The sequence below is a fragment of the Citrus sinensis genome, chromosome 9, assembly GCF_022201045.2.
Source record: "Citrus sinensis cultivar Valencia sweet orange chromosome 9, DVS_A1.0, whole genome shotgun sequence".
Classification (NCBI taxonomy): domain Eukaryota; kingdom Viridiplantae; phylum Streptophyta; class Magnoliopsida; order Sapindales; family Rutaceae; genus Citrus; species Citrus sinensis.
In genome coordinates, this window is record NC_068564.1 from 13,004,374 (window position 1) to 13,076,462 (window position 72,089).

General features: G+C 31.7%; 2 protein-coding genes and 1 long non-coding RNA gene across 6 annotated transcripts; 1 reads left to right on the plus strand and 2 right to left on the minus strand.

Annotated features, from left to right (window-relative positions):
- The first annotated feature begins 16,150 nt into the window (after nt 1-16,150).
- Nucleotides 16,151-17,566, plus strand: LOC112496407 (uncharacterized). 2 transcript variants are annotated; one of them, XR_003062957.2, is made up of 3 exons: nt 16,151-16,288; nt 16,421-16,540; nt 17,112-17,566. It is a non-coding gene; the product is annotated as an uncharacterized LOC112496407 (long non-coding RNA). The 2 variants fall into 2 exon arrangements; XR_008051991.1 differs by lacking the exon at nt 17,112-17,566 and having other exon boundaries at nt 16,421-16,871.
- A 4,148-nt stretch (nt 17,567-21,714) lies between these two features.
- On the minus strand, nt 21,715-45,106 carry LOC102609089 (ferredoxin-dependent glutamate synthase 1, chloroplastic/mitochondrial). Of its 3 annotated transcripts, XR_008051625.1 has the most exons (34): nt 44,686-45,104; nt 42,767-43,079; nt 40,773-41,215; nt 40,546-40,677; nt 39,135-39,233; nt 38,572-38,642; nt 37,518-37,614; nt 36,411-36,503; nt 35,420-35,565; nt 34,227-34,386; nt 33,494-33,604; nt 33,147-33,362; nt 32,406-32,563; nt 31,103-31,232; nt 30,112-30,170; nt 29,920-30,025; nt 29,198-29,294; nt 28,773-28,888; nt 28,459-28,656; nt 28,179-28,289; nt 27,641-27,880; nt 27,454-27,552; nt 26,738-26,833; nt 26,443-26,640; nt 26,258-26,332; nt 25,971-26,099; nt 25,777-25,875; nt 24,434-24,576; nt 24,236-24,329; nt 23,620-23,858; nt 23,456-23,534; nt 22,753-22,836; nt 21,996-22,359; nt 21,715-21,791 (listed from the first exon to the last, which is right to left on the minus strand). XR_008051625.1 is itself a non-coding variant. In XM_052433259.1 (33 exons), exons 1-33 carry the CDS (start codon nt 44,953-44,955, stop codon nt 22,198-22,200), a joined length of 4,863 nt encoding a protein of 1,620 aa, XP_052289219.1. In that variant the 5' UTR covers nt 44,956-45,104; the 3' UTR covers nt 21,715-22,197. The 3 variants fall into 3 exon arrangements, 2 of the variants coding, with proteins under 2 accessions (XP_052289219.1, XP_052289220.1); XM_052433259.1 differs by having other exon boundaries at nt 21,715-22,359; XM_052433260.1 differs by lacking the exons at nt 21,715-21,791; nt 21,996-22,359; nt 22,753-22,836; ... (1 more) ...; nt 23,620-23,858; nt 24,236-24,329 and having other exon boundaries at nt 24,530-24,576; nt 25,985-26,099; nt 44,686-45,106.
- An 18,105-nt stretch (nt 45,107-63,211) lies between these two features.
- On the minus strand, nt 63,212-63,586 carry LOC127899874 (ATP synthase subunit 9, mitochondrial). The gene is made up of 2 exons (XM_052434014.1): nt 63,544-63,586; nt 63,212-63,429 (listed from the first exon to the last, which is right to left on the minus strand). The coding sequence occupies exons 1-2, from the start codon at nt 63,584-63,586 to the stop codon at nt 63,212-63,214; spliced, it is 261 nt and encodes an 86-aa protein (XP_052289974.1).
- Nucleotides 63,587-72,089: the final 8,503 nt, after the last annotated feature.

Sequence of the window (72,089 nt, forward strand, 5' to 3'; positions counted from 1 at the left end):
ATGCCATCGATATTCCACTCATAGACTGAAGATGCATTATATCGGGATTGATTTAATGCACTTGGCCTATTATCTATTGCTAGATCAGGTGGAGTCTTGACAGTGGGAAGGGCTAATTCCCAATGGATTTTGTTTGCTTTAGGAGTGGATTCCTCTTGGAAGGCTTCAACATCCGAAGAGGCTATAGAAGTTTGGTCATCTTTTTCTAATACTCCAATTTTGCTAGATTGAGGAGTATCATGAGCTATCTGGGCTTTGCTAGATGAGGAAGAAGCAGCTTCTATCCTATCTAGTTGTTCCCTAATGGCTTTAGCAAAATCTGATTTTGATTCTTGAACAAGCTTTTGGCTAATTTTCGAAACCTGAAAAGGTTTGAAAATAGGTTCCTTAAGCTTTTTATCAGAATCTGGTTTTGAAGGAATGAGCTTTTGACTAGGAGAAACAGATATGGTTGACTGTTGGAATTGGTTTTCTATTCTAGTCAATTGTTTTCCTATAGTATTTAAGTTAGTATTACAGAAATTATTCTGTTGGATAATACTGCTTAAATTACTATCAGTATCATTGGGTTTAGGGATTTTATAAGGTGAAGCTCTAATGTCAATGGGAGGTTCACCGTGGTCAACGGTTATACTCCGAAGAGGTGGATGCTCGGAATCGACTGTTCTATTACTTTCGGAGAGTTTCCACTCAGTGGTCTTTTTCCTAATAGTAATAGGATTTGACTCTTTGAAGGGGTAAGAGATGTTGTTATTAGAGGAATATATCTCGAACCAATCAAAAAATAATATATGAACTTTATGAAGATTCACAAATTCATAATAAGATTGTTGGATTTCTTTTCTTTGGTTTAAAAAGTGTTTGAAAAACCAAAGTCTTTTTTCTTTGTTTAAATCAGAATAAAAATCATTATGCAGAAGAGTTTTATCTAATTCAAATTCTTTTTCAATGACACTAATGACATTTTCTGTAACAGCAGAAAACGTAGGAGATGTTGGAGGAGAAGGTTCCTTCTCTTCCTGACTTTGAATATGTTGATTACTAGTGTAGATCGGATGAGGAACACTAGTGGTATAATCAACTGATCGGATGGAGGTACTAGGAATATCTGAAGTAGAAAACCTAGGTTGACTTTGAAAATGAAGATTTATAACAGAAGGGACTTTTGTGAATTTCCTTTCTAATGAAGGAATACTTGAGCACGATGCTTTATCAAAAAATCTGGATGAGGTGGATCTTCTGAACGATAGTTTGACTCTACCATCTGAATACTGAGTTACGTTTTGTAACTCTGTATTTGGCTCAAGTTGTTTTGGAATCGCTGGTAGAGCGGCTCCTTCAAGAATCCATTCTTCTGGAAGATGGACATCTTTCCATTGAATAGGTTTTGGAATAACTGTGTTGGCTCTAGACAAATCAGTCTGTAAGAGAAGAGTCTCATCTCTTTTTGACTGGAATTTATGTTGCGTACTAAATGCAGTGATCATTGCCTTATATGAGATTTTAAAAATTAAGGCAACTGGGATAGATCCCTCAATCATATTATAATTATGAGTTTTGATTTGTAAAATCATGCTTTTCAAAATATTTTTGTCTTTAAGGGAAATTGTTATATTTGGATAACAATCAAAAGATATGGGACCTTTACAAAGACTAGATTCGATGCTGCTTAGCAAAGAATCATCAAAAGAGATGAATCGCCCATCTCTTAGGATAGCAAGGATAGAAGTATCCAAGCCTTCTTTGGTTAAGGGTTTTATTCCTACTTGAATAAGGCCGATGTGAATATAATTAAAATTCTTTTCTTTTAATTTCTTTAAAGAATGCTCAGAAAACAAGTGAATTGTTTCAAAAGGTTTTGAAAGAGTTATGTCACGTTCTTCAGTCTTTATAATATAATCATTCTTTAAAAAATCAAGCTTTTTTGTTTTGTAAATCTTTTCTTTAGAAATTTTTGGAAGTTCCCAACAATCAATTGCTTTATCAAAGTTCTCAATAAAGAATTCCTCTGAACTCACAACATGCTTTGAATCACTAGTTTTCCCGGAAGAAGAGCTAGAAAAGGATGATGTTCTACAGTGTATAGGCTCCATGGTTAAAACCGTATGGTTAATCTTTGGTTTGGTCAAAATGGCTACAGGTATGGGTTTACAGCCCTCAGCGGAAAACTTATCCTATAACGGGACTTACTACCAGTAAATATTCACCACAAAACAAAACTTCAAAATTAAACACAAGGCTTTAAAACAAGGAAACTTTAAACGATAAAACACTTTCCTCCCCTTGGCTTTGATACCAGAAGGAAATAGGATCGAAGGATATATATATATATATATATATATATAGTAGTTTTCTGGTCCGAGATCATAAAGTACGAGAAATATTCGAGAAAACTTTAAAACCACGATATTTTAAATATTAAAACTTAAAACGCTTAAACCACACAGTTTATGTGTTTCTCCGGACGTTTCCGCACTTTAAAATTCTGGATTGGAATATTTCTCTCTCTCTCTCTCTCTCTCTCTCTCTCTCTCTCTCTCTCTCTCTCTATATATATATATATATATATATATATATATATATGGATTATAATCGTGGTTATGTATTTTTTTATTTATTATTGCTTTATAATTATCTTTTTCTAAAGGAAAATTATCAGTTATATACCCTTAAATGACATCAGTATCAAACGTGCTACAACACTTTTCAAGTGTATCACTCGTATACCCTAAGTTGACAAAACACTTATGCCATTCACTAATCCGTTAACTGCTGTTTGCGAGTGTTGACATCATAAGGGTAATCTAGTTTTTTTTTTTTTTAAATGACATGTCATCCCATTTACCTAGTAAAAAACGACATGTCATATGATATATTTTGATAAAAATGACATGTCATCCCATTTATCGGATAATTATTAATAATTGCTAAAAAAAAACTACTTTACAACCGAATATACTCCCCCAAAATTTAAACTAAATTATTGAAGATCTACTCCTCCAAACTCCAACTTAAATTTTTTATGGTATAATATGTATAATTATAAATAATATGTTGTTAATAATTTTTTATGGTATGAGATGGATATTTTTTATGGATAATTGTTAATAATATGTACCATTAACAATTCATATTTTTTTAATAAAAAAATGTATTGTTAATAACAAAATAAAAAAAATTGTGTATTGAAAATTTACATTAATTTTCAATGCAAGTTTGTTTTTTTACCTCATTTTGAGTTTAAAGAGTAAAATAGTCATTTTGCTCAAATTCTGTTAAGTTCTTAACGGTAGTAAACGAAAAGGTAGACGCCAGAACTATTTTGTCAACTTAGGGTATACGAGTGATATAAGCGAAAAATATTGTAGCACGTTTGATACTGATGTCATTTAAAGGTATATGGCTGATAATTTCCCATTTGAGTATGGCATTTGTCTTAGTTACTTTTTATGCTTGATTGTCCATTGTGTTTTTTTTTTTTCAACTTTTGTTACCCTTTTGCTAGTAGCGCAACTTTCCTGATCAGCCAGGGGTAGAACATGGCCACCGCGAGTAAGAAAAAAAATCCAAAAAAACATTATAAAGTTAATATCAAAATTTCTCATCTTATGTAAAATTTACCTTTTTTATTTTTAACTGTGTTATGTGGAGCCTACTAAATCTTATAGTTTATCCATTATTCCCATGGTGACATCTTTTGTAGAGCATACCAAATTTTATCTTAGTGTTGGCCTCTTTAATTTTACGAGTTTATGTTATAGCCTAGTTAAATTGATATTCTTTCTATTTGGCCCCTCTCAAGTAGAATTGGCGACGGCATGACCGCATGAGGGACAAAAATGTGTCATAATCTTATCTTGATCGGAATCCTTAATTATTTTGGATGATATAAATTTTTTGTCATATGTTGTAGAATTTGTCACAAACAACATGTCATATAAATTGACCGACATATCAGATTTATGTAATTCATTAAACCAACTTATCATATTTTTTTAGAACCTATATTTCAAGGCATTCAGGATCGAAATTTGGGTTTCTAAACATCCCAAATCCTGACTCAAATAGTGAATTAAAATAAATTTTAAGTATCAAATCTCATCCCGAATGGGCCGAGGTTCTGAATCCCAATCAAGATTCAAAGAATTTTGCCAACCTGACTCTTAAGTCAAAATGTTGATTATACCGTTGTAGCCTTCGTACACTATATCTTCCCATCATCGAATACAACATTGTTATATAATTTAAAAAATTTCAATGGATAACAAGCATACGAAAATTCTAAACTTGATTGAATTATTTTCAATCAATACCTTGTTATCAACACAACCAAATATATAAGCTCCTAGATATGCAACTAGACTACTGCTCAACCATTAATCTCCAATAAAAAGATTTAGCACTACTCATTAAATCCTTTGGTTAATAAGATTTGTAAATCGATGGTTTTAATTTGGCTAAATACTCATTTAATCCCTATAATTTAAGTACCCATTCAGTCTCTATATTTTAAAAAACACCTCACAACATCTTACAATTAGATATATTACATTCTTATCCTTACTTTTTCTTTGCTTTTACAATAATATCCTTACAACAATATTCTTAACATTAATTAATTTATCTTTAAAAAGTATAATTATTATTAGCAAATTAACTAATAAATAGAAGTATGAAAGAGCTAATATTTTTTTTTTGTATTTTACAACAATCTTGCTAATATTATTTACAAATAAATTAATATCAGCCAACTTAAAATAATGTTTAATATCCTTGCAACGATCTTACAAATATTATTTTATAAAAATTAATTTGGTAAATTAATGTTAAAAGTTAAATAATAATATAAAAATTTAGTAAACTTGTGCATTACTTGTATGGCTAATTTGATAAATTATCAATTTTTTTTTTCATTAACATCTCAAAGAATATTGTAGCAAGAATATTATTGTAAAATGAAAGAAAAAGTAAGGATAAGAATATAACATATTTAATAATAAGGGTGTGCTAAGGTATTTCTTAAATATTGGAACTAAATGGACATTTAAATTAAAATATAAGGATTAAATGAACATTTATCCTTCTAATTTCATAATCAAATTTTCACAAAATTTATGGATGAAAATGCCCTTTAGATAGTTGCTATAGCAACTGTTAAAATCAGTGTTAATGTAATAAAAAATTAAGCTAATGAATTTACTTTATCTTTGTTTAGTCTCAGATAATATTCCGTACAAAAAAATGAGTGTATATTGAGATGGTTTTTTGTCTGCATCGATTTAATGGCTACTAAGCACAAAATCAGCTTTACACTAAATACTAACTCTATTATTCTACGAAACCCTTTTAGCTTTCTCCTGCCAAACTAGTCCTGGAAACTTTAATCAATGGCCAGATAATTAATATATAATATAAAAGGTGGACCTGTCTACGTTACAGACTCTGTTAGTAACAGACCTGTGATCTCAATCGTTGATGGTGACCCGACCAGAAACGCTTAAAACGACTATTAGTTTATTACATACATTTCCTAAAACGACTATTAGTTTATTACATACATTTAATTATCGCTTATATGTTCTATATAAACATTGAACCGTCATCCCCACTAGAGCTATAGCCCTAAAAAAGGGGAAAAAAATCGTAAAGGTGTTTTAATGCTGCCGTGCAAATTTGATGATCGGCGCGTTTGCAGATAGAAAATCAATTTGGCTATTATTGTATTGACAGTATCACTTTTATTTTTGCCACTGCTGCCGCCGCCGCTGCCACCACCGCCTTTAATGCTTCTCCTTGTTCCTGTTCTGATTATGGCTGTCCTCTTTTTCTTGGACTTATCGTCATCACAATAGCCCAATTTTGTATTTACGATATTTGATACAAAGTTAGCTTTTAATTTTTAGTATCTTCTAAATTCGTTTTAATGGCTTGAAGTACATTTTGTAGAAGTTAATGATGAATTTTCAGAAAAAGAATTAAAATTAAAAATGAGAATAGTTCTATTTATTAAACTCTTCATTTACCTTACCCAAAATTTTATAATTTTACTTTTATCCTCAAACATCCTCAAACAAAATATTATTATATTATTATATTATTGTAATTGTCATTGTTATTCTTGTTTTTGTAATTGTTAATAATAATAATACTAATAATTTTAACAACAATAATAATCATTATTATTATTATTATTATTATTATTATTATTGTTAAAATTATTATTGTTGTTATTATTAAAAATAATTATTTTGAATAATAATAATCACAACTACTATAATAAATAATAACAATAATCAAAATAAGGTCATTTTAATAATTTATAAAAATTCATTCTAATTATAAGATAAAGTAAACACATCAATAATAATATAATTTATTCTGATTCTAATTTTTATAATTAAAGTAAATAATTTATTTTAATTTTCATTCTCTACTCTGATTTTACTCCATTCCAATTATTCATGAATAAACACACCATAAGTCGATAATTAACTTTACAATGGAATTCAGTTTTTACATAAGTTGATCATGTTAGTAGGTTATGAGGTTTTCCCCCTTAATAATTTTATGCACTTTTATTTAAACATGTTTATTTTAATACGCATGCTTTTGTCCACGATTTATTTAGATGAAAATAGTAGAACAAAGCAGAAACCATTTTTCATATTAAAGATTTGTAAAACGCAATAGGTGAAAGAAAAGATGACGATGAAGGTGATAAAGTGGAAAGAGAAAATATCAGTGAATAAAAAATTAAGACAAAGTTCAGTGCACAAGCTAGTTTTAAATGAAACAATAATGCACATGAGGAAATCAATATGCATGCATCTGCATTATTGTTATTTTCTAAAAAGGTGGTGATCATATTTCACTGATATCCTAGTACCACATTAGTGCATACATTAGAAATCCACAGAAAAACGTTACGCTCTATTAATTATGAGGGTAAACATTGGTTTATGACTTAAATGTCTATTTAATTTTTATATTTTTAAAAATATTTTAAAGTATTCTTATAATTAATATATTATATTTTTATTCCTACTTTTTTATTTTTTATAATAATATTCTTTCAACAATATTTTTGACATTTATTAATTTATCTATAAAAAAGTTAATTTATAAATTAGCAGAAAAATATCAATATGAAAGAACTAGTATTTTTTATATCTTTGCAACAATCTTACTAATAATTACTCTATAAAAATTAATTTACCAATTTAATTCTAAAATCAAATTAATAAATTATTTTAAGGTTAATTTAATAATTATCATTTTTTCTTTTCAGTAATATCCCAAGAATATTTTTGCAAGAGTATTATTATAAAAGAAAAGTAAAAGAAAGGGAAGGAGTGTAATATGTTTAATAATAAAAGTGTCTTGAGAATTTTTTTTCAAATATAGGGACTAAACGGACATTTAACTCAAAATATAGAGACTAAATAAACATTCATCTTCAATTATGAAATCATTATAGTAAATATTCAGTTATACCATCACAAAGATTGCTGGCGTCTTACAAAGCAGCACAAGAGATGCCTAATTCCAAATGATATACCTTCCACAAAGAGTTCATATGCACTATAAATGGATGTCTAATAAAAATTGATTTACAGCTTGAAATTCTCTACGTTTGAACTTCGGAAACTTCAGATGATCATCAAGAAAAATTCCAATATATCTCACAAAAAAAATAAAAATAAAAAATAACTTGGACACAGATATGAATCAAAGAGTAACAATATCCTTCACATATCAGAATCTTGAGAGAGAGAGAGAGAGAGAAAGAAAAAAAAAATAGGGCCAAAAGTGAAATGATTCCATGTTGAAGAGAGCTCCATACGAGCTTTCTTCTTGAACGTAAACAGTAAAACTCAAAGTCGGGTTTATTTTTGTTTTTATACTCAATGTTTACAGTATAATAGTACCAACTTACCGTTACCATCATGTTCAATTTCTTTTCTTTTAACCTAAATTAAGGAAGAGTCAAAGTGAGATTTCGTGTATCAGCTAATTTATTCTCAAAACTATTTTTCTAGTTCAACGAAAACGGCAATGCAGCTGCCAACCGATAGGCCAGTAGTAGAAGATTAAATTAATGGGTAAATGCTCTTACTCCTCATATTTTGTGTCAACTATCCATTTAATTCTTGTATCTTAACAACATACCTCAAATCATCTCAGTTATTAAATATGCTATGCTTTACTCTTTCTTTTTCTTTCTTTTTATAATGATAACCTTATAACAATATTCTTAAAGATATTAATAAATAATAATTTATCAAATTAATTTTAAACGTAACATAAAAATTTACACAAATTTTAATATTATTATTTTACTCTTAGGATTAATTTGGTAGATTAATTTTTACGAAATAATTAACAGTAAGATTGTTATAAGGATAGTAAACATTGTCTTAAATTGACTGATAGTAATTTATTTATAAATAATTATTAGTAAAATTGTTATTCAATTACAAATCATACTAGTTCTTTCATACTTATATTTATTAGTTAATTTACAAATAAATAATTATTGGTTAATTTTCTAATTAACTTTTTATAATAAATTAATTAATGCAAAGAGTATTGTTGAAAGGGTATTATTATAAAAAGAAAGATAAATAAGCGCAAGAATATAATATATTTAACTGTAAGGATGTTTGAGTTATTTTTTAAAGTATAGAGACTAAACGAACATTTATCTTAAATTAATTGACAGTGGTTGTTCTACTAGCTAACTATTAAAAATCGCTTTTTAACAAGAATTTTTCTTTTCTTTTAAAAAAAGGGTGTTGTTGCCTGAACAGAAAATTTTTCTGGTTAATATATAGCGCCTCTATATCAACGAAAATTTGCAATAACAAATCCATATATAGTATCAAATTACTCTGTTTATGCTAACCCCTGCAGAAAACACTTAAAATATCACTACTCACTTTTTTTGTTGATTTTGTAGTATAGATTTTTCCGCTACTCACTTTTTATATTTTACTCTTTTGTAAGACTAATACGATGGTCTATCGATACAAATTGAACATTACTATTTTGTAACAATAGCAACTAACTTAAAGTTTTGCAGTTACAGGCATACAGCACAATTGTATTTTAATGGATGTATCATGATTGTTGATTTTATATTACTGTATTAGTGCTTGAAGTTAGTAAGCGTTCTTCATTGGTGACTGCCTTTACACTGTCATATAGTTCTGTAATTAAAATTTTAAGCCAATCTGCACCTTGTCAATCCATGCAAGTGTTGCTTTTTTGGAGTTGTTAATCACGTAACTACTTCTTACGTGGTCTATTATCTTAAAGCACACGAGCAATCAGTATATCTTGCAGACATGCCTATCTGTAAAAGGCTCTTCAAGTCATGGTTCCATCGAGAGGTAGAGGTTACGTTCCACTTTTTGTTTCTAATTTCAATAAGATTCCTAGTAAATCCTATTCATTTGGTTTCAAGTTTCGACAAATTCCTTTTCATTCCTCTTTCATGTGTAAGTGGTATGCATGAACAATATGTACCCAGTGAAATGCATGAACAAGAAGCTATAATTTCAATGGTTGCATGTAAACCCATAGTTTCTTTAAGACAAACATGAGAAGTGTATTCTTAGCATCGAGGACTCTATTTAAAACAGCATTGGTTGTTTCGCACCAACCGCTTTATGAAAATGACTTCCGGTTAACTTTAAAGAAAGCGATGAGGGATCAAGTGGGGTGGATGATAACTTAAAGAAATTTTAGCACACGTTTAAAATAAATTATGGATTAAAAAGTAAGTCGGTGGATATAGAGTTGGGCCGTAACTAATTACTATAAACAAAAGAGTGGGACTATTGGCACCCCCTAAATATCTCTTAACGCCTCTTTTCTTTATTAACCTTATTAAAATATTATAAAATTCTTTTAACACCTCCTTTAATGACAAAAATACCCTTAATTAAGATCTATTAGTATAAATCCCATTCTTTAATTCTTATTTATTTTTTTCCTACACCAATATTCTCGGACTTGCTAAGGAATACACTTTCGTATTTAAACTGGCACCACTTCATTGCATCTTCCTTTATGATGCGGTCCAGAACAGTTGGTTCTCTAAGTCATTTTATTTATTTTTTAAAATTAATTGTTACATTCTTATTTAGTTCATAATTTTATTGATCCCTTGGTTGTGGATTTTTGAGACAATTAATCATCCATTAAAAAGTAGTGAGAGAGAGAGAGAGAAGGAAAAGAAACTATTTTCCACGAAACTTTTGATGTGGAAAATCATTGGAACACTACATGACAAACACTTTGCTCCAATGCATGACAAATCATTCTAATTGACGATGACGCTTAGCAAACACTTGGCTACCATGCATGCAATTCTAAGGCCAAATGTTATTTGGTTTATCGACGGAGATCTGAAACTTAATTTCTCTCATGGGGTTCGAAAGTTTCTTCTCTAAAGCCATTTGGATTTGCTAATGATGAAATTTTGATCTTTTAAAGTTTGCATGGTTATTTTCTTCTAAATTTGAAATTCTTAAATGAAAATATGCTATATAAAGAATTTTTAAGACAAAAAAATTATTTAATTTTTGAGTGGGGTTTAATTCAAAATTGTCATATTATGTAATTTTAATAAAGGTTAAAATTGTAAAATAATTAAAGGGGTGTTAAGAGGTATTTGGAGGGGTGCCAATAGTCCCACTCTAAACAAAAATGATAAACTCATGATATATTTTAGATATGTAAAGTAATTTTAATAAATTCGTGATAGACTTTTTCTATCATTTTTTTTAATAAAAAACTACCAGAAGGTGGGGGTTAGGCGAGACCCATATCATAGTTAGATTACAAATAGTGATAAACTTTCAATGTTAAAAATTTATGCCTATCTTTTGAGGGAGATTTAACCATCAAGTAATCGAAATAGAAATTTTAATTTGACCTCATTTACATAAGTTTGACCCTTTTTTAAAAAAAAAAATGAAACGACGGTGTTTAATAAAAAATATTTAAAAAAACTCAAATTTTAATTGAAAGATAATCTACCCCTTTTTTGTTCTAAGTGTGGAGGCCAAATGTCACTGCCTTAGGTCATGATGGCCGATGCCAAGGCTTTGCTTGTGGCCTTATGCCAAGTCGTGAAAAGTCGTATGACACCAAACACATTTCGTTCTATACTTCTATCACTCTCACAAACCCATCATCTGAAACCTTAGCACTCACTCTCGATTTTGATCACCCAAACCCCTTAGCGATCAAAATCGACCAACCCTCGCTGAGAACTCAACCAACAATAATGGACACCAATAGGAAAATATGGCTCCCTTATAGTAATGGCAACTGAACTCACCCATATTTGATATCCAAAATATCCGAACCATATCGATCCAAAAATTTAAAGATCTTACACAAAAATATTTTAATATAGAAACCATATGAAGATGGGTGAGTATAGATAACTTTTTTTGTCTGGCGTGGGTACCCATTTACTAAGATTTAAGTTCAGGACATTTTAATCCTATAAAATAAAAACTAACAAAATAAATAAATTGTTATGCACAAAAGTGCAAAAGTTCTACCAACGTCACTGGAAAAAAAAAATTTACTTGTAAAAAATAATTACGGGTGGGTATTGATAATTTTTTGTCCAAGTTGGTGCCTCTGTGGTTGATGTTGCGCATTGTCCTCCCGTGTTGCTTCATTTGCAGTATTGTGTAGATTATTAAATATAGAATTGATATTATGTTTAATATCTCATAACTCTTCTATGCATCGCCGCCGGTCACCGCCGTCGACAGTGATGACAGATGTTACTATCTAACTTGCTGATATTTATCTTTTGAAGTATATTTCATTGTAAATCATTATTACTTTATTGAAATATAAATAATTATATATATATATATATAATTTATTGTAACCAATTATATTACTTTCAAAAATTTTATTTATATAATTAATTTGAAGATATATTTACTATTTCTAACTATAAATTTAAAAAAAAAAATACACTATGTCTGGTATATTTGAACCCATATGAATAAAATCTATATCCATATCCAGTGGGTGTGGATATATATTTGAAATGTTTGGAGTTTTATCATCTTTTCTCCCCTAAAATAAACACTATTACATTGTTAATATATTTAAATGAAAAATTAGTATAGCATTAATATATTTTAATTTGTAAACATAAGTATTATTATAACATTAATATATTTTAATTTGTATACATTCATATATTCTGAAATTAAATATAAATTTGTATCTAATCATTTAGTTAACTCGATCCTGATTCTTAATTCTTGTAATGTACCAAATACAAGATAATATTTGGAGGACGGAAACTAGAGATCGCCAATGGGCTGGGTGGCAAGAGGCAAGGCACGTGTCCGTACGGCATGGCATGACACGAGCACGTTTTGGTACGGCACGCAGCGTGCCGTGCCGCACCTAGAATTTTAGGCATGCGGCCCTTAAAGTACGACACGATTAGAGATGTGCCAAAGCACGACACGCGAAAAGGAACGTAATAAACATGCTTCATTGGTGAGCTAAGCACACGACCCGTGGCCTACCGCCTACCAATAGCACGTGGGCCAAAGTATATCAAAGTAAAATTTTTTAACGAAAAATAAATATAAAATATCATGATTTTATAAATATCTTGAAATTAAATTTTTTAATATATTTTTTTAGCATAGGCTTTTTAAAAATTAATTTAAGTTCTAGTTTAAATAAATATTCTAATTTTTTTATGTTTATAATTTATTAAATGGATAAATAAATATCATGATTTTATAAATGATAAACAAAAATTTTACGACATTAATATTTCATTTATGAAATCATAACTTAGTTAATAGTTAATGGAGATATATTTCATTTGTGAATGAAGTATTTTTCATATTTATGCACAAAAAAATAAAATTATGAACAAAATATTTTTATGATAAATTAAAAATTACATTTTCATTCAATGGAATTTATATGCAATAGTTCAAATAAAATTAGGTGTAATTGTTATTCTAGGATATTAATTTTATTTTTCATTAATCATTACTATGATCTATGAAATTATTATTATTATTATTAGGTTGGTGGACTTAAAAAAACACGCTAAGCACGTGGGCTTAAATAAAGCACGCTAGACACGTGAGTTTTTTTAGGCATGCTAGACATGTGGACTTAAAAGGAAAAAAAAAAGTTGGTGGACTTCTTTGGGTACGGCCCACGGCACGGCACGGCACGGGCACGCCATGAGTGGGCTCGTGCCGGGCTCTTATAAAAAAAAAGTGGGCACGGTACAACCCACCAATTTGGTGGGCCGCGCCGTGTCGGCCCACAAGCCGGCGTGGGCCGATGTTTGGTGGCCGGCACGGCCCACGGGCCATCATTAACGAAGACCCTGTGAATGTGTCAAAAAACGGCATGACTAGTGGCTAGGGGTGAAAGTAGGGATGGCAAAATCCGGGTCCGGGTCCGGGTTTGGTCTTTCCGGTTCCAGACCCGGATACTAAAATATTATACCGGACCCGGATTTAAACTCGGTTTTTATGACACCGGGTCCGGAACGGGTTAAACCCGGATTATTACGAGTTTCCGGATTGCGGGTTTTTAACCCGGATCACATACAAATAAAAAAAATCAAATACTTTACAAATTTGCAAAACCAGATTCAACATAAATCAAATACAAAGTAATAAACCATTTTAATTTTACAGATTTTTAATTTCAAAACAATAAACCATTTACAAATACAGATCCATGACATACACTCACAAAATACAAATCCATGTCTACAACTCAAAATCGTGATTCACAGATTTGATTCACAAACTTCAACAATCGGTGTCTGGCGAAGTAATGAACATCAGTGGCTGATGATATAATGATGGTGAACACGTCACAGCCGCCAGCGCAATTCGCAAAAGACGGATGAACGGCAGCCAAAACAGAGATCGCAATGGAGAAACAACGGCCAAATGAAGGCTGGTGATGATGATGAATGCGAACACAACGAAGCGAAGCGATGAGGAGTGACGACGATGATTTGATGAAGAGAAGAATTGAAGAGAAAAAGGATGATTTGAGGAAGAGAAGAAGTGAATGGGAACGAAAATGATGATTTGATGAAGAGAAAAGAAAAAGGTGAAGAGAGGCGGCTGTGAAAGTAGAAAATAAAGAGAAGAGAAAAGAAAGAGGACGAAAAGGATGATTAGGGCATCAGCATTTTTTTCCCCTTTTTATATTAAAAAATTATTTAAATATTATGCTAAAATAAGAATATCCGGGTCTGGGTTCCGGATATGCGGGTTATCTCAAACCCGGAACCGGACCCGGATCCATCCGGGTTCTTAAAATCTATTCCGGACCCAAATTTTTTTATACTCCGGTACGGATTTAACCCGACCTGAATTATCCGGGTTCGTCTGGGTCCGAATTATTTTGCCATCCCTAGGTAAAAGGTTCTCAAAAAGTAAAAGGATATATAAATATAAATAACAAATGACCAGTGGCAAATCTACAACTAAGTTAGATGGGGCTGTAGCCCGGTCTGATCCAGAAAACATCATTTAAACCCCTTATGATTTGATCAATTTTATATAAAGATAGAGTTTTTATATTATTTTCATATATGTCCCTAATTCAGTCACCCTTATATTTTTATCAATTTCATAAAACAATAGAATTTTTATTTTATTTTGAAATACACCCCTAATCCAATTATATTAATTTTTCCATTTGAAATTAATGACTTTTTTATAAAGTGATTAAATTATATATTTATTAAATGGATTGAAAACATTAAGCGTCTAAAATTTCATTACCGCTTTAATTTAATTTTAAAATTTCTAATTGAAAAAAGTATGTAAATGTAATATAACAGCATCATTAGTATTAAAAGTACTAAAAAAACATAGGGTAAAAATTATTAACAATTTCATAAAATTTTTATGTGAATATTGAGATTTTATTTATTAGTTACATTGAGTAAGAGGATAAGTTAGAAAATGAAATTTGACTATTTTGAGAAGATTTTGAAGGAAGAATCATCAGTATCTGATTTTTCAAAGAAAGTCAGAGTGTTTGGTAAAGAAATAACGACATACAAATACCTTTTTGTTAGGTTAAGTTTAGCTTATTATTGAAATTTTTGACTAATAATATTTTTATAATTTAAAAGGATGAATAGATTTTAATTGTTTAATTTATTTAAGCCCAATAATTAAATATTTTTCAAACATAAAAGTTCTACTTGCAATTTTTAATTGATTATAATTACATGTATTGATTTATTCTATCTTTAAATTCTTAATTGATTTATTAATTCTTATATAATTAATATTATTATAGGTTCTAATGTCAAATTCCATAATTGAAAAATAGTATTTTTATATTTTAATTGTCTTTTATTTTCTGCTCTTTTTGTACATTTATTTTTGTTTAGAGTACATGTTTATAGGTTTTTCGTGTCACCCTTATTTGATATACTTCTTTTTACTTATTAATATTTGTACTCTCTTAAAAATATAAAAATTTTAGTTTAGCCCGGAGAAATATAAAGCGTTGGGTCCGCCCTTGCAAATGACAATACTAAATACATATAAGAAATAATATTTAACGTGGTTTAATTTTTAATTTTTAAAGAATTTTACAACATCAGTACAGAGAATATTGTAGATCATAAAATATCTCTCCTATTTTTCTCATGTTTTGCCTTTCTTTTCTTTTTTTTTTTCCTTTTTCTCTCTTTCCTTTTGAAGGAAGATTCTCAACCCTTGTGTCTTTAATATGAACAAATTGTATTCCTGTTAATGTCTTATCACGTATGGGATGCAGTATGTAAATTAATTTAAAGTTATTGGATCTCTTCAATCAATAACTGATGTAAGTTTTTGTCAATATAAATATACATGCATGTATGCACATGTATGGCATGGATACAAGTCATTTATTGAGAAGCACACAAACGTTTGTCATTGGCTGAACTAATTAGATAACTAAACATAAACTAAACGTGGTAATAATAGGGAAAGTGTTTGTGTGGTGATGCTGACGGCTCTTGACTCTGTAACGTATGCAGCGGTATGCTCCTCTTTTATCAACTTGTCATTATCGTACCATAAATACTGCCCTTAACCCAAGAGTCTGTTTCCCAACAACAAAGTTCAAATTAATTAATTAAACTTCTCCATAGCTTCTTGTGAATCTCCGGTCACCGTCAGATCCAAACTAGCTCCTTCGGCCCACAATCCTCCTCTTTAATTTGCATGAACTACTTCTGGTACTTGATCTTACTTTTTTCCTTCTTAATTTCTCATTTATTCAGAAAATCAATTTAAGTTTGAGAATTATAAAATTGAATTGAGTTTCAAAATGCATGTTTTTTAATTTGTTTGCATTATTATGTTTCCAGCAGCAGCAGCAGTAGATATTATTGTAGAAGGACAATCATGATTATGGCTGTGGTGACTGTTTTTGTTTTGGTACTTCCTCTGGTGTTGCCGCCATTGCCGCCACCGCCGCTGATACTGCTGTGTGTTCCCATTTTGATGATCATTTTGCTCATTTTCTTGGCGTTAATGCCCTCTAAAATGCCTGATATGGACCTTATCAATTCTGCATAATGCTTAATCAGTTAGCTAGTTTAGCTCTAGTGTTAGCCGTTTTTCCTTGTAAGCAATTAATTTTATCAGGAAACGGTTGTTAACTGCTTTGCAATATCATATGCAACCCCTGTTTTTTCCTATTGTAATTTTGTCAATGGTTATAATCTATAGATTTATTATAATTTGGAATATACTAAGTCTTTTGCAATTGTACTTTTTTCAATGGTTATAATGCATAGATTTATTATAATTTGGAATCTATCAAGTCTTCAGAAACATACATTTATTCTATTTAGAATATACAGTTCGAAAGTCAACTCTCAACTATTAATCTTGAGAAGAGATTTACTTCAATTCTATAAATTTTTGGTAAAAGAAAAAAACTCGAATAAATGCTTGTTGAGAACATGCCTAATATTATATTTATTTTTTTTTTCTAATTACTCAACAAAAATATATAATGCAAAATATAATGTTCTTTTTCATCGAACTCCGCAGGTACAGGCTAGCTGAGTTACCTCCAGAGGATATTACTTTTGTAATACGCGATTATGTATGTGACAAGATTATTATGTTGGGTTAGACTATACTACATATAATATGTAATATACAATAAATTTATGAGTTGTGATCTATAATTATTCGATTATCTCACACACTAGTTAACTCAAGGGTCATTGAATGTTACACATGTGTACCATAAAGTGACCCTTATTGTGTAATCTTTTAGAAGGAGATGAAGCAGAAAAGTCGTATATAATAAATTTGTACGATTTTGACAAATATATAAAAGCTTCCTCTCTCGTTTTACATGCAAATCATGGAACTAAATTATAAACTAATAATAATTTCGTGTTGTACATGGAATTTTAGAATTAACAAAGAGAAGACAGAAAAGAGGGGAACTACAGTCTTTCATTTTTCTTTTAATAAGAAAATGATGCTTGTTTGAAGTCAAAAGTTAACAAAAAAGTTATGTGTTGACGGAGAGAGCGAGGGAAGACGCATAGGAGAAGAAGAGGTGGTGAGTTCTTTGATATCGGACATGCATGAGCACACGTGGTGATAAAGCCAGCCAGCAACTTGCTACAGTTTCCATGTTAACAAATAAAGGACAAACAAAGTAATAAGTGTTGCTGTTATCATGGGGCTCTTCAGCCTGCGGATACATCTGTATCTGGATTAACTAAGAGTGTTATTTAATTTCCCTTTTCGGTTGCTTTCCATTCACAGGATACGAAGATATGTACCCAAATAAACAATTAAACGTTAGACGTAATAAGTCGTATCTTAAATTTTTATCTAAAAAATGATGTGGTAGATAATGTTACACGATTTTCTTTTAATTTTCTTGAGTTGGGACTATATATTAGGAAGTTTGGGACTTCGGAGTGTTACTATTAGTATTACCAACCCCACTTATTCTATCTTTTTAAAATTAGTTTTTGGTTATATTTCATTATTTTATGGGAGAAAATTATGGTGCAACGGTAGTACCGTGCTACCGTTGCACCCAGTCGTTGGATCCCAATGGACCCTTCTATGGATCCTCGTTGGATCCCAATGGACCCTTCTATGGATCCAACGACTGGATGCAATGGTAGTACCTATTTTATGTTTTATTAAATTTTTATTTTATAACTGCCCGCAACTCTTTATTTATGTGGAACTATTCAACAAGTAGAATTTGCAAATTTAAAGTAAATGTATTGCACTATAAATGACAAACAACTATTTTATACACAATTTCAAATGAAAATTAGGGGTATAATTCGAAAAGCATAATTATTTTCCCCAGATTTTCAAGAAACCCAACTTCAACAAAGAATTTATGTGTACTGATTTAAGTGTTACAACTTAGATTTATTGATTCATAATATATTGTGGTGAACAGGAAGTTGAATTTAGGCGGAACCAAAGATTCAGTGAAATAGCTAGTAAAAGAAAAAAATGATCAATGACTTATAAAATTTAAACCATTAAAATGGAGCAATTAAAATGAGATCATAAATGGAGCCTGCAGTGGTTGGCAATCCTACGCTAATTTTCTAGTCAATTTTTTGTTGATTAAAGGTGAGGTGTAGGGCATAAAATGCTAAAACATCGAAGAGAAAAAAAATGGTGAAAATTCTAGTGAAAAAAGATTTTCACGAGAAAATTGAGATTACCTAAAGTTAGAGTTGGCAAAAATTGATACGACCTGATTACACGATATGAATAAATGGGTATGCATCATTAAATTTGACATGATTATTAAATATATCGGGTTTAGTCTAACATGATATTTTTTCTGTATGGGGTTAAGACTAAAGTTCTTAACCCATTTACCCGATTGATGACACAATTATATTTTCTATCCTAAATTAATTTGCAAATAATTGTCATCAACATTAAAATATTAGACATGATTCTCTCTTTTTATTTTTTTTTGCAAGAATAAGCATATACACAGTGTTCCATTTATAAAATTTTAGATTGATTTAGAACTTTAATAGCGGTAAATATGTAACATTTTGATATATATATATAGTCCTTCTCTAACGCAGATGTTCTCAATTTTTTTTTTTTATGCAGATATGCTATTAAGCTATTAAGTTTAATAGAGTTAGTGTAGACATACTATTAAACCGTATGGTTTTATAGTATATTGAAACATAAATCTATTAAATCACAGCTTAACAATATGTCTGCATTAAAAAAATAAGGATGCTCACACTTGAGAATAATTATATATATAGTTTATGTATATATATATAAACAGTATGTAAATAATTGATGTAAATTTTGTTCAATATATAGATATTAAGCGGATTATTGGATAATCTGTTTATTTTTTGTGTTGGGTTAGAGTCTCAATATTTTGGCACGATTATTAAATAGATCATGTTTGGTTTGATCTAAGTCTAATTTGATACTGTTAAGCGAGTGAGGATCCAATTAATCAAAAGGCTTTCTTAATTTTCTTTTCCTTTCATGTGTCGCCCCATTACTACTCCAAGTAGTGAAATCTGAATTTTTCCTAAACACACTAGCATTAGTCTTAGTAAAAATATTTGGACTTGGTGTCTACAAGTATGGTTGAATGTGTTTAAGCATTTATTTAATTGATTACTAAAATTTGAATCTTAAAAGAAATTGACAGTTACAAATTGATTTAGACTTTTACTCACCATCAACCGTTTACCGTTTAAATATCTTCACACTTAAGTCAGAAACAAATTAGAGTTGAAGCCGGTCACGGCTAACCACCATACTCTTATGTTTTAATCTAGGTTATTGGATATTAAAAGATGAGGTTTAGGGCTAAAAACCTAAAAACTTGTTCACAAAGAAACAAATGGTGAAGAATGAAGGTTTGTCTTATTGCAACGGTCGGAGGTGGAATAGCTGGTTTCAATCGATTAAAGATAGACATGATAAAATCACCACACCGTACGGCTAACAACCACACTATCACCTTTTAATCTAGGTTATTGGAGAGTAAAAGGTGAAGTTTAGGGCCAAAAGCCTAAAAACTTGTTCACAAAGAGAAAAATGGTGAAGAATGAAGATTTGATTTTCCTTTATAAAGATGGTAAGGCGATTGTGTCGTGTCCGTCTATAATCGACTGACATAAACTATTCCACTTCCTATAATTGCAATAAGACAAAAGAAATGAATATTTGCTGATCCTTGAAAATAATAGCAGTTGGAATCCCATGTAATCTCTATATTCTATGTTTTTCTTCCCCCATTTTTTTTTTAAATGGGCTACTTTTACCATCCTGTTCTGAACAATGCTTTTAATAGGGTGAGCAAAATAGTCCGAGTCGGCCTAGGCCAGCGGATTTCGGCCCGACCCTCACTCATGATGACCTGGATAAGAGGTTAAGAAAAAAAGTTTGGGCTAGTCTCAGGTCCACTATTTTTTTAAAAAATAAATTTATAAATTAGAATAATATAACTATAATTAAAAAATAACATAAAAATAAAAAAACTTAAATTCTTAATTTATAAATCAATGATTATAAAAAAAAGTAAAATTATAATATTAAGTTCTCTCTTATTCGTTAATTAATTAAGAGAGTGCTTGAGTTAAAAAATCTAGTATTAAAAGATATAAAATTTCTAAGCCTTTATTACTTTATTTATTATTTTATTTTAAAATATTTATTTTTTTTATTTATGATTATAACAATTTGTTGATTATTAATTTATTTTAAAATTATAATAATTTAAAATTTTAAAAATAGATAAAAGTTCAAACCCGACCCAAGCCTACAATGGGCTTGCCCCAAGGCCAGCCCTCATGCTTTTCTTAAAGTGGGCTTTCAAGCCCACGCCCGAGCCCGCTTTTTGCATCCCTAATTTTCATTATTTTATCTGCCATATGTCACTAGATCTAAATATGCCCCCATGATGCTTTCTTAATCAACGTTGCATTACTGCATTTTTTACGTTGCATTACTGCATTTTTTTCTTTTTAACACTGATATTTATATTATAATTAAAAGTCTACTAATATTTAAATTAAGTTTATTTTGACACATTTTAAAATTCTACTCACTAATATTTAAGGGATATTTGCTCTACGTATATTGATGGAAGATATCTACTTCTTCCTAATTATATAATTAGGAGAAAAATATATTAAAGTATCAATCCATTGGTATTGATGATAAGATTAATTGCAAATCATAACGCAATTTCTGTATTTAAAAGAAAAAATCAATAATGCACTTAAAGCGATCATGTAAAAATAAATATAACTTTCTTTTTGACAGAAAAAAATAGATAATCTAATATGCTTAAATCAAATAATAATTTATGCCTAGCTCGAGGATCTATTACTGATATCTAGCCAAAATTCTCTTTTCAAGCCAATGTTTATTTCTTTTAAGTATACCAATAATATCTAGCTCGAGGATCTATTACTGATATCTAGCCAAAATTCTCTTTACAAGCCAATGTTTATTTCTTTTAAGTATACCAATAATATCCGTAGATTGTAACTTAAACAAGAAAAAAAAAAAAAAAAGAACAAAGGATTCATGAATGTTAAACTAATTGAGCCTTATAGAAAGATAATTACAACTGTCCTTGGCGGATATAAAGATCGAATTACTCATTGAAAAAGATCGAATTACTCATTGAAACAAGAAATATGGTTCAAGCGTTGGCCAAACCAAGATTGAAAGCTGCGAATACAAAGAAATGGGGATAAGAAAATCAATTGGATAAATACATAGCAAGGACCAGCACTTAAAAAGGCTACCAAGGTTTACAATTATTACAAAACCATATATGTAGCCCGACAAGATCGGAAAAACCTAAACTTACATTTACAGTCTACCACAATTCACTATACAACTGCTGTAATATTGAGGTAAGAATTCTCTTACCAACAGATCAATCCAAATATGATGTTTCTTTGCCAATAAATATTCAAAGCTGCTTTCATGCTGAAATTCGAGTCTCCCTCTCATCGATGCAGAATTCCAATTTCAAAATCAATCTCTCTGTTTGAATTGTACAAGGTGTGATTGGAACTTTCTGGCTTTGCATGCAGGCCTCGAGGCCATCATATAATGTCAAATTGTTGTCCTAAGCTGACTGCAATGTCACCTCCCCAGTAGCTGTTCTTACATACTCTGCACAAGCCTCTGGGGTGTCTTCTTCGCTAGGTGGAACCAGCTGCCAGAAGAGCGGTAGATACGTATCCCATTCCTTGAGAATAGCAGTGCCTTTGCTGCTGCCAGTTTTTTCCTTCACCAAAAAGGTATCAGAAAAGAATCAATAATACGATAGTCTGTTTTGAATTGGTTATCTTAATAGTAGTTTTCCATCAGGGAAAAAACAAAAGGTGCATATCAGGGGAAAACATTGCCAAAGGACAGCGTGGATGCCACAAAAGATTTAGATATAAACTAGCACAAACATGAGACCAAGGCCTAGCTAAACCGGTAAGTGGGCAGCCATACTAAGACTTAGGTTTGAGTCTCATGTAGTGTGCGTGTCTTTAATTAAATAAACAAACTGACACAAACATAAAATCTTCAAAAATACTTGAAGTTGGCAGAATTTCATAACTTCACTACACCATTATTTGACTATAATGTCAATGGCTAAATGCTCAGGCAGTTCATGTGGAACACTTACAACATGGGCTTCAATAAGGCTCTTCAACTGCATCTGGCCAACAGGAGCAATCACCCTCTGGACCTTCACTATCTCCTTATTGACCTGCTCAATACTTTACAGGTTATGATTTTGAAGTGAATTTACAGAAATGAAAAATAAATAACAAAAGAAAGCGACCGCATAGTTAAAAGAAAATGGCAGTACAATGTCAACAATTAATACTTGCTACAACGATGAAAATGGCTCAAAGAACTTGACAAAAAGGAAAATAACAAAAGATGAAAACTCCAAACATGCCCCTTCACAAAGTCAAGCTGTCAAAAACGCATTCACGCAGAAAGATAAATAAATGCAATAAATAGAAAAGGAGCAACACTTTTTCAAGACAAAAAGTTTTAATGACTTCATGCTATCATAGGTTCAGGCATGGAGAGCTTAGGTTTGTTGTGTAGAAAGAAAATTCAAAACTAACATAGGAGATTCAGATTCTAAGTATAGATGTGTTACAAAATCCAAGGAAAGATTGGAGCTAAATAAGGTTGCAGACTCGCAGCATAAATATAAAATGAGCACAAGTTTTGTACAAGTTTAGAACAATGTGCTAGCAATTTCAATTGCAAGAAGTTTTAAAAAGAACAAATATTTCTTTGTAGATATGAAAAAACTTCCAGCATAAAAGAGAGCAGACAGTGAAGGAGAGATCAAGACCATCAGCACAAACCTTGGGGATGAGAGTATCATCCTCATCAAGAATGTATGCCAAACCTCCAGTCATTCCAGCAGCAACATTTCTACCCACTCTGCAAAAGTAAAACATATGTGTTGCTGCAATTGATTTCCTTAAATTAGATTGATGATTGATGAAGGTTAAGAAATAGCACTCACTTTCCAAGTACAACGACACAACCACCAGTCATGTATTCACAACAGTGATCTCCAGTGCCTTCAACAACTGCTTGAACAAGTGAGTTTCTCACGGCAAACCTCTCTCCGGCTTTTCCTCTAACAAAGATTTGACCACCAGTTGCTCCATACAAGCATGTATTCCCCACTATTGTTGCTTCCTCAGGGCAAAATCCAGTGGTCTCAATAGGAGTCACTACAACCTCACCTCCAGCCATTCCCTTGCAACGTTTACATTGCTCATGTCAGATTTTTCTAAAAATAAAATATGAAAAATCAATCTATTTTCAAGCACAAAAATTAACATCAAACTTTTGTCCAAAGATCCGGATGCTAATCATCTTAATATGAAATAATTAAATAAATATCGAACTTGTCAATCTTGTAAAAACCCCAAAATGTCGGAGTTCATTGTCAAATGCAATTCTTAAAATCAGCCAACTGATGTCAAATCTCTCATCTTAAATGAAAACTATGTAAAATTCCGAAAACGTAAGCTCTTGACCTAACCAATTTGAAGATTAGGTGAACCAATTTACACTTTCGTAACACGAAAATCATAATAGTATATGAAGATTAAAATTTGTTTAGAGAATACCTTTCCCACATAATCATTGGCCTCTCCAATCAGGTGAATGTTCATCCCAGGTGTCAAAAAGCACGCAAATGACTGGCCAGCACTCCCAATAAATCTGTAGAAAAAAAAGTTATTCATTTACCTTGAAATGAGTAAAAACTTATCAAGTTACGCATCTTTCACTTTGTTGATATAAACCATCGTCAAGCCACATCTTACGTTATGTTTAGCTGCCCAGCAAAACCAGTGTCTCCATATTTCTTCGCGATCACACCTGCTATACGCCCACAAACAGCTCGGTCCACATTGTATATCTTACAGGTTTTGTGAACCACTTTCTCATACTCAATTGCATCAGATATCTGGATGATCATACAATAAGATCAAGAGTTTCCATCAGTGCAGTGCATAGCGGAGATCTTAAACATTAAGTAGCATCATTTGATGTATTCTATCTTTCAACATGTTTCATAATAACCATTGGATCAACAAATTGCAAAGTAGAAGTTCATGTTTGAAAGATATGATATTGAGATATAGTTTATTTCCTTCTCATTTCATATTGGAAATTTTATGAATTCATAGGTAAAAGATTAGTCCCTTTAGTTTCAAACACTAGGTAAACTCGGTTTCAGCATCTGTAATACCTGTATTATGCAAGCTACAAAGGGGGATACATGAAGAATGCTTTGGTTAAAATATAAGATAATTACATGTTCTTTTTCTAGTTTATTTAACTGGGTTGGGTCATACCCCAGCCCCCACAAACACAGTGGCAACTTTTCTAAATGACAGCACTTGTTGGAACAATAGAAACCCATGAATAAAATATGAATGCAGTTAGAAGGGATACAGCACAGTTAAATATTTCAAAGGATAGGCCAGTTGGTTGGCCTCTTGCTGCGGACGCAACAGATCAAGGGTTCATTTCAAAAATCTGAGTAGATACTTTCAATATGATAAAAAAATAAATAAATATTGAACTTGTCAATCAGTCTTATAAAAACCCCAAAATGTAGGATTTCATTAGAGTGATCCACCCCCACTATAAGGATAATATCAACCACCTGATATACATTTCTCCTATTCCATACAACTGTAGTTGCAATTAATGTTCATAAATCAATTTAACAAAATAACAAAATGGATTGATTGCCAAGAAAAGGAATATCTAGCAATCATGACTGTACGATCATCAAAACAAATAAAAAAGCACTGTTGTACTCAACAATTTAGTGCCCATCCTACTATTGTGCAATTGGCATCATCTTCTATCTCACTTCAATTGGCCTGCCATTGGCACTACTTTCTATTTCACTTTCTATAAAAATTACAATTGGCCTTGGCAAATGCACAGAACCACTATTTACCTATCTTTAGGCCTCTTATACTTTTCTATCATTATTAAACATATTTGACAAATTTGCATTAAAAACAAACAATACAAGTTTATTTATTTATTTTTCTCTAGTCCATCATTTAGAATGGTGAAGACCGCCCACCCAAGATCACCACTAGATCAACAACTAAATCGATGCTCACAATCATCAGCCATGAGTTACCTCAGGATCTGCAAGCAAAACCTCATCCAGTACAGGCCCATTCGTATGAACATCCTGATTCCTTATTTCCGTACTGCTCCATTTTGGCAATCCAACATTCTGAAAATAAATGTAGAAATATATTACAATTAAATTTCATAGGCATTTCCACAATAGGAAACACGGTGGGAAAATTAGTAATGAATTATACGCACTGAGAGAATATAACTGAGATCAAGATGCTGAGTTTTCACTAGAGAGATGTCCCGCGGCCTGAACAAATCTGTTCTTCCAATTACATCATCCAACTTCTCATAACCCAGTTGTGCCAACATGCCTCTAACCTAAACAACATTGTACAGAAAAGCATTGAAGAATACAGCGAAGGTGAATGCCATTTTATGTGGAATCATTAAGGTAATAGAACAGGAGATATGTACAGACAAAGTAAAGAAGAAAAACTGAAAACCATAAAAATAAAAAGAGTAGGCAGACGTATTACCTCCTCAGCTACATAAAGGAAAAAATTAACAAGATCACCAGGCACACCAGGAAATCGTGCACGCAGTTCTTCTCTCTGAAGACAAAGTGGGGGAAAAAAAATAAATAATGAAGATCACTACAGTTCCCAAAAAAAAAAAAGATCAAAAAGAAAACATAATAGAACAATAGGGTTTTCTTTCTCACTTGACTGGCAACCCCAACTGGGCAATTGTTTGTATGGCAAATGCGGGCCATAACACATCCAGTAGCAATCATTGCCACAGAACCAAATCCATATTCATCAGCACCCATTACTGCAGCCATTAAGACATCAACTCCACTTTTGAAGCCGCCATCAACTCTGAGAATTACTCTTTCTCTCAGTCCATTTGCAATGAGAGTCTGCAAAAGATTGCCATCAATCAATGTGCTCCTAAAGCATCTTATAAAAGAAGCAGAAGAATAATTGTCATAATTCAATACAGCATCAAATAATTACCTGATGCGTTTCTGTAAGTCCAAGTTCCCAAGGACCACCAGCATGCTTTATTGAACTAATAGGGCTGGCTCCAGTTCCACCATCATGCCCAGATATCTGCAAAAAGGGGGAAAATATAGATACATTAGGAAATAATATATGAATGGCTCCTCAGAGAAAAATGAGATACAAAGGATTATCAAACTGTGAATGCTGTTATGCCATGAGAGCAGCAAGTTATTGCCACAGTCGCACTTATTGCTCTGATGGCATAGCAAGAAGACAACAACATATGCGGATGCCGCAGCAACAATTCTGTATATGGCTTTAACAATTGCATATTGAGTGTCACTTTACCATGTTTCCTGTGGACACTGTCAATGATAAAAATGTAGTTTTACAATAATAAAATGCTATCTGGAAAATTACATTGATATATATACTCTATTGGTTCCTATTGTGCAGATATAATGCACCTTAGTTCTATACAGACCATGAACATTTTAAAGATTGGTTAAAGAAAATTTAGGTTTCAGTTACCAGATTTTGGTGATAACAACGATAAAGAACTGGTAACGATATTTCAGAATTTTATGAAATGCTTGGTTAACAAGTAAGCGATTATCAACTACTGAAATTCATGACAACTCAAATCACATTGACAAAGGTTCTCAAAATAAATTGTGCATAAAGATACAATGCTTGATACAGGTGAACAAAAGATCATGGGTGGATACCTGTATAATATCAGCATTACCCTTTGCAACCCCAGAAGCAACTGTTCCTATTCCAGCTTCTCCCACAAGCTTTACAGACACCTTAGCTTTAGGGTTAACCTTTTTGTTTAGCAGATGTCAGAGATCACTCTTAAGTGTCTGGGATATACATGTTACTAAAGAGATTCAAGATGCAGCAGAGGACTACCTGATGAAGGTCATAGATCAACTGGGCAAGATCCTCAATCGAATAAATGTCGTGATGCGGAGGTGGAGATATAAGTGGAACACCAGGTTTAGAATTTCTCAACCTTGCAATGTATGCACTAACTTTTTTCCCAGGCAACTGGCCTCCTTCCCCTGGCTTTGCACCTTGTGCAATTTTGATTTCCAGCTGATCAGCATTGGCCAAGAATGTTGGAGTTACACCAAACCGGCCTGAAGCAACCTGAAGAAGATGAAATGGGAGTCTTTGATTAAGAAATTGACTATAATAAGTGCACGAGCAAAAATAAAAGTTCTATCATCTTTCTCTTTTGAAAGAGGAAAACTGATAAACTTCTCCCCGATAACGACCATCACTGTTAGCATGCACTTCCATGAGATTAAGAACACTATTGCATCTCATAAGTTTTAAAATAGATAAACACAGGTACTTGGAGCTATAGTAAGTGTCATAGGAAAGACTGAAAAATTACGAAATAGAAGAGTTTTATATAATCTTTCGAGAGTAGGAGTGTCAGGACCTGTTTAATAGCACTAGTAGCAGTATCTCCATTTTGAAGACCTTTAAGGTGTGGTAGAGTTGGAGAGTACCCATCAACAACATCAGTAAGTGGGCTCCAGCGAATAGGATCCTGGATTAAAACAATTTAAAAGTTAAAATAAAAAATAAAAAGTAACTATTAGCATCAAAACGTTTTTGCTGATGTTTCATGGTCGCCAAAATATAAGCAAACTTTGACGAAGGTGAAAGTTTTTATGATAATTGTGCGTCATTTTACCCATAAAAAGTGAACAAAGTACCTCTCCACCTTCTCCTGAATTAGATTTCCCTCCTAGTCTATTCATGGCAATGGCAATGGCTTCATGGGTTTCTCTTGAAATTGCACCAAGTGACATTCCACCGGTACAAAACCTTTGAACAATAGTAGCAGCAGGTTCAACCCTTCCGACAGGAATAGGAGCACGATCACTTTTGAACTCAAGAAGATCACGAAGAACCTACAAATAAAGTTGAAAGATAAATAATATGTAGATTTCAAATAATTTAAAAAAGCTGGTTATCAGAGTGACCCAAACCAAAAAGAACAATATAAAACATAAAAATCAACACTCACATTCACAGGCCGGTTAGCCAAATGCTGCTGATAAATTGAAAAGGCATTTTCACTCTTTTGACGAACTGCTTTATGAAGCAATTTCGACATTTCTGGGTTGTTTCCATGATACTCTCCTTCAGAGCAATATTGAAAAATATGAAAGAGTATTAGAAAATACGTTCAAACAGTCTCACAACATTACAGATAAACAAGAATAATTAAATTCTGTTAACTACAAGCGATATTTAAATTTTCAACTGGACAGGCACGATTTCATTACACTAAATCTAATTCGCATCAGATAAAACTAAAGCAAGAAACTAATTTGCTCATGGCTAATAAAATTTACCTAGAATTTTAACTTTTTTCTAGGTTTTGGTTCAAACGACAGCTAATTTCATAAGAGCATGTAGAATTTAATCATGATTTACGAGAAGTTATACCTCCAGGTCTAAATTGTATAAATCCATAATTTTCTAATCTTTTTGCTGTATCTCCGGAGAAAGCCTTCACCCAGAAAGACAATGACTCCCTTGCCAGCTGCAATAAAGTAAGATTTCAGTAACAAAATTGAATGGACAAAGAAGTCAATAATAAAATGGATGTTAGAATGAAAGTAGGAAGAAATTTTTTTTAAGGTTTGCTGTATTATCAATCGAATAATCAAAATTTCCCTGCAAAGCAACCGGAACAACAGCTTCCAAAATCTGCAGTTAACTACCAGCAAGACAATCCAGAAAAAACAGGGAAATCACTATTACATAAATGTAGAAGAATAAATCAACCAGGAAGACAATCCAGAAAAAACAGAGAAATCACAATTACAGGAACTTAGAAGAACAAATCAATTAGCTGATTAAAATAAGGACACATAAGAAATCAATTTTATCACATATGAAAGAATTTTTAAGTCTTCCTTTGCAAATAATTTTCCACTCAATCTGGGTTAAAACTTAAACCCCAGGTATTCTCAGAATGGAGAAATCTAAGATACATGTTAAACATAAACTTTTCACGTGATCTCAAGTTAATTATAGATCAAAGCTCGTAGATATAATTGCATAAGGAATGTTCGTATCATGCAGAACCAATTTTTTTTTTTAATCTTTAAAAAAAAAAAGGAGGAAGAAGAAGAAGATTAGCTTTAGTTTTGATGCATTCTAACCTCATCAAAAGTTAATCCGCCAATATTTGATACACTCCCAGAAAATGCAAGATCAACAACCTCCTTCCCTAATCCATATATCTCAAATATCTGTGCACCACAGTAACTGAATAACAAACATTAGTCAGTAAACTGTCAATGTATGTAAAATATAGAGTAATAAAGAAAAAAAAAATTGCTCAGATCTTCTACCTTGAAAGCAATGAAATGCCCATTTTAGAAAGAATTTTGAGAAGCCCAGATTTAACTGCCTGGAACAGTCATAAATTGTTTTAGATTAAATTAACATATAGAATAAACCAAAAAGAAAAAAACTAATTCAATGAGAACAATCATAGGTGGCTGGTGACGTGGGATTCAGGTCAAAATGCATTAAAACAGTCTTTCAAAAGAAAATGAATTCTCAACTGCTTAAATGTGTAGAGATTCCATGTCCGTGTTTGATATGAAATGGAAAAGATCTTTACAAAGAAAATGAACAAGAGGCCGACCACCCTTACAAATCTGAACCTCTCTCCCCTTTTAAATAGAGCTCCCTCTCTCAGTTGACCTCATTACAGACACCACAATAGTTTGAGACCCTTTCATGCATCGAAACAACTTTCAGTTGCTGCATTTCATTTACATTTTATATTATAGTGGCTGGCTCCAAAACATAAATACTTGAATTATTAAAAATTAGAAAACCTTGTAGCTAATCGTCTTGAGGAGTGCCCATGGTGTTTTTTTATGGCTTTGAAAACAACAAGAGTAATGTTGACCAAATACACTTACAGGATCAGAATGTAAAGAGACTTGTAATTGGAAAATAAAGAAACTACAATTTTTTTTTTTAATTTTTGATAAACCAGACTCCCGCACTGACTCGGACCATGGTAAGGCCCTATCATGCCCTAAACTAGGGGTCAGGCAGGCGCCCCAACCCCATAACCCATGAGAAACTACAATTGTTACTTGTCAGAACAACCATACTGAAAAAACAAATAAGAATAATGACGTGTAGCAAAAAGAGTAAAAATATTAGCACAAAACTATAAGAGACGTAAAAAAGGATTTGTCTTGCAGTGAAATTATTTTCTCCTGTAGTGCCAGTGTGCTATTTTTTGTGCACCTATCACTACTGAACAATAAATAAATAAGATAAGGCTTCACAAATTACTCAACCTATCAGAGGTATACTGACCTTACAAAAGTTCATTTGAGCCTGTTCGATTGTCACAGAAGGCATTTTCCCATTTCGCATCAAGTTCACAGTTTTACTGCTCAGACGCCACTGTCGACAAGTCTCTAGTGCCAAGTATGGACATACAGCACTGAAAAGACGATTTTAGAGACAGAAACTAGTGCATACTCAGTTAAAAACTCCCAAAAGAAAAAGTGATTTCAAACTTATTAAAACTAACGTTATAATCAATTCAAGTAACAAGACACAAAAAAAAAGAAGTACGATAAACATCAGCAACATAAGTTTCAATGGATATAAAACCCTTCAAGGTCATTCCATGCAGTAGATATGAAAAAGTTATAAATTGAATATAACTCTAGAGATTCCCGATTGCATAAACTCCATGCTTGACATGTGTGGAATATTTTTTTCTCTTAAACACAGAGTGAACCATCGAAAAAGTAGTATTTCGCTATTAGCTCAATTGCTTTAAATTGCCGTTTGAAGCTCTTCAACAAAATTGGAATCTCTTGCATAGTTCAAATTCTCCTATCTCTATATTTGTAGGGATGGCAGAAAAAGCCTGTCCAGCCTGAGCCTGGCCCGACCCAGCCATATTTTCTAAACTTGCAGGGCTGGGCTCATGCTTCGCCAAGAAGCCCAAGCCCAATCCGAAAGCCCAATAAATGCCTATAAAATTAAAAATATATATTTTATATTAATTAAAATACACTTTTTAATATTTATTTAACCCGCCCATAACATATATTTAAAGTTTTGAAACCTTTTAGCTAACTTTTAAAGCTTAATCTAATAAATACAAAACTTTATGTATTATAAATTTGTAAAATATAATGAAAAAAAATTCAAAAGGTGTATATTAATTTATTTTAATTAAAACAAAATGTAACACATAAATTCGGGTTTTAATCTTGGCTCGAAGAAAACCCAGCCCGACAAAGGACATGCCCAAGCCCGAGATTTTGCCAACCCTATATATTTGGGGATTGTTAGGATTTTGGGGGAGTTGATAAAACTTTGGCTTTATGGAAATACTGTGTGATGGCATTCTTTTGGGTTAGCGAGCAAGAAAGAAATAGAACAATCATTGAAGCCGTAGAAGGAGGAGAATGTGGATTTTATTGGGAAATGAGTTCAGCTTTTGGGGAATCTTTATAGGATTCAATATTGTTTAAGGGCCAGGATGCATCTTTTAGCTGTCTTAAATAATTGAGATGCTGTTATAAAGGGACAAAAAGTGAGAACCAAAAGTTCACCTCAGAATGTTTAATAAGGTTTCAAACAAAGAAAAAGAATTAACCTTGCTCCATATCCTATCAAACAGGCAAACTGATGTGTGCTGAAGCACTGAGCAGTGTCTGCTACAATGGAAGCTGACATTCGCAAACCATTCTGAATAAGATGCTGGTGTACAGCTCCTACAGCAAGAAGTATAGGGATTGCAGGACGAGTTGGTTCCTGGCCAAAAAACAGAATAAATAAGACATGCGTGGAAAAAGGAAAACGTAAAAATAAACATAATAAAGCTAAAAAGGGATAGCAGACCATATTAAATAACGGACAATAATAGAAGCATCAAACTCAGCAGGTCAACCTAAGCATGCTCCTCAAAGAGAGAATACAACAATGTGCTAAACTGTACAACAAAACACAAGTAGGTATGTGATGCACTCGTGTAAGCATGTGTCTGTGTACAAGAAAAAGGAGTGAACCAGTGTTTAGGTGGAAAATTGGAAATTAAAAAAAAAAGGGGTCAAACCATAACTCTAGCTTTTAAAACCATACAAAACTTTTCTCTAGCACAATCAATGATGCAATGATGCAATTATGGAGAAACAAGCAAAGTTGGCAGCATCCTTACTACATTCCGATGACATAAAAATCAATAGAAACTATACGCTAAAATCATGTCTTATAGAGTGATCAGCGACAATATAATGAAACAGTAGCTGATTCTCACAGAACCAGTGAGTCCTAAATAGGTGAGGACTGGAAAGTAAAAGTTCCATGTGAATACACAAATAAAATTAAAGAAACTTACAAGCTCATCAGCACGGTCAGACAGAACAAGCAGTTGGGAACCATTTCGAACAGCATCATCAGCGGCTTCACATAGTTTATAAAGTGTCTTCTCCAAGGAACCTTCAATTCCTTTACGTATATCAAAAAATGTAGGTAAGACTTGAGGTTTCAAGAGTGGATCCTTGAGCAACGACTCCAATTCTCCTTCATTCAGTACAGGACTAGAGAGAATAACCTAATTTAAATATCAAAAGAAACAAGACACTCCCAGATGAATAAACTTTTAAACAACACACAGTTTGTGAAATTCAGCAAAGCATAATAAACACCAGTAGACTGCAAGGCAGAAAGAACATGCCGACAAACCTGGGAAGCATTTTCAGGTCCCGCCTCCAAGATGTTGCCTCTTCTCCCAATGTTTACTTCGAGAGACATAACTAATCCTTCTCTTAGAGGGTCAATAGCCGGATTAGTAACCTGCACATACACGGTACAGAGCAATTAGCAAAAGCAGGAAAAGAGAGGGGGGGGAAACATATTATTTTACATACACAGAGTTAATCATAAGGCATGGCAAAAATTAAGAAATAAAATCAAAATGTGTAACAAATAAGTGCAAAACTTAAATTTACAAAACTATAACACTAGTAAATTGTTAATCATAAAATTCACAATTCGTTACAGATAATACTTATATCTGACATTCAGTATGTATTATTAATGAGAATGTGTAACAACAAATACATACTTCTAATTCTAGTCAGAAATACATACTTCTAAGATCAAATTTATAACATTAACCATTCAATAGGAAATTTGAAAACATTCTCATTAGTTTAAACATGAGCTGCAAAAACTCATCTATATCTCCATATTGAATTCAGTGAAAAGCAGCTGCTATATTGGTAATACCAGCAGAAAATCAAAAATGCGATGACAAAACTAAGCACCAGCTAAAATCATACAAAAAAAAAGTCAGATAAAAGGGGAAAAAAATCTAATTTTGAATCGCAAAAAGCTGAACACCAAATAATAATCAGTTAAAGGAAAAGGTTCCAGTAGGTAGAATTCATCCAGAATCATATTGTTTTGAGCAAACCTGAGCAAACCGTTGCTTAAAATAATCGTAAAGCATATGTGGCTTCTGTGACAAAACTGCCAAAGGAATATCATCTCCCATGCAAAATGTAGGCTCTTTCCCTTGTGCAGCCATAGTCTCAATAACCATTTGCACATCCTCACTAGAATATCCAAATGCCCTGGTCCATCAAAGTGCAAAATGATAAGAACCATTCAAGAGGTGAATTATTCCATAAAATAAGAGTACAGATTTTACATCATCCCTGATGAAGAATGCATCAATAGGGATATATAAACCCAATTCCATTTGCCACAAATTACACAAAAACAACAGGACACTTTCCATGCTAGTTTATCCAGAGTTCAAAAGAAATGTGTTACACTGCTAAGCTTGCCAACAAATACCAACTAAAAGTAGTTTTCTTTCTTTCTTTCTTTCTTTTTTTTTGTGTAAAGCGCATGTGTGTGTATCTGCATAAATATTCAAAGAATGACCCAAAGATTTACCAAACAGTCCTATCATCATTAATTCATCAAATTTTTAGAATTGAATACCAGAAAAAGAAAAGGTCCAGCAAGAATCTAAAAACATACAAACAAATACATGGACCCAAACACAAGCCTAATTTTGCTTTGTGCTACCATATAATTAACTTAAATAAAGGGTTCCAAAACAAGGCCTCTTGATCATCCCTATAACATGTTGAGACATAATTAATTCTAAAAGTTGAAGCTGATAAGAAAAAAGACCATCAGTATATTTTAAACTCTGACAAAACTTCAACCAAGTTTATCCTTATCTCAGCTTAATTTACTCCTAGACAACTTGGATTTTAATTTGTCATAATCTTTATATGAGGGCACTTCAAGAAGCATGTATGCACATTACATTCATGGTCTTTCATCTCCCATCTAAGTAATAAACCCATCATACGTCATATATATGACGGCAGACCTACACGGTTAGCGTACATGAGAAAAACCTTAGAAATCAATAAGCAAAAAGAAAAAGAAAAAATAAAACTAACTTGCAATTGCAGAACACAGACAGAACTTAAAAAGGGAAATTATATGCATTGTCAAAGGAACTCCAGCTGGAAAGCTTCGAACACAATTCACAAGAGTGAGATGAATCCTAAGGCAATCATCTCTTATTAGAACAATGCTATGATCTGTACCACACTTAAGTCAGCCGAAAAAGTCTTAACTTACTGTTGATGTCTTAAGATTGCTTCATTGTCCATAGCTGTAGCCGAGAAGAAGTTTACAGGCTTCAAGGTTCGCAGGTTTTCACTGACCCACTTTCCATAGGGATTTGAAGCAGCTACTCGCTTTTTAACCTCTGTATTCTCAAAAACCTATGAAATGAATGTTTCAGAAACAAAATTAAATTTTAACACTGTGTAACCCTGAAACTTCTTGCATTCTTTCAGAATCAAATGCCATCATTTGGTGAAAGCAAATTAAGAGGAGAAACCAAAAAATTAAAGTTAAAAATTAAAATCCTTCATAAACAAATATTTAGGACGTAAGGAGGGAATGAAAAGTGCATTCATAACAGAGTACAGCTTCATTTTCTTTTATAAAATATGATAACCCTAGGATCACCCAAGGGAAGAAATTAAATAACTATACCAATTAATCAAAGCTTCTTACTATTGGAACACACGAACAACACTTGACAGCTCTGAAGTTTGTTTTGAGCCAATAGATAGTCCCCATAAAATGCATGTCAACTACCCTACAGAGCATTCAAACTGGAAAATCATGGTCAATTTTACTCTAAATTTTCCAAACCCAGCTAGTTAACATTGTATGTTAAAGACTTAGAGCTGACTTTCATGTGATGTAACTTCTGGTTTGCAAAGGACACCATTAGTTATCCGACTATTCACAGACATGAAATATATCTTAAAAAGTAAAAGAATCAAGGGTGTATGCTACCAATGACAATACACATAAAAAGGCAGAAGGCAACAAAATAATTAACAATTCTCGAGTCTTTTACAAACTCCAAAAGAAAACTTCATTAACCAATATGTGGACTTCAAGGGAAAATAAAAGTTAAATTAAACACTTCAGAAGTTCTTCAAGCTGGATGATATTGGTAAATGATATTTAATAGTTTTTGAAAACACAACTACTTCCTTTACAAAAAAGTGTACATGCACCAAGTAAAACAAAATGAAACTGCTGCACAAACCTGACCACTCCGCAAATCAACCGCTATCATCATTCCAGGACCCAGACGGCCTTTCATGGTGACTTTTGCATCATCAATCGGTAAAACACCAACCTAGATTGGAGAAACAGAATAATTGGTACCTCATTTACTATGATTCCAAAATCACCAGAGTTTCAAAACATTTAACACAGAACAATAGGTCAAACACGTTAATTATATATGGCATAACAATTAATGAAGCAACTGATGATTGGTGGAATGGTTTTCAAGTAGCTTTTTTTTGGCTGGCCACCCAAGTTCAAGCCCTAGGGAAGGTAAAGGCTAAGATATCAATTTGGGCTTTGCTCCCCACGCCCAAATAAAACACCTTTTCTTTAAAAAAATAAAATAAAACTAAATGATGCAACTGCTTTCAAACCAAATATGACTTAAATAGTATAGACCAAGTGTAAATAATTTGCTAATATGGCCTCTTTTCACATGTAGCTATTTCCTTTCAAGAACGAAGTCATTAGGATATCAAGCTTTTAGTAATTGAACATTATACTTGTTGGAAAGTGGTATGTTAGGAAGTGTAGGAAATAATAATTGTTATCTAGCTACAATTAGTAAACAGCTGTTAATTAACTATTATTAGTGGTTGAGTGTCAGTAGATAGTGGTTAGATTAATTAATATTTGGATGTTAGTAGTTAAGTTAATCTACACACACACACACATATATTCACTTAATCACTGTAAATGAGATAAGCAGAGAAATAAAACATCTTTTCTCTTCACTTCCATTTATATTTTTGCTCCAAGACTAACCATTTAACCTTTTGACTTTCCCAAAGCCATAAATTATATATGTAGTACTTTGAAATGTGTACGTAATTTGAACCTTTCTCTTTTTTACCATAATGTCATTAGCTGATTTTGATGTCTTTCCTTTTAATGAAAGTATTATTTAGCTTTCCTGTGGGATGTGCAGCTGTTAGCCCGTATATGTTAAACAGTAGAACACAAGTTTCCAGAGCCAATAAGTCAAGAGCACAGCTTGGCAGAGTTGTGAACTAACCACTCAACCCCTAAGTCAATTCACAAATAATTGGTTATTGCAAATAAAAGAAGATAGAGAATGCACCTCAGAAGCAACATAGACCACATTGTCAATTGTCCGCCAATACCTAGCAGGGCGAAGACCATTCCTATCAAGACAAGCTCCAACAGTTTTTCCATCACTGTGCAAATGAATTAAAACCAACTATTAGAAAGGAGGAAATTAATCTGGAAGGGATGGGAATTAAGGGGGAGAAAGGGCACAGGGACGCAAAAGTAGACTAAAATGCATGAAAGAGATAGAAGTCTTCACAAGAATGATTGGGATTCCAGGTTATTGGTAAAAAGGTTTTGGTCGTTGAAAGTCATTAAGGAAGCCCAAAGCACTAGCAAATTTTCATTGATCAAAATTAATTCAAAGTCGAAGATAGTATCATATAACGGAGAATAGTCCATAAAAAACTTTTATTTTTAGTTTCATATTGCTTTTGCACACATAAACTAGATAACACTGGTATATGTTATTTATAAACTTTCCATCCAGCAGCATATCTACAACAGTTCATTTCACATAGCAGATTATAACTTTGTGAAATCGACTATAGCTTTACTAACATCAAATAGAAAATTAGTGTCTGAAATTCTTGTATGGCCATTACTGTGCATTTGTCAACTTTAGTCATAATCGTTGCATACAGAATGACTACACTGTTCTTTTTGCACTGGTTAGCCTTGATTGAACTCCTTTCAAAGCAGGTTCCAAATTGTGCCTATTTTCATATTGTCCACAGTTATTCCTTTAACCAAACAATGACAATGACACAAATCCACATATTTATCAGTGCTTTAATTATTTATAAATTTCCAATTTTTAGGCCTTGTTTGGTTTTGTGGTTAAGTAGTAGTAGCTTAAACTCCTGCAGTTGTGGTTTGGAAGCTAGGTTGATTTTATCCCACAGATATATGATGGAAAACCTATGATGTCTTTACTATTATTGTCAAATTATTAGTTAAAGCCATATGTATTTAACACTATCAATGTTTATTTCATAGATACGGCTTTTTTTTAGGCCACAGCACCCCAGTAGCAAACAAGGCTTTAATTAGGAGAGGCTAATAAATGCCAAAAGTTACGATACCTGAATAAGAGTAATGCAGGCCCATCCCAAGCTTCCATCTGACCTTTGTAGTAGTCGTAAAAATCAATCACCTAAGGAGAAGTGAAAAAATGCATTATTGGCCTGTCTAGCATAAAATAAAATTACATTATTTTTAAAATCAGAAGGTGAGAAAGTTAGATTAGAACAATTGAGTGCATGCCACTGATTCAAGATAAAAATTGTTATAAGCACAATATGAAGGGGGAAAGAGGAATGATAAGAAAAAGTCAATTGAAGCACGTAGCAACTGCACAAACATGATGGTGTACAATAGGACAAATTTTAAGACCCAAGTGGAGCTGTACAGTCAGAAGAATTCATTTATATAACACCAGATAGTCAGGATCAAGACTTCATTCAATTGGTTGTTTCTAGCAATAAGCAATGAATATATTTTGTAATGCACCAACCAGTTGTAACCCAAAAAATTAGTCAATTTTAATTTAAAAATGGAGAAATCATCAATGCACTAAAATAGAAGATATTTTCAAAAATCAGAATCTTAGAAGCATATAAAACTTCAAATCATCAAAAGAAAATACCTCAGGATATTTTATCGACAAAGTCGGATGATTTTTGTATGCCTCTGGGACAAGAATCATTAAAGCTTCATCAGGAGTACGACCGCTTCTTAGTAACAACTGAACAAAAAAATGAATGAAACTAGTTAAATTTTATTAGAAATTGGATAATCATGAGGGCACAATAGAACCAACCAAAGCACAGGTGTTCAGTCAAGGTCAAGGACTTGCCACAAGCACTGAAAGGTGAAAGGAAAGAACATATTTAGCATGGATCATATTCAAAACCATGCTCTTCGCAGAACCAGTCCAGGGAGTGATAGTTTGGCAAGATATTAAATGGATCTTTTAAAACAAGAAATAACCGGTGTATTTGCAACAAGCTTTTGTTCCTGAATTGCTAGGGGTTCCTTCTTTCTCACCTTCTGACGGATGAGGTCGTTATTTAGCATTGCTCTTTAAAGAATATGATACATCTGGAACCATTCATGTGCACAAGAGAGACAATGCTGTTGGTGGGGTTGCTTGACTTGGAAAGTTTAGGTAGATCTGTGAGAGAGTGGTGCTGCATCTTGAGGGTAACTTTTGAAGGAATTTAGGTTTGAGGAGTTATATTATGCATGCAGGTGTTATTCTGTGAATCAGTACAAGGCCTTAAAAGGGACAAGAAAGTTTTTCAAATCAGGACAAATAAGTAAACTAATCCTATCCTAATCACAGAAGTGATCTTCAGGAAATAATAGAAAACCAGCTAACACAAACTGCTATACATGTCTAATTTGCAGCCCTCACTGATTCTCAAATCTTCCACCATATTTAGTTTGCTTAAATTTGATACATGGAGTCCTTAAAAGGATATATATCAAGCTTCTCTGGTCAAATTCATGAAGGGAAAACATAAACTGCAGATGGAAATTTTAAATGAGATCCTGGAATACTAGAAAAACTCCATTTGAGTGATGTTTTTAATGGTGACAGTCAACTAACGTGTGGACCCAAAAAAAAAATGAATGGAAACAAAGACTAGCAGACAGTTCCATTAAAGCTGCCTGGAAGGCTGAATCATCTCATTAAGAATATGGCATGCTGAATCATCTCATTAGGAATATGGCATATTCCAAGAGTCCCCTAAAGAAATCAAATGAGTGAGAACAACTATTTCCATATAAATTTTGAGAGATCAGATAAATGATAGTTTTCTCCTGTGTTCGTATAAGAAAATTTTTATTAGCATTAAGAAAGAAACTGTAAAAATATCAGGGACTCTGCCCTAAAAGGGGGGGGGGGGGGGGGAACACAGATTCTGGACACATTTTGAACTTTTTTTTTCCCATATCTTCGTTGCAGTCATATATTTCAAATGACTCATCGTTAACAAAAACTACTAAAAACAAACTCTTTGCAAATGTATGAAACTTAAAACAATGCGTACTTCTGCTGTACTATCAAGATTTGCAGAGTCTGAGGCCTTTGGGTTGCCGAAAGGACGAATTTCATTTTCACGACCACGCCAAACAGGAGACTTCAATGAGGCTTCGCGAGATTGCATCCAGTTCAAGTTTCCCTACATTTATATTTCAGCAATTGATATAAATAGACCTGCTACTATACGAAATATACAGCATATTCTTTCAGCAAAGATACTTCAAGAAATCATACCTGTATGGTATTGATCTCTCCATTATGACCAAGCAACCTCATGGGTTGGGCAAGAGGCCATTTGGGGCTAGTATTTGTGCTATACCTCCGGTGATAAATAGCAAAAGAGGTTTTATAGAGCTCATTCTGCAAGTCACCATAAAACAACCCAAGAACTTCAGAACGAAGCATGCCCTTGTAAACAACTGTTTGGTTTGACAAAGAGCAGAAATAAAGCTCATTCCCGCAACTTTCCAACGCTGCTGCTCTTTCTATCAATTTCCGGCAGATGTACAGTTCGCGTTCAATGTCATCAACGCTCTCTTCTTTAACAACTTTAACAAACACCTGCTGTATATTGGGCATTGTTTCTTTTGCGTAATAACCAACTACAGATGTATTCACAGGAACAGGCCTCCATCCAAGCACCTCAAGGCCCTCTTGTCTAAAAGTATTTACAATAACTACAGAAGCAAAAAAAGTGTGTGGTCAAACAACCAATTAGGAATTTAAACAACCGAATACTCCATATAGAGAGATTCACAGAGAATGTACTGCCCATTAATAAAATTAATGTATGAGGCTAGATACAGATCAATGCTTTGAAGATTCGCGCTACATCAACTCTAAGTTGTATCATTATTTCTAATAACAGCAGAAACGGAAGCTCTCAGTAACAGTTAATCATATGTGCATTGGCGCATGGTAAAAAGGAAAAACTACTAGTCTCTGAAAAAGTCCTAAAGACAAGAAGCAAAGAGCAACCTCAATCCAAACAAAAATAAACTAAGGAATCTACAATTACTAAGAAGATGGCAGCATAAATGGTTCAAGGTTCCACGACACTGCACGTGAAAAGAACAAAACTGAGGTACAAACAAGTTCAATTCCAAGAGGTATACCATTTACATCTCCCAAGTTAATAAGTTCAATTCCAAGAGGTATACCATTTACATCTCCCAATTTATTAACTTCTCATAGCAAAACCATTCACATTGTTAATTTCTTCTTGTCTAAGCTGGACATTACAGCATTTTTCTGAAGAATTAACACTAAACTGGCTTCAATAGTTAAATCACACAGCTGCATAATTCCATGTTTCAGCAGCTCACTAAAAAAATGTACTCTGCATTGACTAATTTCAGACAGAGTTTGAGCACATCTCTGAATCTGCTATGATCCAGCTAATAATCTTCCATGAAATTAATACAACTACAGAAGACTATAATTTTCCCTTTTTTATAAAAAATAAGCAGGTTACTTCAAGTAGCCAATATAGGAGCATGCATATGATTATTATCAACAGCAGTATCGAGAAGTCCAGAAATTCCAGTATCTATTAAGAGACGAAAAAGACTAACTTCAGCTCAGAAGAACATCAAAACTTCACAAAAGAGAGTAACACAAACCCGCTTTTATAAGTTGTAAAACTCTCAATTTTTAACAAACTTTCCATCAGTTAAGCACTCAAATGGATCACAAACTGCGATCTTCAGGTCCTCCATCTTTTTGTTTCAAATTCTATTGAACTTTCAACACAAATGTGGAACAGGAGAGCATGTTCATCGGGATTCTGACACTAATTAGACCTCTGAAATAACAAGAATTTTCTTGACTCAAGCAGTGCCACTTTGTTAGCATGGGCTTCAAGAAGGTGCAGTGTCTGATCTTCTGATTTCTACTCTTCCCAAATAATGATAATCAACTCCATCCAAAGTTCAATACAGATACTAGCACAGCACATAGAGTAAACCTCTATCCTCCTCAATTGAAACCAAATATCATTTAGGATATTTAAGCTAATATAGAATGCATAAACCTTATGCAGAACATTTAGAAAATGCAAAAGGAAGCATCAAATAACCATTGATGCACGATGTGCTCATATCAGTAATAACAAATAGAAAATGATGCAGAACTGTGAAAACAAAATTTTTGTTGCCTCAAATAACAATTCGTGCACACTCGATCAATGCAATCGCAAGGAAAGAAAATTAGATAAAATGAACAATCACCTTCTTTGGCTTTCTTCATAAGATCATCATCTTTGGGAAAGAAAACCATTCCCACACCAGTGTGCAACTTATCAAAGGAAGCAATCCCTTCATTTTCAGCCCAATTGTTAAAAAGATCCCATGGAATTGAAGTCATCAATCCTGAACCATCACCAGAATCATTATCTGCTCCACAGCCCCCACGATGTTCCATGCAGCCAAGAGCTGTAAGAGCATCCTTAACAATTTCATAAGATGCTTTGTTTTCCAAATGGGCAATAAAACCAACTCCGCATGCTCCTCTTTCTGAAATTACGTCCTCCAAGTTGGCAACCTGCCGATCATGATATTTGTACGATAAGCACATGAAATAGTTGATTTCAAAGCTTAACAAATGAATAAAACATCAAATAATATCAAAACAGAGACTAGGGGCTATTGGCAGAGAACCACACTAGGGGTAAAAAGGGAAAATATCCAATAAAAGCAACAAAGACAACATATAATTAGAATGAGTGCATAAGAACACATTATTTAAAGTAAAAGCAAAAGACAATGTTACAAAAAAAGGACAATGGTTATACCTCTATCCAAGATACTTTGTCCAGAAATAAACATAATCCAGTAATAATGGCTTATTGTCAGTATGAAAATTCAAAGTTTGCATATCTTACTCAAGGATCAAACAATAAAATGAATTACGCGAAGGACATCAGAGATGCTAATAGATTTTTCTCTTTTGCATCTAATAAGTAATAAAGATTCAGAGCATGCTGAAAAGCAAGAGCACAGTACCAGCACAATAAGTACATGCACAAACAGAAAAGCTAAATAAAACATAAAAAATTACCAAAGTCAAAAAAATACAAAGATTTAATTATATAAGATCCAGAAAGATCAATAAAATTAAGGAGCAAATAGCAATCCAACAGAACAGTTTCCTTAAGAAACCAGAACCTTATTTTACAGCATTAAATACAATTTATCCATTTTCTTTTAAATGACACCAGATAGCCCATCCAATTACCACTTCCAACTGCACTGCCACTTCTTGTTCCACCTAAACCTTATTCCCATCATGCCAACATCTCCGATACTAAAATTGGTTAAAATGCACTTAAATTTCATTAATGTAAACATCAAATATCACAAACCCCTAGTTAATGGGCAATGCAGCATGAGACAATTAAACCAGTAACATCATAAAAGAAACAAAATACTACGTCTTCAACCATTTCCTCTGCACATAACATAATATCAAAACTTTGGTGAATTGCTTTCCTTCGTTCACAGCATCCCCTCAAAAGACTTTCATAACTATTTTCTAGTTCCTAACATTATGCCCAACCTTGTTTGATAATATTAAACCAGAATGAAATTCAATATATATAAAAAGGAATATAAAAAAAGCACATCATTATATTCAATTTCTGTTACGACCGGTAGCTTAAATTTCTTGATTTTGATTTTTTTTTCAACTAAAGTACTTTAGTTAGTTATTCAAAACTACTTGCTCTGCTTATGTTGGCTATCTAAAAAATAAAATAAAAAATTAATCTTAATATCTAAACATAGTCTAGTAGCATTCTGTAACAGAGATTCTCACTTCTAAAATCAAATAAAATCATTCTTCCGTCAGAATGATAACCAAACAGCGTTTTAGTTCGTTTCAAGAAATACAAACATCTCATAATGCACAACGCATGCTCAGAACAACAGTTGCAGTTTAAGTAGGCAGAATTTCATATATAAAACAAATGAAAATGCATTATTTATTAATAATCATAGAAGCCGAACAATAAAGGAATGAAAAGAAAGGAACATTAGAGAAACCGAGGAGATACGTCCTTCTGTTTTTTATTTTTCAACTGTGTTTAATTTTAAGAAATAAAAACGACGCAGTATGATCGACTGTTTCCAAATTAAGCATTCACACGAACCTTTGGTTTGGAATCAGATTGAGGAGCAGAAGTGGTGCGCTCAAGATCATGTACAGCTTTAACAGACGACGATGTTTTCTTATTCAACAAACGAGAAAATACTGTTTGATTACAAGAAACGCCGATTCTCCGTCTGATTCTGTTGGATTGACAATAGAGACCGACAAAATCAACAAAGAGCAAGTTTTTGTTTGATGAAAGAACCGAACTCGGCTTTGTAGCAGCGCTGAGATGAGCAATGACGGGTGAGATTGATGATTGCAAGGCCATGTTTGGTTGAAGAGAAAGTGTGAGTGAAAATAATGGCAGAGAAAGAAATATAAGGAGGAAACTAAATGTGGATTTGAGAGAAGATAAAATGACCGGAAATACAACCACAACCACCCGAGCCTCTTCTCTGGCCTCTACTTCTTCCTCTTTGCTCTTTTCTTTATATATATATATATATATATATATATATATATATATATATATATATTTTAATGATTGATTGATGTATCATTTACGAATATATATTTAAAATTGACACTGACTGTCTAAGCGTTTATTTCTTTACCTCCCACGGGAGTCTAGACACCTTTTACGGGGAGCGCGTATCTTACCTTCAATGTATCTTACAATTTTTGTCTTATTCTTCTTTGTAAATTTCATACAAGTCCTTTAATTGGTATAAATTTTTATAATTGAGAGAGTATTTGTCTTCTTCCATCTCTTCTGCATCTATTTTTTATTCTTTCTAAGGTTCCTTTTATTTCTTTAAATAACAGTAGATGATTATCAAATTCATATAAATCAATAAATTCAGAATAAATTTCTAGTCCTAAATTTATTATTCCTATTCTTTCTTGCTCAAGCAAATCTATTTTTTGATCTATGAGGTTTATGTATATAGTTACTATATTTTCCCAACCTAAAATCATACGATCTATGTTACTTGCTAATTCCTATATGACATTAACTGCTTGGTTCATAATGCTTCTGTTTTATACCAATAAACTAAGAATGTTATAAATTTATCTATAAATTTCATTTTCTTTTCTATTAAAATTTCGCCACCTGTTGTATCTATATTTCTTTCTCTCAATTCCTCAGTTAATTCAATTTCTATGTTTCTTATATTATTTTTCTCTGTTTTAATTGCTTTTATTAAATTTTTTATTTCTTCCTTATTATATACTTTTAACGTATATAAACTATTAGCTATTGCTTGAATAGGGTCCATTTCTTGGTTCTGATTATGGCTCTGATACCATTTTATTCGTGTGTGAACTAAAATTAAAACTAAATAAAATGTAAAATATAAACTAAAATAACAAAAATAAAATAAAAATTGAAAAATAGAAATTAAATAGAAATAAAATTAACAATAATAGGCTGAACTAAGAATTAATTTTTAATATAAGGATGATTACAACAAATAGAAAATGTGAAGAAATGTATATCATTAATGTTCAGATTTATTGACTCCAAATTTATTATTCACTTGAAGTACGTGACTTGTTATCCAACAGTACAGACTAGACTGGTGCCTATTCAGGATCACCTCTGGAATTTACGTCGTTGGTTTCCCGTCTATATACTCAAATGAAAGGGTATTCTTTATCTATATGTAACCTAAAAAGACTTATATTTCAAGTTCTTCATTATCAGAATTATAACTACAAGAAGGTTCTTCTTTATAATCTATTTCTTCCAGATATGCTTTTGCTACATGAATTCCTTCTTCTACAGTTAACATTATTATGTTATGCTTTAAGTTATTTATTTCGATATAACTTATTTTTTGTTTACTAAACAGGTAAGAACTTTGTTTATATGATCCTAGATTAAAGTCTATAATCATCATGTGATCATTATATGTTATTTTTGTAGTTTGATCTATCATATATTCTTTGGATTCGCCTAAGTAAAATCTATGATTCATAGTTCAGAAGATAATTGATATTTAAAAATTTGTTTCATTACAAAAATTTGCCCTTCCTCCATAAATCTTTTCACCAACAATCACCAATAAACTTCCACCATGAGATAAGGTTTAAGAATTATTACCTAAATTATTCTTGTTTCCTTGCCTTCTGATCCTTTTCCAGTGACCTGCAGCCTGGTCGTCCTAATTCCCTCAACGGCCGCCTTGCCTCAACGGGAGCAACGGACTTGAGTGGCCTTACTGTATGGATCTAGATCTTCGTGCTTGGAAATGTTGGATAAATTTAGGTTTCTCTTTTCCTATCTCAGATGTTTGTTTGTTGTTTATTTGTTGATGGATCGATTTAGGATTTGGAGCAAAAAATGAAGATTTAGTTTTTCATTTTCAGAGAATTTTGACGCTCTTGAATTATGACCGAATGAGAAGCTCCAAGAGTTCTTCTCTTGTTTGTTTATTTATTTCTCAATTCTCCTTGATACAATTACATTATTGCCCTTACATTATTGGGCTTCTTACATTATTGCGCTATGTTTTATTACATTACTGCCCTTATATAATTGGGCTTCTTACATCATTGCTTATGTTTTATTCCACCATGTATAGTCCTTATTTTGTCACTTATTTCCTTTATGCTGTTTCCTTTAGATTTGTCGGGCATCTCTTTTATGCTGTCTGCTTTATCTTGTCGGGCATCTTCTTTATGTTGTCCGCCACTTCCATGAGTTGGTAAGCCTGCTTCATGGTTTTACTACTACTAGGGAAACGCATAGTGCTTATTTCGTTGATGAAGTCTAGTAACAGATTTGAAGGTGTATGGCCATCCTCGGAAGTTATAAGGATGTAATTTTGGAATTTGATAATGGTTCTGAAATTCCTTTTATACAAATCTTTAGCTATGCTCCATATAGCCTTTATTCCTCTGGCTCTTCGTGTTCTGATCCAAGATTCATTTATGTGTGGAACATTTGTATATTCTGTTCCAACTTCGACTTTGAAATTTTTTGTGAGGTGACCTACAGAGATCATGTAAAAGGCTTGGTATTCTATATTCTGATAGTATTCTGGGCTTATGGTGTAGAATTTTAGGTATATCGGTCTTTTTTGGGCGAACCTTGATACCTCTTTAACTAATAAGTCATCAAGGCTGGCTATTTCTTGAAGGTTTATATCTGGATATACCAAGTCTAAATATCCATATTTTGCTATTTTCCCAACAAGGAGTGGATCTGCTCCTTTGGTAGCAATCATTCTAGGGTACATATTTTTCCCTGGTGCTTTGAAAATTGTATTATTATGGGAACAAGTGGAATATACCAATGTGGAGAATTGTTTATACTCTTCTTCTTTTGGATTTAGGGGTTTCTCCTCCTCTTCTGTGTAAGGATTGTTTATTTGGATAAACTTTTTTGGAGGATCGGATTTTGGTGACTCAATTTCTATAGATATGGTTTTACTTGGAACTGGGTCAGAGATTGATTTATCTTCTCTGAAGGGTCCACTACTACTTCCTATATTTATTGGGTTAATGTTTATTGGGCTTGTGTTTATATAGAGTACCTTTGTTAGGTCATCTATGTATGACTCTAACAAATTTACTCATTTTTCATGGGCCTCAGAAGCCTCCTTTAAATAGTTTATTGCATCAATTATGTCAGATGCTTCAGTTTTGAGCCTTTGTATTTCGGCTTCTATTTTGCCAATGATTCTATTTACCTCAGGATTCATTCTTCAAATTCTATGTTCCTGCTTAAAAATCTGCAAGGAAATTATTAGTTCCTTTAATATGTATTATCTTAAAATTATAATAAGATAGATAAGTTTGCCATCTCTGCAATCTTCTGTACTAGGGTTCATTTGGTAAAATTCTATTGATAAGAGAACTTACTTGAGAATTATCTATTTCTACAATAAACTGTTTTTGAAGTAAAAATAATGAAAACTTTTTAATTCCCTTGTATATTGCAAGGAGTTCTTTTTCATGTGTAGGATAATTTATTTGTGCTTGGCTAAAAGTTCCACTGGTATATCGAAAAATTTCATTTATATCACTTTTAAGGATTGCTCCCCAATATAAATCAGATGCATCCGTTTGCATTACTAGTTTATCATTTTCTTCTGGTAATCTTAATGCAGGAAGGTTCTTACATTCCTCCTTTAAGCTCTTTACAGTTTCTGTATGTTCCTCACTCCATCCTCTAGTATTGTTTTTCCTTAATAACTTTTGAAGTAAATTTCTCTTTTTTGCTAAATCTTTTATAAATCCTTCTGCATAGTTTAAACATCCTAAAATTTTTTGTATTTGTTGTTTATTTTCTAATTTATTTGGGAACTCAGTTATTTTTCTTCCTATATGACTTTGGAGTCTGATTCCATGTCTATCAAGAATCATTCCTGGAAATTCTATCTTTTTATGTTCTATAACCGCTTTTCTTTTGGATAACACTATGCCTTCTTTAATACATATATTAACAAATTCTTTCAAATGGTGTCTATGATCTTCTAATGTCTCTGAGGCTATTAATATATCATCAACATAAACTATAATATATGTGTAATTCCTAAATATTTTATCCATCCGACTTTGAAAGATTTGTGGGGTATTTTTTAGTCCAAAGGGCATAACTAGCCATTCGTAATGACCTTGTGGTGTGCTAAAAGCTGTATAAGGAATACTATTTTCTTCCATTTTTATTTGCCAGAATCCTGACTTACAATCAAATTTTGAGTAATATGTTCTATTTTTTACAAGATTTATTAATACTTCTTTATTTGGTAAAAAATATCCATCAAATTTTGTATATTTGTTTAATTCTTTATAATTTATCACCATTCTTGCTTTTCCTCTTACTTGTTCTGATCTTTTTCTAACCATAAAAGCCGGACTATTATGTGGGCTATTACTATTTCTAATGAGCTTTAAATCTAATAATTCTTTTATTTGGATTTTTCTGCTCTGTCTTCTTCAGTATACAATATGGGTTTTAATCTTATTATCCTATTTTCAGTTAATTCTATTTTTGCTTTAGGATGGTCTGGTTTCCATAACACTAATGGGTTTTCCTTATAAACTTGTTCTAATTGTGATTTTATTGTTTCTAATTGTATATTATAACTTTGTCATTTCTGTATTAAATAATGTTTTTCATAAATGTTCTGACCACCACGCTGGGCTGGCTGAATTCTGTAAGGTTTAAACTTGCGAGGAATGAGGAGAATATGATTACAAGGGGTTTTTAAGGTGATCATATGGGTAGTCTGTTGGTAATATTGAAACTGTTGTATAAAGTCATTACCTAAAAGTATATCACAATCCATATTATCATATTGAAAGACTTGATTGATACGGACAACTTTACTGCCTAACAATATTTCAAAATTTAGTAAGGATAAGTTTACTTGTTGTTTATCACCTGTGGTTCCAATAATTTTTAATTTTCCGTTTGGTTCCCATTTTGTTGATAAAAAGGATTTCATTATAGTTATTTCACTACATGTGTCAAGTAAGGCACATGTATCTATGTCCTTTTCTGTTATATTGATTTGTATATAGACAGACAGAGGATATTTTATATAAGCTTGTTTTAACATGTTTCACATACTATTTTTTGCCCATGTATGAGGAAAGTTATTTTATTTGGTTCAATTTTATAATATTCTAAATCATTTAAAAAACTATTGCCTAGTACTATATGTTTTTCTGGATCTGTTGTCATGAATGAGTCTATATAACAAGCTACTATTATTCTAAGCCCTTCTATTATTATAGGGACTTTAACTTCTTGCTTGCATACATGTTTATTTCCATTAAAATCAGTATATTCATACGAGATTTCTTTTTCTTTTACTAAAAGTCCTTTATTTTTAGTGTGATTCATATAATTATGGCTTGTACCAGTATCTAAGAGTATGGGTATTTTTGCAGTATAATCTATTCCATTAAAGTATTGCCCAAATATTTTTACTACATTATTTGTTGGTACGGATTTAATTATTTGTCTATCAGTGCTTAATCTTCTAGAAGAACTTCCTCTTATTAAGGTTCTACCAGCAAAGCTTATACGGATAATGGAGTTTTCATTACTATTATCTAAAAATTGTTTTTTATCATCTATATTTAATTCATAGTTAATAGGGATTTTATAATCTTGGGTTATTGGTTCTATAAGTGTTGCTATATCTTCACAATCTTTATTTATTTCAATGTAAGGTTTATTACCATATATTTCCCCATAATTTGAATTACAAAAACTGTATAAAGCTGAATAATGTATTGTCATTATTCTATTTCCTTCTTTCATTAGATTCTTTTTTAATAATTTGAAATGTAGACTTAATGTTTCATCTATATTTCTATCCTTTATATGTACACAATATCTGAGATTACAAGTAAATAATAGTTTAGTGTAACACATATTTCCTTCTATTGTTCCTAAATGTCCTATGCTAGGGTCTGTAAATCTTTGATCGTGTAATGATAAGACTATGAGGCTATCTATCCCTTCTTTGAAAAGAGATTTTATTAAGATTTGGATTTCTGCTAGGTATATATATTGTATTTTTTCTTTAGTAGAATCACTTTTTATTTTTCTTAATGCTAAATCTATTGATCTTTTATTTATTAAGCTAAATCTAATATTCCCTTCTGCTTGTGTAATTGTTACAGCTTTTTCTTGTTCATAGTATTCGTGTAATATTATTCTTTTCCTTTTAAACATATCTCTAAATCTATGGATTATTCCGTATTCCAGTTTTTCTATATTTAATCTTAAAAGTTTGTTGTATTTTTCTTTATTAAATGTTGCTACAAGACTATATCCATTTTTATTTTCTTCTTTTTCTATTTCTTCAATTTCTTCAATTTCTTCTACTTTTTCATTTTCTAATAACTCTTCTTTATTCTGACTCATTTTCTGAATCTTCTGCCATATAAACTTCCTTTCCTTCATAATCTGATAAATTATTTATTTCTTCTAAGTCATTTTCTATGTTTTCAAAATCTTCTTTAAGAAGTCTAACTTTCTTTTTTGTACAATCTGTACTTATATGTCTTATTTCTCCACAATTCCAACATTTACACTTGGACTTATCTAATATTTTTCTTTGGTTTTTATGTTTTCTTTTATAATATTTTCTTCCTGGTTTTTTGTATTTTTTTTTAAATTATTATATTTTTTATATCTTTTTTCTTTGTGATAAGACTTTCTACGTCGTTTATGAGGTACATAACATCCCCATTGGGTAGGCATTTCCGTTTTTTCACAACATATTTTTGTTATATTTTTGCTCTTTTTTATTAAACTTCTTTGGATGCATATTTTACTTAATCTTGTATTTAGGAATCTTATCCGAGCTCCTAATGTATCTGGGAGCCTATTATTACTACTATTAGTGTATTTTTCATATTCATTAATGAAATATCCATTCCAAGGGTATGGTAGTTTAGAGTAGTATAAATTCTTATAAATGTTTTGGTCTTCATGACTCATGAATTGGGTATAATAATACTTACTAAATTCACATGTATATTCTTTTACAAAACACATATTACAAATTGTCAAATTTATTAATTTCATTCTAGAGTTTAATTTATCACTTTTTGCTTCATCTTCTGAATTTTGTAACCAATCTTCTCCTAAAAATTCACTAGCAATATATTCGATTATTCTTTCAATGCCTAATCCTTTATCTCTTCCTAGGGCTATTTTGGTCGAATCTTTTATTAATTTTTGTGTATCTTCACTTAATCCTTTCCACCAATTAAATATATTTCCTGTAAAACTTGCTATTAAAATGTCGGCAAATATATTTATCTTTTCCTCTTCTGTTTCTACATTCCAATCATCTCTAGATCCGTTAAATATAAAAAATAACTTCATTTGCATTCCCCATTCTACTAGAGCTTTTCGGGGATCTACTTTGCAGTCTAAGTCTAAGAATGTACCTGCATTGCTTATTGGCATTAAATGGTCATTATTAGGTTGATAATCTTTCTTCCAAGGGGTATTTTTAATGGGTGGATAGTACTAAAAAAAATGGTCGATTTTTCTTTTTATTTGTTTCATACCTATGGCTTGGTTCTTCTATATCAGGTTTTAATTCCGGACCTCCAGCAACATTCATTTTTATGCAATATTCTTTTTCAAATTCTTCTAAGTCACTAAGATTAATATCACTAAATTTTTTTGTTAGTTCTTCTAATGTGTCTTCCATTATTCTGAATCACTAGGTGTAACCTCTTTTATTTATAACTTTTCTTTGCCTTTTTCTTTACTTCTTATTTTTGCTTTTAGTTTTTCTGATTCCTCTAATATTTTTGGGTATTGGGTTTTTATAAACCAATCGTCATAACTTCCTACTTGTGGTTTCATCACAGGCTTTTTAAAGCTTGTTCCAATTATCACTGACTTTAATATTTCAAGTTTTTCTATCTTTTTATTTTTCTTTTGGGTTATCTGTATTGTAGATAGTTCTATTTTTATTTTTCCTATTTCTTGTCTAATTTCTTTCATTTCTTCTTTAAGATTTAAAAGGATCTGTTTTAATTCTATTAATATAGTTTCCATTAAGTCTAAGGGTTCCAGTTGATATTTTACTTTTGGGATGTTACTTACATCAAATGTAAGAAGCGTCACCCCTTTTACGTTGGGTTTTATTTTTGGGGGTAGTGGGGAGTGTGAATTTCTCATATTTTAATATTTATTTCAACAATTTAAGGAGAGTTTGAAAATCTCTCTCCGTGGTTTCACTCATTTTTTTAGTGGGAAGTGGCACCACTCTTTTTTTATTTTTTTAATTAAATTTAATATTTAATAAAATAAATAATATTACATTTATTTAAATAATATTATTATATTTAACTAAATAATAATTTACATTAATTCCAAGTTAAAATTACTTAAAATTAATATTATTATATTAATAGAGAATTAATAAATATTATTAGATGCTATCTTCATTTGAAAATATAATATTATTATATTTATTTTAAAAATAATAGTACTATATTTATTTAATATTAATAATTAATAATAATAAATAGTTTATTCTAAGAAAATATTAATTTTGTACTAAATAATATTATATTATTATTTTATATAATAATAAATTTAATATAATTATATTATATTTCAGTATATTAAATTTAAATAATATTATATTTATTTAATATAATTATATTTAATAAATTAAATATAATTATATTAAATAAAATAAAATAATATTCCATTTTATATTTACCCTTCTTTTTTACCCTCCTTTTATTAAATTTACTATGATTATATTTAATAAATATTTAAATAATATTATATTTATTTAAATAATATTATTACATTTAACTAAATAATAATTTGGTTTGTTTCTAAGTTTAAATTACTTAAAAATAATATTATTATATTAATAGAGAATTAATAATATTACCTTATACTATCTTTATTTGAAAATATAATATTATTATATTTATTTAAAAATAATAGTATTATATTTATTTAATATTAATAATTAATAATAATAAATTTTATTCTAATAAAATATTAATTTCGTACTATGTTAATAGTAAAAATATTTCATTTATATTGCTCTTATCAATAATTTTTAATTTATATAATTAAAATTAATAAAATATTGTGATGTTCATAATTAAGAATATTAATATTATTATAAATTTAAAAATATAATAAAATAAATTTTTATTCATTAAATATATTTTTTATTAAAATAAATTTTTAATACTATTGTTATAATTTAGCATTCTAATTATAAACATATTAAAAAAAAATCCTGCATTTGATGATTGTGGAATTAATTTCTTTATTGACCGATGGGGAAAATAATTAGATTTAATCTTATTATTTTTTACAATTTTTAAGGGGAAATTGTAATTTTCGTTTTGGGGGGGTAAAATTATTATTTTTTAAAGTTTCCGTTAGTTTTCTTAACGGATTCCAAACGGAAGTGGAAAAGTGAAACAAAATATAATTTTAGGTGGATTCCAGTAAAAAAAAAAGGAATTGTATATTTTTAAAAAAATTAGAAAAAACGGGTGGACAGTGGATATTTTCCCTTTATTAAATAATAGTTTTTGTCAGTCCTAACTTAAACCAAATGTGGTAAATTAATAACTTAATAAATTTATTAGGTAATAGCTTTTCAAAAAAATCTTTTTTTTATCAGACCTCAATAACACATAAATTAATAATTGACTAATTTAAAATTGAATACATATGATATATCTATGATTTTTTTATTATACTGACAGGATGCTTTACACATTTGACCAATTATTATTGCTTTCTTTACACCTTTCAGATAAGAAGTTATGGTTGTATTTTATGTGACATGTTAAGAGAAATTAGAGAGAGAATCAACTTAATATGTTTCTTCCAAAAAGTCTTTTCTACTGAATTACATGTAATCACGATCAAGCCATATAATTCAATCAAAGAATTATCAAGTGACCAACTCACTCAATTAAGATCAAATTAGAATTTTATCATACAGTTTGATAGAATAATTATATTCTCTAATCAAACTATCTCTATACTTCATAAAAATTCTTGTTATGAATGTAATATTATTTTTATAAATTAACAAATTAATATTCATTAAATTAATAAAATTTTCATAATCTTAAAACAACTAATTTTTTGAGATTCTACTATAATTATAAACAAAAAATTGTTAAAAAAAATTGGTTGATGCTCCGAGTTTCCAACATATTGTCGATCATGCACTTCATTGCCTTTAATTTATGGGAAAATATCTACCGTCCACCCATTTTTTACACATTTTTCAAAAATACACAATTCCTTCATTTGTTTGGCTGGAATCCACCTAAAGTTACATTTTGTTTCACTTTTCCACTTCCGTTTGAAATCCGTTAAGAAAACTAACGGAAACTTAAAAAAATGACCATTTTACCCCCAAAACGAAAATTACAATTTTACCTTAAAAATTACCAAAAATAATCAGATTAAATCTAATTATTTTTTCCATTGGTCAATAAAGAAATTAATTCCACAACCATCAAATGCAAGTTTTTTTTTAAATATGTCTGTAATTATAATGCTAAATTATAACAGTAGTATTAAAAATAGCCAAATCTCACAAACCATCAATTGAATTTAAGATAAATAGAGTTTTATTATTCATTGAGTTATAATCTCTAGTAGTTAAGATTTTTTTGTACTTCATTAACGTACCAATAATGATATTCATCATTAAATCTTATTATTTTTGGCATTTTTTAGAGTAAAATTATAATTTTTGTTTTGGGGGGTAAAATTGTTATTTTTTAAGTTTCCGTTAGTTTTCTTAACGGATTCTAAACGGAATTGAAAAAGTGAAATAAAATATAACTTTAGGTAGATTCCAGCCAAAAAATAAAAAAATAGTGTATTTTTTAAAAAAAATATAAAAAATAAGTGGACAGTGAATATTTTTCCTTAATTTATTCCTCTATAAAACTACCGTCAACAGGGCACATACACGAATACGAATGTCCTCTAAAGTGGGTCCACGTTGATTCTGTATCACATGCGTCACAGCACATCAACATAAACTACACTGTAGTCTTTGAAGTCCGTCCAATCAACCGTAGGTTTCAAAATGAGCGCCATGTTTTCGGAGGACTCACAAACAAAGATTCTGTCTCGTTCGATCGCATTGTAGATACAGTAATTGACATTTGTAAAACGGAAAGTCAGAAACGGACAATTGCTATTTTGCCGGTAAATTTGGAATTCCACCGGTCTTCTCCGGTTTTGGATGTAAAGCCAAAATATGCTTGGCACTTGGCAGTCGGTAAGTGGGCCACGTGCTGATGAATAAGCCATTCCATCTTTCACTTGAAGTGGGAGGGACTTTTGTGTTTGTGGTTTCACTTCGCTGACATTTGAAAATGACTTAATTGGCGGTGCATGGAAACACAGAGACTCTCTTGGTCTTGGCTTCCTTCGACACACGAAACGCCAACTGCTTGGAAACCTAATATTTTTATTTTTATTCTTTTAGGATATTATTACAATCATAGTGTAAAATTTATTAAAATTCTAAATACATACACATATACATACATACATACATATATATATATATGTGTGTGTGTAGAAAATTATTATTACACTGTGTGTAGAAAATTATTATTACACCAGTTATATTTTATCTTATATTCATTCAATCACCATAAAATTTTAATATGTTCTATGCACCACATTTATTTTTAAATTTATATCAATTAATCACTTTTACACTAATACTATTTGTATCAATTAGCCACTTTTATACTAATACCGTTAAATAATTTAAATAAAATGATAATTTTACCCCTTAATAAATTAAAATAATATTTTATCTTATAAGAGCTTTGGAAAACAAAAAAAAATAATGATAAAAATACCCCTAATTTTAATAAAAAATAAATCACAAATAGAGGTACTCAACTAATTTTTAATAAATTTAGATTTTGTAAAATTTTAATAAAAATAACTGAATTTATTTATTAAAAAATAAATCCCAAAATTTTAATAATTTAGGGGATTTTTATTATATAAAAAATTTTTGCAATTATTTTTATAATTATATTTTTTTATTAAAAAATAAAAAATTTAATTTGGGGATTTATTTTTTATAAAATTTAGGGGTATTTTTATAATTATAATTTTTTATTTTTGAAAGTTTTTATAAATAAAAATGATCTTTTAATTTATTTAGGGGTAAAATTATCATTTTGTTTAAATTATTTAACAGTATTAGTGCAAAAGTGACTAATTAATACAAATTTAAAAGGAAATGTGGTGCATAGAACATGTTAGAATTTGGTGATGATTAGATGAACATAAGACAAAATATATGTGGTGCAATGATAATTTCCCTATATATATATATATATATATATATATATATATAATATAAAATTTTAATGTAAATTATGAAATTCATTAGAACTTTAGATACATACGCATCGTAGTAAAATTTGAAATCTCTGAAATCTATAATCCAAAACTATAATGAGATTAGCTCAAAATTTTACTTTTACAAAATCAATAAGACGATAAAAATGTTTAAAAAATAAAATTTAAAAAGTTTCAAGAAAATTTTATTTTGTATTAAAATTTTGTGGTCTTGTAACATACAGTGGCTAGTAAGATATATAAGAAGCTTTTAAAGTTTTAATTCTAAATTTTATTTTAAAAAATACATAAGTCTTGGATTAATAAATTCACATTGTAATTTCTAAAAATAGACCTAAAAATTAAGTTGGATGAATCGAATTAAATTAACTCAAAACATTTTAATAAATTTTGGACTTTTTTTTTAAAAAACTATTGTATTAGACTTGCTCCATATTATTTGTCATAGTAAGTAACTAATTACCTCGTTATCAACCACTCCATATGCCACTATAGGTTTTGTTATGCTTTGGTTTTCTATATTCAAAATAAATAAACAAATCGTTTGTGAGAGTGGTTGATCAATTTACTAGAAAATTCAGGAGAATCTATAGGTATACACATTTCACATTACCAATTTGGTAGGCCTATTATATACTTAAAAATTCTGCCATGAATTATTCTCATTAACTTGTTTACTTTATTTGTCTATCAATTAAAATTATACTCTTTTAAAGACAATAATGAATTATTCTTAATGTATTGTCCTATGATAAATAATTATATTATTTATCATAGGCATTTTTTTTTAAGTTTTCTTGACAATCACTATATATTGGCCAGAGGCGCATCAACTCTTTATAAGGCCTTAGATAAATTATTTTAATTAGACCTTCTTAAAAATTTAAGGTAAAATATATGTGTGAAATTTATTATAAAAATTAATCACTTAAGGTCAATTTTTCTATTTTTCTAATATAAAAAACTATTTATTATTATTTTTAAAATTTTACTAACACATCTTTCTCAAATGATAACATAATATAGCTCTATCTTAAAGAAATTTTTGTCAATTTAATTTTGAAAAACATATTTTTACAAAAGTATTATTATCAATATTATAGACAACTTGCTATGAACAAAACTCACAATTATTTTAGAAAGATAAAAACAATGCCCAATGAACATAATAATATTTTTCAAAATGAAATAACACAACTAAATAAAAAACTAATTAAGACGAGAATTTAAAGATAAAACCTGAAAATTTGAGTTGAAATCATAAATTAACTTTGAAGGTTTAGGCTTTAAGCATCAACCAATGACTAGGAAAAGAAGAAAAAATAAACAATTGATTTTTTTAAATTATTACCAATATCATAAACAACAACTTAAAAACAACACCGGATTAGCACAACAATATTTTCATAACTAAATAAGATAACTAAATAGCAAAACTAGTTAAGATTAAATTAGAAAGATAAAACCTGAAAATTTGATATGAAATCGCAAATTAAGTTTGATGATTTGAGGCTTTAGGCAGTTATCAATGGCTACGGAAAGTATAAAAGATAAACCATTGATTCTTTTTTCATAGTATTGCATGGTTTTTCATTGTTTTAAGAAGAAAATGTTGTTAACGGAAAAGTTCACCGATGTAGGATTTTATTTTTTAAATAGAGGTTTAAAAGGAATAAACAATGTCTTAATTTAACATACATAAAGATTTTATAGGGATTAAAACTATTAATTCTAGAGAGAATTTGTAGGGATTTTGATAATTTATAAGGAATAAACAATGTCTTAATAGAGGTTTTAATTGAAATTTATTAATTTAACATACATAAAGATTTTATAGGGATTAAAACTAGGGTCCGGCTACTATACCCATGAGGTTTGGTACCCCCATTCTTTTGTCTTTTTCAAATCCACCGTTGGATTTAACTTGAGAGTTGTATAACGGTTAGATGTAATTATTGGGTCATTAACATTAAAAGCCCTTGTTGTTCATGTAAAATAAGAAAAATAAAAAGTTTTATAATTATGACATATAAGTCCACAATATTTTAATTTTTTTTACTCTATTGAACTAGGTTTTCAATTAAATGACTTATTCTTACATTTATTAATATCTATTTAAATTAATAAATTTACTTATTAATTAATATATTAGCTAATTTATTACATGGTTAAACTATGTAAATTATTTACTAACCATAATTGATGATAAATATAAATATGATTTTTTTAATTTAACACGGTAACCAATTTCCTTTCACCCATGTGAGCAGGGTTCAAACCCCATATCTTTTTTTTTTTTTATCAAACAAGAGATTTTATATGTAAAGTAGATGGAATACACAAAATACGAAAATAAATTTAATTTCATATTCTATGTAGGTAATGTTTTGTTATTTTTTTATAATATAATATTTAATTAACATACTAAATTATTTAATTATGTAGTAAAAATATTTTAATTTACTAATAATAATAAAGTGTTAGTTTATGAATTTGTAAAATCATTTTTGTTTGTTTGAGTAATGAGTTTTGTATTTTTTAGTTGAATTTTTGTCCTAAAATAAAAGGAGTAAATTTAATTGTACACTTAAATAAATATAATTGAGTTTTTGTCCTGAAAATCGTGGCTTCCAGAAGCATTAATGCAACTGAAAATTTGTAGGTGCAGACTAATATGTGAAAATTTAAAAGTTTTTTGTTTTTTTTTATAATAAATTACAAGACTCTATTATAATTGACCTTAAGAAAAAGACAAAAAGGGGTACCAAACCCCCATTGCAAAGTAGTTTTGCCCTTAAAACTATGAGTAATGATACAGCCACAAACTTTTGTACAAACTGATGTGGTATGATAAGATTGGTTGAATTAAATATCACTTAGCCCACATGATTTATTTTTATTAATTTATATTTTCATTCAACCAATGAATTAATACCACGTCAGTTTGTACAAAATAAGTTTGTACAAGAGTTTGTGGCTGTATCATTACTCTAAAACTATTAATTCTATAGAGAATTTGTAGGGATTTTGATAATTTATTTAAGAAAGATAATTGTAAAGTAGTAAAAAATTAATAAATACATAATCATGATTGAGTTATTAATACATTAAGAATTTATATCTTTTTAAATATAAAATAGTAGATTCAACATAAATATAGGAACTTTCTACGACGAGGCCAAGGCAAACCGGGAAGAGCCACATACCTCCACTCCACTCGCAAGTCATATCCTCTTAGAATTGATCCAATTGAACTTTTGATATCTTTTTTTTTTAATATTATAAGAGACAAAACGACAATTACGTCTTTTAAGATTCTGAATCGTCATGTGTTAAGTACATTTAAGTTTCGAGTGAGAGCAAGTAGCCACAAACTTTGGCACAATTAAATGCATGAATGATGAATCATTATAAAATTCGTTTGGTGAATATAAATATATAGAGACAAATTTGTTATTTTCTTCCATTAAAATAAAATAATACAAAGAAATGTGGTTGACATCTCAAAATAAAGAATAAGAAACGTGTGTTACTCATACTACGAGTCATCATTTTATTTTTATTCATTAGGCCTAACGAAAAGACACCGACTTTTGCAACATTCTAAAAGCCAAGTCCTAACTCCCAAGTTCAACTCCAACTTAATGCATTGGTGGGCTCCCAAAAAGTGTCTTCGCCATGCCGCCTCATCTTCACCGAATCAACTTGATCCACATATTGAACCCGCACTTCATCTTCTTCTATTCCTCGGTCTCCTTTTACTCAGATGGCCATGGCATCCACTCTTGAACAACTACTCTTCAAATATATAATAAAATATTTGATATTTTAACTGGATTTTGATGGATCCAATTAAAACAAATAAATTTGTTTCAAGAGGGACAACAAATAACAACTGAAGTGGTTTTCTCTTATTGCTTAGTTAAGAAATTTTCATTCTTATTTACTCTTTTCTCTTGGCTAAAAAAAAAAAAAATCATTCCTTCTTGTGATGGCGTGTACCATTCAAGTATTGGCTCCAACCACCAAAATTTGAGTTTTGATAATACCCTTGATGTTGAGTATTTTATCAAAATTGCCCTCTTTAGAGTGAATTTCTTAACTTTTTGTGAACTATCCTAACATCCAGACAAACAAATCAACTTCTCTAAGTTGATTTTCGTTGTCACTTGTCATTGGGTTATTAACTCATACCAGCATCCAGATTTCACCCTAAACAAGATCCCTTTAGCTTCTTTCTGTTGAAAAGTTTGAAACACAAGGAAACTCTAAGGAGAAATTGATGGGCGCTGATATATGCAGAGCTTTCTTCACCTTCTAGACATGGAGCAAAATGGAGAGAGCTCGTTGATAGTTTACATTAGGGATAGTATTGACATTCTGCTAAACATTGAGGTACAGTTTAAAAATTCCCCAATTACACAACTCAACGACATGGCTAGGGATGTCAATTGTACCCGTAAATTCGTAAATTCACTCAAATTCACCCGTCAAAATCCGTCCGTTGTAGGTAATTTTATTCATTGCGGGCGAGTTTAGTATTATAAATTAAAACTCGCACATGGATGCAGGTGGGTTTCATATTAACCTTATATCCGGTGGATACCCGCATGGATATCCACCAAATTCGTAATATTTTTTTCAAATATTTTTAATTTAATTTTAATCTAAAAATAATAAAAAAAATAATGTCATTAATTAAATTACCAAATAGCCAAAGGTTCAAAGTTGTGTATGTGTGTATGTGTGTATGTGGCCTATATCCTATTCTAAAGTCATAATCTAAAGAAAACTAAAGGCATTTTCCTTCGAATTAGTATTTGAAAATATTAATCTTAATTATTATTATAGGCATTGTGTTGGATGGGTGCTTATGGTGGTGAATGAAATGAATATCTTCTCTTGAAACTTGTTTTAAATGATAATATGAAATGTAATTATTATTTTTAGATACTAATTTGTGTTTTTTAAATAGATTTGTGTAATTTATACTTAAATTTGAGAAATTGTGTTAAATTGATGTAGAAATTTTAATTTTTCATTTACATTATTTAAATATAAAATTGAGTATGTTATATGGAATTTGAGGTTATTATTATAAATTTATATATTAAACATTTATGATTTTAAATACGGAAACCCGTAAAAAATTCACCGGATACCATTGCGGATTTGATAATTGTTAAAACCCGTTGCGGGTAGATTTTTGTAAAAAAATTAAAACTCACTGCAGGTTACAGGTGGGTTTAATAATTTAAATTTTATGCGGATTTAAATTTAATAATGACAAACTCGTTGCAGGCGGTGCCTATTACTATCCGTAGACATGGTCCTAAACAGGCCTTTCGTTTAAATTTGGAAAGTAGATTTGTGGGTTTTAAATGTTCTGACAGCTAACCCACGTGGCACACCCCTATTGCTGCCCTCACTGCTTATACAGTCGCCTCTAGCTGTACTCCCTTTGACTGTTGACAAGTAGTGAGCTCTTGGCCCTTAGATTTGATCTGTGGCCCAGATCTTTTTCCTGCCTTTTCGTATTCCTCTGCTCGCCTTTTTAGTTGCCACCACTTTTTATTTGTTGGTTAAAAATTTTTCGAGTAAGGGATAATCTCCCCCTTACACGTGGCTGGATGCCTTTTACTATACGGTTTTCCTTATAAAACTAATCTCATTCTCTCTTTTTACTTTATTTTCAGATTTTCTCAGTTGCAATAGCTTCGGTTAGAGCAAAGCCCAAAATGGCATAACCAAATGATTGTTTAGCCAATGATGGATTTCGTGCCACGGAATGGATCAAAGAACTGAACACGTTTCCAATACCGACAGCAGCTCCCGCTGAAGCAATTGTAGCAGCTCCGGCACCCATTAATTTTGCACCTTCTAACATCGACTTGGCGGGTCTCTTATACCCTGCGAGGAATGATTTTCAACTTCATTAAAAAACTTTTCCCTTTTTTTTTTGAAAAAATAGAGAAAAATGTTGATGAACCCCACCTAGAAAAAAAAAGGAGAGTTGGGCAAGACTCATCCATTCTTCGTGGGGATATAACTCCAGTAGTCGGGCCATAAGGCCGAACTAAACGAAGACAAATTTTGTCCTTCGCTTTAAAAAGAAGGTTTTTCAATTCCGTTGGAAATCGTGAGACTTCCAAGTTATGACTTTTTATTTTAAAAAAAGGTCAGAGCAGATAAAGCCACGATTACGAAAAGATTGACCCAAAGAAAATCTGAGGAAGCTTGTTTGTTAGATTTTAAAAGTCAAAGAGGGAGTCCATAGAGGAAATAAAAGAGAAAAGTGAGAAAGTGCTCTTTTTCACTTATGGCCATGTATAGAAAGAAAACAGCGAAAGCCCCCGACATGGAGAACAGAATATTTTTTAGGACGATTCCCAAGGGATCCAAAAGGGAAGGATATAATAGCTGCATATCATAGCGAAAGGAAGTGAGACGGTAAGCCAACTCCTTTCTTTCAAAATATAAAAAAAAGAGATTTGCATTAATAAGGTAAATCCTCCTTATAATGGGAAACACCTTCCAATTAATAAAAGAAAAAGAGACCCAATCTCGTGGTAAGAAGATAAGGGTGAACCATTGCCCTCAAAGTTAAGCATAATTATGAGGACAATGGTTTGAGTCTCCACGGACTCAACCTTCCTCAATTAAATATAATTGTGTGGAGACTACTTACAACGTCTTTCTCCCTTGCAAAATGCGAATAGAGTAGAGACATTCCTCCTCCGTGAGGAGTATTTGACTGGGCATGTGCTTCATAGACTAAAAATGTAATAATGTAAGTCCCATGTATATATATCTGATTGTAAATATCAGTGTAAGCGAGTGGAATAGAGACATCCCTCCTCCGTAAGGAGTATTTGACTGGGCATGTGCTTCATAGACTAAAAATGTAATAATGTAAGTCCCATGTATATATATCTGATTGTAAATATCAGTGTAATGACCTACTGTCATAGCAGTTATATATATCTCTGTGTAATACAGTAACCTGATGCTTAATCAGTTCAAAAAAAAAAAAGAAGATAAGGGTAACAAAGAAAAAAAGAAAGATTGGAAGCGGAGTCTCAATAAATAGAAAGCCGTAAAGACTACTCAAATAAAAAGATGTGAAAGAGACTTCTTTTTGAAAAGAAGTCATGGACAAGCAGACATAAAAAATAGCTGAGCTTCCGCCCAGGACTTGGATGATCAAATAAATGTCTCTGTGGAGAAAAGGGAGCAAATAATGGAGAACCCCATAAAAAAAAAGAATGAAAAAATAGGGGCGTCCAGGCGAAATTCGTAAAAATAAGTCAATATAAACTTGGAAGTTTTTATTTTTAGAAAAGAAAAACCGAGTAGGATCAAAGAAACTAGCAGACTGATCACGAAAGAGATAAAAATAGGTGCAAATTCTAACATCACCACAGCCCATATTTTTTGACTGCTCTACTCCCCCCAAAAAAACGAGAGACTGACTCCTCCTACTCCTCCTTCTCTTATCCTCTATATAGCTCGTCGTTGGTCCTTTTTTTTTACATAACATTCTCAGCCGCTCAAGAGTCAAGAGACTGACTATCTCTCTCTTTACGCAATTTCAAAAATGAAGTAGCAGAGTGACTACTGATTTTGGACGCGCTGAGTTATTTAAGCAAAGCCTTTTTTGATCTTGTTATTCTAAATTATTTTATTGTCTTTGCTCAACTTCGTCGACCTTTCCCTCACTTTATAGATAGGGGTGGTACTCTTAACTTGATGGTAAATCAATGTCTATAGTAATAGAAGCTCCCCTCCTCCAGAATGCAGGCCACCAATTGGGAAAGGGATACTAAAAAGACTATCCTGGGTTGAGGGAAGAGAGCGGCTACAGTTGCTCGCCGTTCAACCATGTCTTCTGTTCTGCCTTTCAGCAGCTGATGTCGTAGGTTCCGAGAGGTCAACATACTAACGTGATCATTACAACCAAAAGGGATTTCGAACATCACATCACTTACGTAATTTCCGGTTGGGGGGTTCATTGATAGGAATACAGAATATCTCAACTCTCGACCTGGTTAAGATGATGCCTATGCTACTTTAGGCTATGGGTCCATATTCATAGGTTCCGGATATTTATCTGCCTGCTCGTAAACTACAAACTACTCAGAGACGTCTCGTTACGCTAACGACTGAACTCTTTGGGTTCGGGTTCGGGTCTAGATCACCCCTATTTCCATCACGAACAGCGTAAACTGGGTATGGGTAGTATAACTCTACTCATGTTGTTACAGAGCATGGTTAAAATATGAGGCTGCGAGCATAAGATGATTTCCCTACTGACGTGTTATAGTTAGTTAGTTGACTCAGCTTACTGTTAATGTGTTTGTTAGGCGTGTGTATTTGTTGTAACAGACTTAAGTGAGTGTAATAATCTTTGTATAAATACAGAGATCAGATCATTATTATGATTGAGTTAACAGTTTCTAATAAACTCCAAATTCTTTTTAAGTGTTTCTTGTTCTTTTTTTCGTTAACTTTCTTGTTAACCAAACACATTATATTACAAATTCTTTCATGGTATCAGAGCTAGACATGACGAGCTCTAATCAAATTTCAAATCCTATAGCTTTGTAACTCCTGTCAAACTAGATCATAATAATTTCATTGTTTGGCGAACTCAGATCTTAGCATCAATCAAAGGAAATAGATTGGAGAGCTTCATCAATGGTGATCGAGCTTGTCCAGAGCAATTTCTCTCATCAGCTAGCACTATTACTAATGTTTCAACTGGAGTAAAGGATCGAGAGATCAATCTAGAATATACAGCTTGGATTAAGACTGATCAATTGATTATGAGTTGGATGATGTCGTCTATCCAACAAAACTTACTTGCAATAATGATTCATTGCTCCACTGTTAAAGAGCTTCTAGACGCACTCACAAGTATGTTTATCTCTTAGTCTCAGGCTAGAATTATGCCTCTTAAAATGCATAATCAAACACTTAAAAAAGGATCTATGTCTATGATTGATTGTTTTGCTAAAATGAAAAGGTTATCTGATAGCTTAGCCTTGGCTGGAAAACCTGTTGAATTGAATGACTTTATTCAACATGTGTTAACTGGACTGGACTCTTTTGATTATGAATCTCTGGTTACTAGTGTCTTAGCTAGAGGTGACAAGATAGGTCTTGGTGAATTTTATTCCTTGCTGTTAAGTCATGAAAATAGAGTTGAGCAGAGGAAATGCAAAATTGCCAGTGATGTTACACATAATCTGACAGCTAATATAGTTAAAAAGCAATATAATTCTGGGAAAAATGCTGGTGGTAACAAAAAATACAACAATGGAACTTATGGAGGTGCTTACAACTCTGGTTTTAGTGGTAATAGTATGAGACAGTCTGGTGATCTTAATTCAACAATCATCTGTCAAATCTGTTTTATACCTGGTCATGGAGCCAATAAGTGCAGAAACAGGTACAACTCTGCTTTTGTGCCTTCAAGGAATCAAGCAAAGGGGAGCATTTAATGGCAACTTTAGGCCTGGTCAAAGACTTTGGAAGAGGTTTCGGAAATGCTGGTGGTACAGTTTTTAATGGAACTAATGGCATAGGCTTTTATCCTCATTCTGGCAGTATGTTTGGTCAGCCTAATTTTGAAATTATAATATGGCAAGAGGTTCTGGTTATCAAGGTTATATGATGTACTCAGATCCTGCTGCATTTTATGTTGCCCATCCTGGAAGGTCCTTTGGTGTCAGTCTTTCTGCACCTGCTTTTTATTCTAGCGGAGATTATAACAATAGATGTTCTTCTTCAGCTCCATTAGTGCCTGCTCAAAAAATTGTTGAAGATCCTACCTGGTATATTGATAGTGGTGCTACTAATCACGTCACTAATGATTCAGGTAAACTTCTTGCACCAAAAGCTTACACTGGAAATGAAAAATTACTTGTTGGGAATGGTTCCTCTTTGCATATTAATCTCATTAGATCAGTATTGCTAAACACAACCACACATGAGCCTTTATTACTAAATCATGTTCTTTATGTTCCTCAAATAACCAAAAATTTACTTAGTGTCTCAAAACTCTTAGCTGATAACAATGTTACCATTGAATTTCTTGAAAGTTCTTGTTTTGTTAAGGCCAGGAGCTCAGGTATCATTTTGCTTAGAGGAATTGCAAAAGGAGGATTGTATCAAGTCCAAAGTGCATCTCCATTCTCTCAAGATAGAACAACTTTGTTATGTCAATCTTCTTCCAATAAATTTGAGTTTATGTTTGCTTATTTTCCTTTCGTGTCTTGTAATCATTATGGTTCACTAAACAGTTCTGATTCAATCAATAATATGTCATGTAAGTCAGCCTTCATAGCTAATGCAAGTATAGTAGATGTTAATCTACTTCACAAAAGGCTAGGGCATCCTGCTTTTCATACTCTTAAAACTATATTGAAGGATTGTACTGCTGGTACATTTAATAAAACCAAAACCTTGAAATTCTGTACTGCCTGTCAATTTGGCAAAAGCCATTTGCTACATTTTGATTCTGTTACCACAAAAATAACTGAACCTCTTTAGCTTTTATATGCTGATCTCTGGGGTCCCTCACATGTTACTTCAACTCAAGGCTATTCTTACTATCTATCAATCTTAGATTATTTCAGGAGGTTTACATGGATTTTCCCTTTATTTGCTAAGTCTGATGCACTACAAGTGTTCATAACCTTCAGAAGCTTCATTGAAAAGTTCTTGAATAACAATATCAAAACTGTGCAAACAGATTAGGGAGGGGAGTTTGTAAGTTTTTCTACTTATCTTGCTCAATTTGGAATCCAATTCAGGCATCCTTGTCCTTATATTCACCATCAAAATGGTAGAATAGAGAGAAAACACAAGCATATTGTAGATATTGGCCTCACTTTGTTAGTTCAAGCAAATTTGCCACTCAAATTCTGGTAGAATGCTTTTCACACGGTTGTTTTTCTCATCAATAGGTTACCAACACCAACCTTAAATAACATTTCTCCTTATCAGAAACTGTTTGATCAAAAACCAAATTATACCTTTCTCAGAATTTTTGGTTGTGCCTATTATCCCTATCTCAGGCCATATAATAAACATAAGCTTGATTTTATATCAGGAAGATGTGTTTTTATTGGCTATAGTAGTCAACACAAAGGGTATCAATGTCTTCATTCCTCTGGTTGAGTGTATATCTCAAATCATGTAATTTTTTATGAAAATTCTTTTCCATATGTGTCTGGTTCAAATTTTTCTTCTCTCTCTCAGTCTTGCATCTCATCAAATACAGTCGCTCATGACTTCACTTCTTTTACTCATTTTCCAATACAATCTCCTCTGCAACTTCAATTAGCAAGTAATTCCTCAGAGACTTCATCTCCAGCTCCTAGAGAGGTATATACTCCTTCTCCATCTCTATCTTATTCTCATATACCTTCTCACATAGAACAACCATTTGACACTTTATCCTTAAGTAATATTCACTCACCATCTTATATAATACCTACTGCACCTCCAGTAGGACATCCTATCATAACCAGATCTAAGGCTGGTATTTTAAAACCAAAATCATATCTTGCTGATATTTTGGCTAAACCTTCAGAACCTACATTTATAACCCAAGCAATTTCTGATCTAAAATAGTTCAAGGCAATGCAAGAGTGGGTTTTCAGAATCAAACCCAACTCAGATGGTACCATTTCTAGATACAAAGCAAGGCTTGTAGCTAAAGGATTCCATCAAACACATGGAGAAGATTATACTGAAACTTTCAGTCCAGTTGTGAAAGCATCAACAGTCAGAATAATGTTAAGCTTAGCTGTTATGAATAAATGGATTCTAAGACAGGTTGATGTCAATAATGCCTTCTTAAATGGCATTTTAGTTGAGGATGTATATATGGCACAACCTGTAGGGTTTACTGATTCCACCAAGCCTAATCATGTTTGTAAACTCAAGAAGGCCATTTATGGATTAAAACAGGTCCCCAGAGTATAGCTTGACAGGTTCAAATCTGCTATGGTATCTCAATGGAGGTTTCTCAATTCTAAGTCTGATAGTTCACTCTTCTATAAGTGGGAAAATGGCCACATTTTGCTTGTTCTAGTATATGTGGATGATATCATTGTTACTGGTTCTAACTATCAGCTGGTGCAGCAAGTGATTCTTAATATGCAGAAAACCTTTGCTTTGAAGGACTTGGGAGAGTTGAATTATTTTCTTGGGATTGAAGTCTCCAAAACAACAAATGGATTCTATCTTTCTCAAGCAAAGTATATAGCTGACCTCTTAGCAAAGCATAATATGACAGATTGTAGCCTAGTTCCTACTCCCATATCCACAGGACATCAGCTCAGAAAAGGATCAGGTTCAACTATTTCAAATGCATCTCAGTATAGAAATATAATTGGAGCATCGCAGTACGTGACACTAACAAGGCCTGAGATAGTTTTCTCTGTTAATAAACTTAGTCAATATCTGTTTTCACCAACTGCAGAACATTGGGAAGCTTGTAAGAGACTTCTGAGATATTTGAAGGGCTCTATTCATTTTAGTCTGCATTTTTATCAGTATGGAACTTTACAAGTGAACTGCTTTAGTGACTCAGATTGGGTGTGTAACAAAGATGATAGAAAGTCAGTTGCTGGATATACTGTTTACATTGGCTCAAACTTAGTTTCCTGATGTTCTAAGAAGCAACCAGTGGTATCAAGGTCCAGTATTGAAGCTAAGTATAGAGCTTTAACTCAGGCCACATATAAAGTTGTATGGATTCAAGCCTTGCTTGGTGAACTCAATATTAAGCTTGCTGCATCTCCTATAATGTGGTGTGATAATCAAGGTGCTATAGCATTGGCTTACAATTCAGTGCATCATGCTAAAACCAAGCATGTGGAACTGAATATTCATTTCATTAGGGAAAAAGTAGTAGCTAAGAAGATAGTTGTGCAATTTGTTCCTAGTGAAGATCAAACTGATATACTTACCAAGCCATTAACTTTTGATCAGTTTCATTACCTTCGAAGCAAGCTAAATGTTCACCCATGACAGTTTAGCTTGAGAGGGGATGTTACAGAGCATGGTTAAAATATGAGGTTGCAAGTATAAGATGATTTCCCTGCTGACGTGTTATAGTTAGTTAGATGACTCAGCTTACTGTTAATGTGTTTGTTAGGCGTGTGTATTTGTTGTAACAGACTTAAGTGAGTGTAATAATCTTTGTATAAATACAGAGCTCAGATCATTATTATGATTGAGTTAATAATTTCTAATAAACTTCAGATTCTTTTTAAGTGTTTCTTGTTCTTTTTTTCGTTAACTTTCTTGTTGACCAAACACATTATATTACAAATTCTTTCACATGTTACTAGAGAAACTACTATATGCTCTACTCTAACTCAGTATGGATCTGCTCGTGCAACTGGATTGACTCGGCCGATGAACCAACCTCACCAACTGCATAACCGAGACGGTCAACGGGCCAAGCTGCAATAGATGCGCCTGGAACCAGGTATGTGATAGGTTCCCCGAGTGGCATCAGAGCTCGACTCTTCCGCGGAAGTGGTAAATGTGATAGGTTTTTCTATTCCTTCAGTGATAACAAGAAAGCACTTTTTTGTATCATGGCACCATCTTCTTCATACTCCTCTATTGCCCCCAATCCTGTTACTCTCTCATCTACTCTTTCTCTCCCACCCTCATGTTCTAAACATACAACTTTAAAAATAGAAAACCTGGTAGAATACTCCTATATCCCAGAGTCAGCCCAGATAAGTGAATCATCCATGCCCTTAATTAGCCCTTACCATATTTACAAACGACCAAATTCTTTTACCCATAGTATCAAAACTCTTATCTCTACCAAACGACCTCTTCCAAAAGAATACATCTAGTCTTCCCTATTGGATCAATATTCAATTCAGGCCACCCAAGCAGAACAATACGTCACCCTTGAAATACCTTCTGAGCTTATAGCCACCTGGAAACGGGAAGGTTATACTCACCTTCACCTTGGAGGTATCAGACAAATCCTTACTCTTCATGGCTAAAAGGTTTACTAGTAACTGCTCGGTTAGCCCTTCTTGATACCCATTTCAAAGAATGCCAACATGCTGTTATTGACACCGTCCTTACAACTCTTCTTGCTGGAAGCACACTACTCACTTTCTACCCAAATTTCAATTTCTCTCTTTAAGATCCCAATCTACCTACAACCTTAAGAGTTCAGATCCAGCTTCAGGGCGCTGAACAGGTTGTATCATCAAAGATGGCAATGCTTCACCATCAGTTGGTATACTGACTTCAGAACAATGCTCTTGGTCTGCTAACTCCACATACATTAGCTGAGGCTTTAATGATCTTAGCTGATACATAGTATGTACCAACTATCGTACAAATCCCCAGACAGATCCCAAAACAAGATCTGCTCAAGCTTATGCCACTTAAATGACTTTCTAATTATGAGCAGTTCCACTAAAACTCTCAGCCTGTCCAAACTTCAGAAGCCTTTTATGAAAAGCGTCCAGATGGAATTGTCAGGATGACCTTTAAGCTTCTCGCAGAATAAGCCCCAA

What these genes read in the sequence shown, in the direction of transcription:
- LOC102609089 (XM_052433259.1), bottom strand. Translation starts at nt 44,955, where the DNA reads ATGGCCTTGCAATCATCAATCTCACCCGTCATTGCTCATCTCAGCGCT. An exon ending in TATGAAGAAAGCCAAAGAAG is followed by an intron (nt 41,216 to 42,766) that starts GTGATTGTTCAT and finishes TTGCTTCTGTAG; the next exon opens with TTATTGTAAATACTTTTAGA. An exon ending in TTGATTTGCGGAGTGGTCAG is followed by an intron (nt 35,566 to 36,410) that starts GTTTGTGCAGCA and finishes TTCATTTCATAG; the next exon opens with GTTTTTGAGAATACAGAGGT.
- LOC127899874 (XM_052434014.1), bottom strand. Translation starts at nt 63,586, where the DNA reads ATGGCCCGACTACTGGAGTTATATCCCCACGAAGAATGGATGA. An exon ending in TCCCCACGAAGAATGGATGA is followed by an intron (nt 63,430 to 63,543) that starts GTCTTGCCCAAC and finishes CATTCCTCGCAG; the next exon opens with GGTATAAGAGACCCGCCAAG.